General features: G+C 39.0%; 1 protein-coding gene and 1 long non-coding RNA gene across 2 annotated transcripts in view; one reads left to right on the top strand and one right to left on the bottom strand.

Moving 5' to 3' along the window:
- Nucleotides 1–11,274, bottom strand: part of LOC134418102 (uncharacterized) — a 15,056-nt gene extending 3,782 nt beyond the window's left edge. The window contains exons 1-2 of the long non-coding RNA XR_010027697.1: nt 11,231–11,274; nt 36–188 (exon numbers count right to left, since the gene is read on the bottom strand). This is a non-coding gene — a long non-coding RNA (uncharacterized LOC134418102). The remainder of the gene's footprint in view (nt 1–35; nt 189–11,230) is intronic.
- Nucleotides 11,275–17,171: 5,897 nt separating this feature from the next.
- Nucleotides 17,172–67,452, top strand: WASL (WASP like actin nucleation promoting factor). Its single transcript, XM_063155378.1, has 11 exons — nt 17,172–17,317; nt 42,655–42,789; nt 44,045–44,131; nt 44,630–44,726; nt 49,600–49,623; nt 54,488–54,656; nt 57,844–57,886; nt 58,281–58,434; nt 61,543–62,063; nt 63,148–63,256; nt 64,683–67,452. The coding sequence occupies exons 1-11, from the start codon at nt 17,204–17,206 to the stop codon at nt 64,742–64,744; spliced, it is 1,515 nt and encodes a 504-aa protein (XP_063011448.1). The 5' UTR covers nt 17,172–17,203; the 3' UTR covers nt 64,745–67,452.
- Nucleotides 67,453–72,089: the final 4,637 nt, after the last annotated feature.

Here is a 72,089-nt window from a genome sequence, read left to right as displayed (position 1 = left end):
CTTTCTAACAACCATCCTTCTAATGTATGACCTACCTTACCAGCTTCTTTTCCTTCTTTGCAGTACTTTTTTCCAGTCCTTTCTGCTTTCTGTCTGACTGAGATTCCATCTTCACCAGGCAGATCACCTTAATCCTGCTATGTTTAGCTTAGTGCAGCAAGGCAGAAACTTGTCCCAAGCAATCAGATCTAGATTATGAGAGGGAAAAAAAAAATGTTTTCCATGAACTGGAGAGAGGAAAATAAGAGTAAAAATGCAAATGTGTTTCCTAGTTTGAAGATCACAGTTTGGATCATATGCTCCTAAAGCTATCCAGATACAGAAGCTATATTTTCCTACCTTTGCTATGCCTTCCTTCTCTTCCTTCCTAACAGAGGGCTTTATTTTGATTTACACAGAAGTAAGATTCAATTTTAACTGTGAAATACAAAAGAAAATGTCTCAAACTAATACTCTTTTTTTCACAGAAGAAGCATCACTTATGAGTTTAAATAATACCAAGAGATGTTATTTCCTCTAAAATATGGTATAATAAAAAAATATAATATAATATAAAAATATGGTATTATCAAATGGAAGTATTTAGAAATATGGGGTACTGAGGTTTTTAATGAGCTTTAATTCAAATTAAATTCAATTAAACACTCCTATAGAAAACAGAAAAAGTTTTGAAACCAGGGTTTTTTTCTCCCTTCCCTCTATTTACCTTCCCTTTGTTGCCATTTTAGTAAAAAAACAAAATGCCATTTTACTTCTTACATAACTAGTAAAATCCAAGGGTCTTGCAACATAAGATCAACCCCAGATTTCAAGGACGTAGTACAGTCATTTTCCATGAAATGTCATGTCTCATCTTTAATATAATTTTTGATTTTCAAGCACAGGCAGCATATGCATGCAGGGAACTCCCTTAAGGACAGAAGAACCAACCTGCATGACATAGGCTGGGACATCCTTGGGCTTGCAGCTTGCCTAAACAAACGAGCTACGGAGTCATCCGGCTGCTGTGAGTCACTCAGAATCCCACACTTATGCAATTTGGATTGCAGGATCTCTTCTGACACCTACAGGGATGGTGATGAGCCCCAGGTGGTGAGTGACACGGGATGGCCTCCAGAAAGCGGGGTCACTACGCGGATGGCACTGCCTCACCTGGCCAGGGCACAAGTGCAGAACCACCTTGGGACAATGACTCGCTCCCTGGCCCCGAGCTGGAGCCAGGCTTTGTCACCGGGCTGCCCGAGTCAGGGTTTCTACATTTCAGGTGAGTTTGTCGGGCAATAAAAATGCTCGAAAGCATTTCAGTTATTCACACTGCTGTTCCTATCAGTGTGAAGGGAAGCAGGTTTGGGTTACATTCTCAAATAAGCCTCAGCAGTCTGCCTGAGGGATGTAGGAGGCTATGTGTTTTGACTTTCAGTAGGAATCACTCATGCAGTTCATTTGAATGAAAGGTTGATTTTTTCCACCTTAACTACAGACTAGGATTTCCATGATAAAACAAATTACAGCTCTATTCTTAGAAAAGTAAAACATAGTCTCATCGCGTGTTGTACTAGTAATGATGCACGTGGTCAAGTTTGTCCAACATTTTTGCATTGTTACACCCTACTTTTGGGGTACTTGAACCCCAAGTAAAAGCAGGGAGATGCTCCCTGATCTTTTGCTCTCCTGTACTTTCTTGGGGTGACCACAGAGGAAGCAGCTACCAGATGAGTGTGAGGGGAAGCAGACAGGGCAAACAACCAGGGAAGCAGGCAGAAGGTGGGGCAAAGGCCAGGGCCTCCAGAGGGACCAGTGGGGATGAGCAAAGTGGAGCCAGGCAGGGGGACAGAGAGCTGCCAAGGGACTGCCTCTTTTGCCATTTCCTATTCTTTCAGCCTCTGACTTGAAGATATTTTTACAGACAAAGTGCTGCACAAACCATAGGTTTTCTGGTTTTCTCTTTCAGGTTTTCACCCGCATAAGGTGAAAAGAATAATAAACCACATTTAGTATCCCAAAAGGTTTTCTTCTGAAATGGCTGTAAAAAGAATATTGTGAATGGGTCAGGTGGGTTCTCAGCCACACATTGGCAGCCCCACTCTTCTGATATTTCAGTTGTGTCTGTGCAGATCACCAATCTTCAGTACACTTCCTCAGACAAAGTTTTGAAATTTGCTAAATAATTGGTTTTGGTACACAGAAAGAAACAGAAACTCACTCAGATGGAGCACCATGATTTGCTGAAGAGCTGGCAGTGACCATATGCACTAAAAGGCTATTTCTGTCACACAAATTAGCAAATAGGTCCCTGAATTCAGGCAGAATATAACCTAGTCTTCTGCAGAGGGCCAGCACAAGAACCATATGTCATTTAAATGCCATTTAAATGCTATTTTAAAGGCACTAGTAGGACTCCTCTGCTCCTTCACTCTTTCCATGGGGATTAATTTGGTAAATGTCATTTTTATACCGTTTTCAAAGGCAAATTGTACTTTACATTAAGGAAGTGGCACCATCTTGTGGCTGAAAATGAAAGTGTATTTTCTTTAGCAACGAAGTTGTTTTTCACTTTTCTTTCATTCCCCCCCTCCTTTTTTTAAGGTTCTCATAATTCTACAGAGCAGCCCTTTGAGTCTAAAAACTAATCATCGTTTCAGAAGACTTTTGCACAAGGCTGAGATTTATTATGCAAAAAATGCACAATATTATGAATACCTACCTTGCCACACAGATTTCTGACACACTGCCTAATGTCATAGAAAGATTTTTGAAAAATTCTTTTGAGGCCAGTTTCATAAAATTAGGAAAAAAAGATTACTAAAACATTCATCAAGAAAAGAATGCCTACATTTGCAGTGGCAATGTCTTACTCCAAGAAGTGAGTCAAAATTCTTCAAATCCACATGCAGAAGATTTGTTTATTTAAGCCTATACTTGAAGCCTCAGTGAAATTATCCAATCTAGATTTAAGCATAATGTGTGGCTTTGCCTTTACTCATGACTTCTCAGGACCATTAGCAAAGTTCCTGCAAGTTTAAAGCTAATAATACAGCTATGTAACAATTTATTTAAAAACTGATACCCTGCCTTCACTCTTAGAACTTACAAGTTGCATACTTTTTTTAAAATAACTAAATTTCTTCATTTAAAGGACTAGTCAGAATTGTCAGCATTCTACTGTAAAGGCAGAAAAAAGAGGATATTGTGGAAGATGAGTATTAGCAGATTGCTCAATATGCAAACAGCTGTACAGCTAAGAGTAAGTGGGCAGAGCTCAAGCTTGTTTAAAGGCCTGCTCATAACTACTGGCAATCACCTCGACGAGACTCATCTCTTTTTAGATATCACCAGTGCAAATGTCTACACCTGCACTGGTCACCAAGGCTTGTTTTGAAGTCTTTAGGGAGTAAGAGCTGCTTTTAAGATGCAGTTCATCTCATCCTGTACCAGATATCAGAAGTTGATCAGCTGACTCATTTCTCTTCTTTGGTTATAAAAGGAAAATGATGTGATTAGCATAGGTGCCAATAAATCCTGCAGTGATCTGCACACAGTCAAACAAATCCTACCCCTTGTGGCTCATAGAAATAACATTATCAAGATTTTTTTGAGCCCTGTGGATATTTAATTCAACTCCAAATGACTTTAAAAAGAGAATCTTAAATATATATTTCAAGAGCAACCTCTAAAAATAAAAAAAAAATTAAGAGCTATTAAATAGCTTAATATGGATTGTACTTGCTGTGTCAGGAGGTTGGCATTATCCTTTGTGGTGAACCTATAAGGGGAACTATATATTATAGCAGCAGTTGCTTTACATTTAGAGGCACTTTCTGTTCATTTTGCCATTGCTAAGTATATGTAGAAAGTGGCATTAACAAAGATTAACATGTGAAGTAACAATAAATGTTCTTTTTAATCACTGAAATAGAAGGGCACCACTTAAAAATGAGGTAGGAAAGGAATATAAAGAGATATACATATAGATATACAGATATACATATATATATGTATAACGTTGTAAAGGCAATTCATAAGAAAATGCTTCCACAAAAACTTATTTAGCAAGACCATAATTACCTAGAATGTAGGCAGCACAGATTAAAAGTGTTTATTGCAAACCAGCTCAATTATTCAACCAATGAGAAAAGATACCAGAACCACACAATAAACACAACTGGGGAAGCTAAACTCTGCAATTACATGTCCAGTGTTTAAGAAAATGACAATTCCTAGCCCAGCATAAAGCCCTCTAAGAGTTAAGGAGTTTGCCTAGGCTCCCTGACTCCATGTTTGTATGGAAGCAATTGCACAGACCGAAAGCATCATGGAAATATTGCCTTAGGCAAGGCAAGGATCTGGTTGACCCTTTGGCCAATTATTGAACTGAAATTCTTTTGATGTTAGAAGCAGCATGACTCAGCTAAATGCCAGCCACTCCACCCACCTTTTATCTCCTGCTGTGCTCCTTCAGTAGAAAATGCCACCAAGATTAGAAACTGTTCCTGCACTATCCTGGGCCTGACAGCAAGGATGATGACTTTTCCCAAATCTCTGCTCCTGCCATTGGCATCCCATCCTCACAGAATTAAAACAGGGGCATAAGTTCAGTGAAAAATCCTCTGAACATTAAACTTTGCCTCATCAATTTGAACAGAATTTTGAGAGAGCCTGAGAGAACCCAGAGCCAGGTTTGTAATTGCTGAAAGCATTGCCACCATCATTGGTACACTGATTACCATGCTGTCATGTTCTCTGCACTTCCTTGATGTGCCTGTATTAGAATGAACACTTACTATAGTTTCTCTTTTTCAGTATTTTTGGTGGGGCAAGTGAGAGATCACTAGAAACACTGGAAACAAACATAACATTATGAAATGGAAGCTATCAGAAAATTTATCCAGATTTATTTTTATCAATATTTATCAATCAAGAAAGATTTTGTTAACATTCTGACAAAAATATGGCACAAAGCAGAATAATTGGAAATTTCTTCATTTAGTAATCATACATTTAACAAACCTTGATGATCCAGTCTCTGTACCTTTACTCTCTGTAACTAAACTCAAGAGAGGCATAAGTCTACTTGCTAAGAAACCAAAAAGAGATTTAATAGAATAATTTAGAATTTAAGTCAGCAGTGGCTGAAAATAGAATACAAAAGAGTTGCATACTGAGCTATGGCTGTTTCCAGGTCTGGAAAAATTCCCACACTTTTTCTTAGTAAAAATATCATCTACCTCACTTCAGGTAAGACTACCCACTGGAGAACCAGTCATGTTTGCAGTGCCTTTGAAATCTCATACATCTGTTGAACTCAACAAGCATCCACTACAGATCTCCTTGCTTCATTGTAAATGTCTACCATAGGAAGAGATTTACATTTAAGGGCAACTGCTTACAAAACTGGCAAACCATCAGGACTCTGAGAGTGGGAGGTTTTCCACATGACTTTGGATTCAAATTATCTTGCATGACCAGCAGTGATATCAAAAATCCATGTGAAGGAGCAGAGCTATTCAAAGTTTTCCAATAAAATGCATCTTGGAAATCCTGCCTGTCCTGAGGCCCTGGGGTATAAAACCTCATCCAGACAGAAAGCTACATTGAAAGTCCAGTTACAGCCTCTGCTGCTGCAGAAGTTTCAGTACAAAATGCATTGGAAAGGCCAAAGACAAGTGATGCTCTACAAGATTGTTTAAAGTAAATGGTTCTTTCTCATCAGATTTTACTTTTACCCAAGTGGACAGGATGCATCCTTGTTCGAATAGAAGTGCAGGACACAAAAGAACAGTGATTATATACATACAAATAATGCATACATATACACATAAAATACATACATACACGTGCATGAATGCTCCCATCTCTGCAATACAAGGCAATTTGAATGAAACCAACTGTAAATAGCTGTGCTGCTCTCTGGATTGTGGGCTGGCAAGAGCCAGGGAGTGATACAGACCTGTAAAGTTCCTGTTTTGCTGGAGGGAGAGAGGTTATGGCTGGTGGGAAACTACTGCTAATCTCAGAGAGTATATTATGGCTGATTAATTTTATGGACTACACTGGTTAATGGATTGTTTTGTTTCCAAATACTTTAAATCTCTGATTGCTGGCTCAGAAGAATGTGTAGAAACCAACTCACTTGTGTAGATTCTTTACTGGGTTTTGTTCATCTGCATGTTCAAATGTTTGGCATAACTTGAGCTATTCAGTCTTACCAACAGAAAAGCATATGTACAGCAAAGCACAAACTTTGATGTTTTATTAGTAGCTGATTTTGAGTGAAAAGAGAAAGTTAGAGCAGCTGATCACTAGCAGTAAACAATAATTTGCTTTAAGAAACAAGAAATAACATGTAGACATGGACGTTGACAAAAATTATTGCTACAAGACAGAAAATGTTAATAGTAACACTCTTGAAGTGGCAGGGCCTCACTGCATTTCTCTTTTGGCACTCCTGCATTCTGAGAAGCACAGTGGTGAGCTGCATGGGGTTTGTAGCTTACAAATACCTTGCAATGTCCTTCCCCAGGAAGATACTACCAGTGCAGATCTTAAGCTGGATAGAGGCGGTGATAGCAGAAGGGTGAAAACAAGAAATAACTTGCACAGCACCATGTGCCTGACCTGATGCCAGAGGGGATTATATTAGGAGTGCTGGCTTTTAAGCTCATGTAGCTGTGTAGACTTTGAGAACTGCTTCAGAATTGCCACCACAAAGAAGTATCTGTGTCCAAAAGCTTCACCTGAGCCCAGCCCAGCAGCCAGGGTCAGCATCACAAAATTGTGGCCACACACTGGCATTTCTGAGTGCTTGGATTTAATCAGAACAGGGACGTTACACATTCCCAAAATAGCTGCTGGTGCTGCCTTCTCTGTTGTTCCAGAAAGCTGTCCAGCATCTTCACATACCCTCTTCTCAACATTCTTCCTGTGCATCATTACAACATCATCTCTGATCTCTCTAGTTTTCTCCTTCATGTGTATGCTCAGCATCCCAAGTGGGTTGACTGGCATTACATTTGCCAATTGTTTTAAATATGGGAAACTGTAATTTCCCCAATGCTTTTTTTTTAATTGTGACAGGAGTGGTGTTTGAAATTTTTAATAATTTTGCACACATTTACACTTTTCACTTATAGGTAACCCAGAGTTTACAGGCAAAAACTCAAAATTAAGCCAAAACTGATAGTTATGGGAGACAAAGTTGATGAAAACACAAAATAAGTTTAGAGGATATTTTTTTTCCTAAATTTTGTACACTTAAAACACAGGCCAGGAAGTATTGTGATAGTTATTTTCGTTTAACTGAAATACTTGTTTCAAGTGATGTTTGCAAGAACAATATCCAGCTCTAACATGATATTGAAATAAACCCAACAATTCTTTATTTATGTGGCTGTTGCTTTATTCCTGTGGGCAAACACCATTTAGATAATTGCTGCTGGCTGATGGGCTCTGTACCATTAGGTATCCTGTCCTCCTGCAGCCAGGCACAGCCCAACCTCATGGCTTGTCACAGCTACATAAACTCCCTGCAGATCATTCTCTCGGATACTGCACCTTAGTGCCCCCGCACTCAGTGAGAGGAATTTATCCCTCAGCTTTTATAGAAGTGCATTGTTTAATAGGGTTGCATTTAAATTTCTATAAAGGTTGTCAATCCAATGCTTATGACTCACAATGGAAAATTCCTCCCAGAGAGACTTTATTTAACCACTGACTTCTAGATTCAGAGAATTAGCAGTATACTGCAAAGAGAGGTAATAAACTTTCCTTTCTTTTAAATTAACCAGCAATCAGTTCTGGCTTCAGAAGTTTTATTACTTTTCATTAAAGGCAGTGGAGATTGTCTGTTATTGGAAAATGCGAAAGAGAGTGAAAAAGCTTTTTGACAAGACCCATTACACACATTTTATCATGTATTTTCTACTCAAAGCAATTTCACTGCTGTAGACTAAGCAGAGAGTTAAATTAATATTTGACAGATTTGTTTGGAAGCTACTGTTCTTCAAAGGACCCCCAAATCATTATTAGTTTTAGAAAACTTCAGACAGAAGGATTTTGAATTCCTTCCATAGCAGTGATTGGGTTTATTATTACTTTTTAGATGGCAAGATACCTAAAAGACAAAGATGAACAGAAAAACTAAAGGGATTTTCTGGACTGAGTCCTGTCCTTTGGTGTTAAAAGCAACACTGTATAGAATCGCTTTGTCTTGAGCTCCAGCTTTAAAGCACTAAAATCTTTTAGTTCCCACTTAATTCTGCTGGAGACACATTACAGACTGTTCTCAGAATTAGGAATCTGTACATTTCTCTAGAAATGTGTCTGTTATTAATTTATAAATACTTCTGGAACGAACATCATCTTTTACTTAAAAAAATATATTTCCTCCCTGTTGATTGAAAATGACTCTGTTGATTGTTAAGAAATTACATGTAGGAACAGAAATTATATCAAGTCAACAGAAATTATACCTATTCATTGGAAGTATATATATATATATATATATATATATATTATATTTTCTTTGATCTTCTGTCATTTTGTTTTGCCATGGTGCCTCATCTCCTCTTTCCTATTTTCCCATTTCCCAGACATGCTATTTATCCTCTGAACCAGTTCCAATCTAAATTCACTTCTAGAAAGTGGACAGAGAGAATCATACACGTTATTCCTGATAAGGTGCTTTAGGGCCTTGCACAATGGCACTAATGCATCCCTGGCTTTTGTGGGAATCTCTCAGCAGAAGCCCCAGGGACCTGCATTCATCTTTCTAAGGCCACATTGCCAGGGCAACTCCCAGCCACACCTGGATCTCCCCTGCAGTCATTCTCAATCCAGACCCTTAAGCACTGATGTTTTTACTACTCAGTTTCATCTCATTTCTACAAGTCATACTCAAAGCCACTGTGCTATTTCTGTCTAATATTCTGATCCTACTCATATTTGAGCACAATAAATAATGGATAAAGACAACTCATACTGCAAAATTAAGCAGAATGCAGGCTATGGATTGCACCATATTTAAAATAAATCACACGTGGTTATAGACTTTGGCAAATGTCTTGTGTATTCAAGAACAATATTGAGAATTGAGTGAGTTATTACTTCATTTCTTAAAAACCCAACAGTGTAAATATGAATTGATTTTTGTCTTCTCTTCTGAACATTTAGAGTTTGTGCATTTATTTTAGTCCATCTGCTTTATACCGTTCCTTAGGCAAACACTGGGTTACTTCAGTGTGAAGGAAGTCTCTGCATGACACAGGGCTGGGTAATGTTCTCTTTGCAGCCTTGACCTTGCCCATGGAGAGAGCCAGAGAAAGGAGAAGCACAGATTCAGTGCAGCAGTTGAATACACCTAAACCTGCTTTGGAGATTGGAACTATGACTAAGTTGTACATGAACAGAGATTCTGGGTTACAGAACACCATAAAACTTAGAAGACCATTCATATTCCCACAGTCTTATGTAACAACTGACAGAACCAGAGAACACAGTCTTAAGCTGCGCCAAGGGAAATATTGGCTGGATATTAGGAAGTTTTTTTACAAAAAGGGTGATAAAGTGTTGGAATGGCTTGCATGGGGAGGTGGTGGAGTCACCATCCCTGGATGTATTTTAAAAAAAGACTGCATGTGGCATTTGGTGCTATGGTCTAGTTGAGGTGTTAGGCCTGGGTTGGACTCAATGATCTTGAAGGTCTCTTCCAGCCTAGCGGACCTGTGATTCTGTGATTTATAACAATAAGCAATCTAGAAATGCAAGGTAATTTATTTCTTGTTACATGCTGGCAATCTAGATGACATTCAGAAGCAGGAGAACGTAGTAGCTAAAGGCTGCCACTTCTGCCACTAAATGTTTCTCATGTTTTCTTGTTCTGATCACTCTAGAAATAAAACCTCCTATCAAAAATAACTGTCATATTGTGTCTTTATGGGAATAACCTTATATTGCCTATACATTAAGTACACATCAGCCTACTGCAATGTGTGGGCAGAGTTAAAATAGCATAGAAATCTTAGGGAGCCTTATTCCACTTGAATTGAACAAATTACTTTCCACCACTGTTAAAAATGGTTCAGGTTTTAGGAAGTTTAGTGAAAAATTAAACCCCCCCACCTTAAGCAAACACTGCAGGCTAAGCTTATGGAAAATTATCCTCATGTTAATCAGCTGTACATGCTGACAAACTTGTTCTTTTCTGGTTGCCTAGCTGTCTACCAACCTCCTCTGGCACCCCGCCATGACCTCAGTGAAAGAGCTGCTATTGCAGCAGCAAGTATGTTCTCAGAAAGCCTTATTAGCTGTGCTGTAGGTTTCTAGTTATTGAACAGCAACTCGTTGTACTTTAATTATTGTGACAGTATATGAAATAAAAATGCTGGGTTTCATCTTTTAAATAGACACGAGAAAATTCAAGGTCAAGAAAGCTAACCCGACAAAACAGGTCAGCGTTACATGTTGTGCTGTGGCAGCAAACACTACAAAACCAAATCCACATTTCAGAATGGTAGGTCTAAAGTTGCCATATATATATATTTATATTTATATTTATATTTATATTTATATTTATATTTATATTTATATTTATATTTATATTTATATTTATATTTATATTTATATTTATATTTTTATATATATAATTTTAACACATGTAATGATAGGCTTGAAGAACTATGATATCTACGAATAAAAAAGTTACACATCTTCCAAAATTTATTTGTCACAAAGTATAGAAACTGAACTAAATTTCACTACTTCACTCTGTAGCACACAGAATCAGTATTTATTAAAGGGTAAGTTTTAGGAGGAGGACTGCTGTGGATGTTCTCCAAGTTTAACAGTTTCTTCCCACATCAGCCACTGGGTTCTCATATGTGCTTAAAAGGCAGTTGGGCACCAAAACTATACAGGGCTTCAAGCAATGCTATGCTACACATATACCAGCATTTTAGTTATTAAAAGTCAGGTAGGTATGTTCTTATTGGACAACCACTCCTTCAGGTAGAGTTGGTGAGCATGAGCAAAGTAGATATCCACATAAAGCACTGACATAATTTGTATATCCCATCCTAACATACCATAGGAAGAGACCTTAATTGAAAATAATAATAGAGTAGCCAGGAATGTACCAATTAAAATAACTTGTCTGTCTGTGCTAAATCTCAGATATTCCTAAGGTCTTAAGGAAATTAACCTGTCTTTACTTACTAGAATGCAATCGAAAACTTACTTAGTTCTCTCAGAGGTGAAGCAACTGCACAGACTACAGTTCTTACTGATGGGTCATATGCACTAAGCAACATAACTGTTTGGAAAAAAAATTAAATTAATACTTTTCATCCATCTTCTCAAGCCAGCTTGAAGCATGTACAATTTTGGTTTGTTTATATATGTTAAAACTCCTACAGCATATATTTGTTAAGCTTTTAGATTTTTAAAGTATATTCTCTTTTGCCTATAAAAACAATATAATTCACAGTACCAGTTGCTCTAGTTGGCCTACAGCTTATATAAGTGACCTCCCCAAACACAAAAATCAGGCTGATCAAGATATGCATGTTCTCAATCTTGCTTTCTGAGGTGGAGCCATACACCTGCAAGAACACTGATGCATAAAGACTGCTCTCTCTTTTCCCCCTCCCTCCCAAATATTTGCATCAGCAGGCAAAACCCACACAGAAGCAAAACAGTTAAAGAAGTAGCAGAGACAGTATGATGCAACAGAGAAGCCCCATATAGGTGCCCAAAGCTGCCCTTTGACAGGGTTTCAGTCTTTGGCCTCCTGGAGAGCAGCAGCAGCAGCAGAGCAGGACTGCCTGGACACAGCCAGCCCTGACACACCACAGGGCTGCAGCAGTAAGGATCTGCAGGTGTGAGCCCCAGTACAACCTCAGTGAACAACAAAGATGTAGTTCATGCCAATCCATTAAGGTTGTTATGTGCCAGACAGAGAATTAAACATTTTTTTTAAAAAGGGAAAATAAATAAAAACTATATAAAAGTTATTAAATCATCCATCAAAAGGATCCAAGAAGCAATTGTTGCTGAGTTGCATTACATATTTGCCAGTTGCTCATTGACCTGTTGGGAGCAAACTATTGACCTCAAGGCAGATTTTAGAGGGCAAGTATGTACTTTGTTCTTAGCACTTACAGTAAAAAGGGTGCATTTTGAATGCACTTGCCTGTGCTTCCCTCCTGTCAGTAAAGAGGAGGCTTCCTGGTCAGAACCATGCTGATCAGGGTGGGAGGTCAGTCACGCTGCAAATAAGAACTGACGTTTCAAAGCCAGAGCAAGATTTTTGTTGTTAAGGAAATGTGCTCTAACAACAGATTTGCAGATCACACTAAGGAAAGAACATGTGGCTCTTTTGCTTTTTTTAACTGGGGAGGTTCTTGAGCTCCATGGTGGCTGACTAATGGCTGAAGGGGGATTTTATTACATTGAATTCAAAAATTGTCTGGAAACTTACAGGAAGGAATAAATATTCCCTTTAACACCTGCAAATAAAACAAGATTACCTTATTTACTCCTCTCTCATGGTTATTGCTGAGTGTAAAATTCAAGAAGTCATACCTTTGCTGAGTTATAAACCAAGCAAAGAGAATAAAAAGATTGTTTCAAAAAGCCCTGTGCCATACAATTTTGAAGATGAGCTCTAATGCAAGGCTAGACATTACTTGAGCTGGGGAAAGAAAAATGTTTTCCCAAAACTTGCAGAGCAGCTACAGAACTGTTGCACAGTTGCTGCACGCAATGATCAGTAAGTAAGAGGAGAGAGAGGACACCCCAAATTCCAGTATGTTTTTAGTCCATCTTCCTCACAGTCTTGAAAAGGAAAGCAATACAGTCTGATGCTTCAGGCCACAAAGGAATTGCTGAGGAGCTCTTGAAAAGAGCTAGATATCCCCATAACTCAAAAGTACAATTCTATATCCAAAGCAAAACCAATCTTATCCTTTGTTGAGTAAACTGGAAGGGCACAAATTTCTTTTCTTCAAGTAAGCAGTCTGATGTCAAAAATGAGGGCTAGAAAAGATACAAACAAATGACAAATACAATGGGCACTACAGGAAGAGAAAAGTTCTAGCTGGCACCTAAGACAGGATTTGTGCAAGAAATGAAAGAACTTATTGTACCACAGCACTGGTTCTCAGGCTGCAGCGTGCTCACTCTTGCGGCAAGGACACTCTGCTGCCCACCAAGGGGGAGGCTGCTTCCTACTGACACATGGAATCTGCACAGGCCTTGCTGACCAATTAGAATAAAACTTCACTGTCCTCTCTGGCAACTTTTGTTGCTAAATCTTGTTGTTCTGTTATTGAAACCTACAGCATATGAATTCAGTATAAAGCAAATAAAACACCATAGGTTTGATCCTCTTTCTTCTAGACTGTTCCTCACCTGAAACAGATAATGCAAAAATTTTGAGACAGAAAATACAGTGATTGAATCTGAAATGAGCCTTAACTTAATAGATTATTCAGTTACCTCTGGGGGGTACCTCTCAGGGCTGTGACTCCTCAACTTCAAAGGCTCAGAACACAGAGAGCAGAAGGGAATGAGTGGAATATCAGTAAAATAATTAATATATTATTTGGCATCAATTCAGTAGCAGGGCAAACCCAATCCTCTTCAGTGGGATGTCTGTTGAGAAAAACATGATTTACTCAAAAAAGAGAACTTGTGTCTTCACAGATGCAAACCCACTTCCAATCACAAAGACAGTTCCTCATTTTCAGTTACCACAAGTGGTTTTGCAGTGAGCAGAGTGGTGTTTCCTACAGGCCCAGCCAAAAAGGTTATTGAGGGCAAGGCAGCTTGCTTCATTCTTGTTCATTCCCAGGCTGCCCTCCTGCGTGGTCACAGTAATCACAAGCTCTCAGTGCTGATCTCCCCCAGCCCTGCTCTTGTGGTCGCTGCAGCGAGGTTTGTGCTTGTCCCAGACTGCACCACTTGTCACTGCAAATAACATGAGATGGAAGAGATGGCAGGAATTTTTTTTTCCCCATGGAAAGCCATATTCTCTGTTCCCCTTGCTTGTTCTTTGATGCAATCAACTCTCTCTTCATTTTATGGAAAACAAGAAAACCAAACTGTGACAAGATCAAGACCTGGGAAATGCAGTGATGATGCGACCAACAAAATAATAAATCCTTGGATAACTTTTTTTCCACTTATATAGTTCAGTCATTAATAAAATCTTTAAGGTATGATTCATAGCACTAGAAAAATTAACTTTAGGTAGCAAGCTTTCCTCGCATTCTTACTCCATCTTCAATTGTAGAATGCTACTTAGGAAACAGTGTGAATATTTAAACTGTGAAACTCAAAGTAGGAACTATTAGGGTAGAGGTTCACATTTAAAGATAAAATTCAATTTTCTGTCAAAGGTAACTCTGTCAAGGATAATAAAATCTATTTATTAAATAAATATTTATAATATAGATCTTTAAAATCAAGACACTTACTTATATTGATACACATTATGCAATTTCCAATGTATTTCAGTACCTTGGTGGTATCCTGAAATGGAAAAATAGGAAAGAAGAGGAGCTTCCCAAGAAGCTCATAGACATCAGCAATGGGTAACAATTTGAACCCAAAGGAGCACAGTGAGAAATTCAGAGGACAGCCTCCAATAAAAAGCAATTGCCCTAAGTCAGCAAGAGCACTCCTACATCTTCAAAATACAGACAGGTGACTCTACTTTGTGGCTTTCCTTCAGAGAACTTTGCTTCAAATTGGATGCTTTATGCAGAAACAGCAGGTTTTTGCTGATATGACTGCAAATACATATATCAAGGCAAAAAATCAATTTTCAGTGGATCCCATGGATTTATCCCAACACAGATATTGGTGTTTCCCCTTCCCTTCAGGACTCACTGTTTAGCCATTATATGAAAACAGCAACAGCTTTTGAATAATTAATGAAACACAGGGACTGAAAATAGACCTCTTTTCTTCCCTTTCCTGCCTCCCCTTATTAAAAAAGCAAACAAAATCCTAACAATAGAGCCTGAAGGTTAAAAGGCCCTTAAGAATATCTACCAGCCAGCTGGTCTGAAAAGAACAGCATGAAGCAAAATGCATCACCTGTAACACCCAGGCAGCATGGCAAGATCAAGGAACAAATATCAAAAGTTTTTAGAGAGAAAAAAAAATATCAAAGAATACAAGTGATTAGAAGATGAGGACAATACCACCATACACCCATTGAAGGTGTACTACATTTGTTATTTACTCCACCAGCAAGGGAGGCATGTAAATTTCCCCAAAATGGCTTCAGCTAGACAATAATTGTTTCATTCATGAAATAAAAAAACCCCCAAACAAGCAAATCTCAAAAAAAATAAAACCCACAAAATACTGTCTTGTAAATTGCTTCCAAGTGTTTTATCTTTTTCCATACATTTGCAATGAAAGAAATGCTGCCAATATTTTATAGCTTAAGCATTTCCCAGTAAAATACACACATGCTTACACAGAAAGTGTGTACTTTACAGAAAGTATGTAACACTGAAGAACCTCGGATTGCTGAGAAGTATTTAGAAACACTTGGTTCCTACTGGTTTTCCTTTACAGTAACACTCCAGTCACTTCTGAGAGATCTGGAGATTGAGGAGTCTTGTATATGCATGCATTTCAATCTATTTTTATGGTGTAAATTCGGGATTTTCTTCCATATTCTCCCTTCCTTACATTTTGGGACACAGTTACAAGTTCTTAAGAACAGGCAAAAGGGCCTGTAAGTAGAGCAGAAGGGGCTGCCATCTTTTGGAAGATACTGAAAGTCAGTTCAGCATCATATAAAGACTTGTGTTCCCAATTTTTTCTCCTGCCTTCCCTGGTTTGTTTCCTCTTGTACTTCAGTTCTTCTGTAGAATGTACGGTACAGTTACAGTGGGGGACCTTCCCCCTTTCACCTAGCACCTTCCACACAGACCATTAATTTATCAGAGGATGAGACACACTCTTCACCTAAAACCACAGAAAACTAGCAAGGTGCTCACTTTGATATCTGTTTTTCACTTTTGCACGTGAGAAACGTGAACATTTGTTTTGTGCAGCTGAAAGCTGCACAAAATAAGCAGCAGGGCTTTGGGTCTTGGGGTTTTGAAATGTCTTCAGCCTTCATCGCAGCTGGTTGCTGTCACACGGAGAGAAGCAGGGGGAAGAGAAATCTGGCTGACAAAGGCTGTTTATTGTATACGTGATTTCTCCTCAGCAGCTGGCCCCTGGAGAGCCGAAACACCTACTATTCACCTCAGACTGCGCCAGGCAGCGTTTGCCCGTGGGTGGGTGACACCCCCGCCCGGGCTCCCCGCTGGCTGGCACAGCGACACGCCGGCTGGGCAACAAGCTTCCTTTCTGAAACCGAGAAAAGACGTTTGGGTTACAAACTACACCGGGCTCCCCTGACAGCTGAAGGGCTTCCAGCACACGCTGGTTCCCGCACCCCGGCGGGCGGCCCGGGCACCCCGCGCTCAGGCGATGTTGTCGGGGCCCCTTCGCGCTCCGGGCGATTCCCCCACAGACCCGAGCTCCCCACGGGCTGAGACCGGGCGGCACTGCCCCTCATGGCACTGCCCCTCCCGGTTCCCACGGCTCCGGGACAGCGGCCGCGTCCCTACGGCGGCGACCGCTCCTCCTTTTCGTCATTTTCTTGTCTTTCTTCTTCTCCGTGCTCTGATCACCCCCGTTCTCCTCCTCTGCCCCCGCGGGCCGCCCATGCCCGGCACCGCCCGGCCCGGCAGGTACCGAGGGGGCGGGCACGGAAGGCGACGCCCTCCCCTCCCCCCGCACGGCGCATGGTCGCGGCGGCCGCGCGCTCGCCGGGCTCCCCCTTGGCTGCCGCGCGCCGTGGTCTCGCCCGCCCCCGCTGCCATGTTGAATCGCGCGGCCGCCGGGGCCGGGCCGGAGTTGGAAGTTTAGGGGCGGGAGCGATCGGGATCGGCCCCGGCGCGGAGCGGCTCCGGCGCGGCTGCACGGCTGCCCGGCACCCCCTTTCCCGACCGCCCACCTCCGCGGCACCCTGCCCGCCGCCCCTCTTTTCTTCCCTCCTTCCCCGGTCCCGCGAAGAGGCTCAGCGATGCGGCTGCTGTGAGGCCCCGGCGGCGGCGGCGGAGGAGGAAGGGGAGGAAGGGGCCGCGGGCGCCATCGGTCGCAGGGCGGCGAGGGCAGCGCCGGGCCGGCCCCGGCCATGAGCGGCGCCCCGCAGCAGCAGCCCCCGCGGCGGGTCACTAACGTGGGCTCGCTGCTGCTCACCCCGCAGGAGAACGAGAGCCTCTTCGGCTTCCTCGGCAAAAAATGCGTGGTAAGTCCCGACCGAGGGGGCGAGGGGACTGGGGCACCCCCAGCCGCCCCACCAGGGCGCGGCGGGTCGGGGCCCGGGGCGGGCGGGGGCGTGTGAGGACAGCCCGGCCGGGCGCTGGGAAGTTGAGGCTGCGGAAGTTTCATCCTGCTCCGCTGCCCCGTCCCGGCGTCGGGCGGGGGGCGGCCCTCGCAGGCCTCGCTGCCCGCCCGGCTCGCCCGCAGCGCAGGGCGGGGAGCGATGAACGGCGGCGGCAGCGGCCCCTCGGCCCGCCCGGTCCGGCGGGGCTGCCGGCCCTGAGCGCCGGGCCCGGCCTCGCTCGCTTCGGAACCGGGCGCGCCGGGCGGCTCCGAGAGCGCCGCGGGCACCGGTGTGGGCGCCGTCCTTCCGCGCCTCGCTGCCCGTCGGCACACGGGGCTCCCGGGGCCGGCGGGGCTCCCGCTGCCCTGCCGCCGACACGGGCGCTGCCGGGGAAGCCGCCGCAAAGCAGCAGCCGCGGGGCTCCGGGGCCGTGAAAGTTCCATTGCTCGGCGAGGCTGGGACGGACCCCAGGTGCACCAGCGGTACAACAAAGCAGTGTTGCACCAAGTTGTAGGAAGGCTCGTATCAGTGCTAGGCCTGCCTTGGGTTTAGTCTGCGCTTTTCTTAGCGTAAACAACAAGTTCGCGTACTCAAATACTGCATATTTTCCTATTTCTATATCAGTAAGTTCGGTTTCAGAATACCTTCTTACATGTAACGTAAAACTGTACTAAAACTACTTATCTATATTAAAGAACTATTTGAAAGCTTCAAAAGATAAACGCTTTCACTGGAAAAGAAGCTGCTTTTTTAAAAATAGTGATTTTCAGAACAATGACTATTCTGGTGCATTGTGTCCTGTACCTAAAATACTATTAGGCACTTGCTGTAAAGCTATGGAGAGTGTTTCATGAACTTAAAACTGTGACTTAAAGCAGGATATCCGTGTAGTCATATTGATTCCACGTAACTCTCTGGACTTTGAAATGGTATGGTTGATCAAACTGCTGAGAGGAAAACATAAGATGCAAGGGAAGAGGAAGTAGAGAATATTTACATTGGGGTGGGTTAGATAAGATGCTTTCACAGTAACTTTCAGTGTGTCAGAAGGTATGACCCCTAAAGTATATGTTTTGAAAAGTATAGAATTGTAGAAATGCCTCGGTTAATTTCAGGCAGTGCTTCATATCTTCTACTTCTTTGCTAAGAAAGAAAAAAAACCAGTATCACTTTTTCTTTAAATATAAAAAAATAGTGCATGAATTTGTGTGTAAATTGATTTTCAGTTTGCTTTTCTGTAACTTGATTTTTTTTCTTGTCAGACGAACACACTTTTAATTTCAGTTATACTCAGCTGTAAAACTCACCTAGTTAAGCTCCCAAATTTTCTGCATAAGTAGTATGTTGAAAGCAGACTGGAGGTAAATATCTTCACAGGATCTGGGTGTCATAGGATTTACAGCTTGCTTGAAATTACACATTCTTCTGATTTACACACAATATTGGATGACTTTCCAATTGAGCTTCTTCAAATTGTGGTCTGTTGTTTCCTCTTTTCCCAGCCCTTTGTGCTCTCTAAGTTAATCATAGGCTTATTTTAGTAAAGTTGAGGTTCTCCACTCAGTCTTGAGGACTTAAGCACTGAAGATCTGGAGGTATTTAACCAGGCTTTTTTGGCTTACTGTGTGGCATGAGCCAGAAATTGAGAAACAAGTGCACAGATGGAATATTCTGCCCCTTGGAGGGCACTGCCTTAAGCAGGGAAGTGGAATGGGTACCTGGAGATGGTAACAGCCTCAGCTGTCTGACTTGAAACCACAGTGTCTGCTGGGGTGCAGTAGGACTCCTGGTACTCTTGACCTTCCAGCTGCACTCAACATGCTGTGCTGATAAATGCCTTTTTGTTCATGATATTTGATCTCATAATATCCATGTTTGAATTACTCAGTAGTGAAGTTTCTGACTGTAAGTGCTGCTTTTTAAGAAAGGAAAATTTTGTGAGTTCTGTAAGATGCTAAATGCTTGCTCTTGCAATCACCTGAAATATCTGGGCTGCCTTGCTGCTGTAGGTGATGTTTCTGTCACTGGGACATGGAGAGGCTGTTGGATGTGTCAGCCACATTGACATAATTTTAGGTTTTGTTTGACTAAATCTCGTGTTTAGATCACTACTGCATTGAACACCAGAAGAAAATTGAGCCATTAAACCATGCTCCTAAGATACTCTTTGCAGTAATAATTTATAGAGTTCTTAATGGATGCCATGACACTGCTGTCAGGCCTGAAGGGCTTAGTTAAGAAAGCATGTGGTGCTCTGAAATTTATTTATTTCAATCTTTCCTTTATTTCTGACTGGTAACAAGGCAGCTATTTTGAAATAACATTGAGGATTCAATTATCTGATTTTTGTTCTATGGGAAAGCAAAGGAATATATCAAAGTGTATAACTTTGAGTACTCACAGTCTGTGAACTCGGAAATGGTCACAGGTCCAGTGGCCTCTTAAGTAATGATCCCTGATAGAAAAATTTCCTGTGAGAGGGGGAGATGCTGAAGAGCCATCACTCTGTGTTGCTGAGGTTGGTACCATTCTGCACACTACTACTGGTCCTTTGAGAAACTCACTAATAGGCAAGTGTACATACAGAGGGTAATTGGTTTTCTTCTCTACTCTTTTTTCCTCTGTACTTGCTGAGCTGTAAAATGTTTATCTGAATCTACAAGCAATTAAAATACCTTTGCCCATGACAGATGAGGCTTTCAAAACCAAGCCACTGGCTAATAGTCAAAGCTGTAGCTATAGTTGATTTGGCTGAAATATGAATCCAGATGTAGAATTATTTACAGAATATATCCAGCATAAAGCCCTTTAGGACTCCCATTGTTTAGATGTATAACTAATTTTCATTCAGGTTTGTGATCTTTGTTATCTAGGTCAGGTGTAAAATTTGCTCTCTTTAAAAAGTTTTGAATAACTTTCTAATAATAATGTGGAAATAAAATTGTATGTATGGTTATACTAAGTGGAGCTATGAGATTAGTTTTGTGCATATTAATGATTTTTGTAGTTATGCCCAGCTTAAAAGTTTTTGCATAAGTTCTGATTAGTTATTAATCATTACTTTAAATAATGATGAGTTTTGTAAGAAAAAGTAAATGCTAGATGTCCATTTTATAATCTAATAAAGAAATAACTTCTGTAATTTGCATGATTAATATTGGTCAGCAATGTCAGTAATGAAAAACTAGTTTATTCTGTAGAAATAATTTTTGAGAAACAAACCATGTGTGTATTTGGTAGCACTAGAAGTAGGTAGAATGGAGCATGGATATTTTATGCTGCTTAGAAGTGCTACTCACCACTTGGATAAGGTGCAGTGAATAAGGCTGGGAATATGTTGTTCTTTGTGAGATCTTGCCTGTGGTTCATGTGGTAAACAGGAACTGGTGAAGGATGCAGAAAGAGAAGTGACACAGCAGTAAGCTAACTAAGAAAACTGTTTTGGCTGCTTTGAAAAGTGCATGTGACCAGAATAAGTTTGTGTATCAGAGCCAAAGAACAAATTGCAGTAATAGCTGAGATAAAGCAAAATAAAAACTTGAATGGCAGTTATAGCTCTTAGTTGATAAGAATTAAATGTTTTATCAGGAAGGGCCTTGTAAGATTACTTGTGCTTATGAAAACAGCATGAACTAGGGCTTGAAGGTAGACTGCAAGTCTGAGTAATGGGCACTTTCACGTGTCTGACAAGTGTTGGGACTCCTCAGTTTGAGTTTAGCTGCAGTCTGTACATCCAAAAAAGACTGACATTGCAGTTTAAAAAATACTTATCCCCTGTACAAGTAGGGAGAACTGACACATTAATTCAGTGGTGAATCTCTCATCTTTTCATTTGTTTCTAAATGAGATGTGGAGGGAAAAGATAAAGTGTAAAGGATGGGGTCTTGTGGAATAGGAGAGTATTGAGAATTACACCTGGATTTCTTTTGAGATTTGCCCTGTTCTACAAAAGACATGTAGCATCTTTAGACACCTCACTAGTATCCACTAGAGTGAGTTCTCTGAACAAGTTATCAGTGATAATCTTCCATTGTAGAGAAAATGACAGTGGGGTCTTGACAGTTCCTTTGAACCATACCTGTGCCTACAAAACTGATTTTCACAGTAATGGATCATATCAGACTCCATAGAACAAGAGGTACAACCATTGTCCTTACAATAGTATGTTTCTCATGCTCACAGCTTGCTATTCATGTCTTTACAGCATAGTTCACTGCCTTAGCTTGCTTACCCATGGATGAGAAATGTTTTGAGACTGCTTGGGAACAGTCTAGAAGGCACTGCATCTCATAGCTGTATGCATTTGAGACAAAGCATCAATTCACAAAGTGTGGGCTATGGTTAAGGAGAAAAAGGCAGAAATTTAGGTCTTAAAATCCCATAATTGTCAGTAAACATCACTGTCAGTTATCTAAATCTTTAAGATAGAAACTCAGCTAAGAGAAGTTTTTTGTGTTCAGTGACTAGTGGTTATATCTCTCCTGGCTGTTCTTGTACTTCATGTGCTAGACAAACTCTTGTCTTGATATGAGGAGTGAGTCCTGCTACAAGTTCCAGTCGCTGTGTGCCTATTGTGAAGCATTATGTATTGCTGAATGAAGGGTGATGTACTCAGGCAAACACAACCTGTACCTCACTCTGCTAAGGCTTCAGCATTAAGCTCTTCTGAGCATCTTTGTAGATATATTTTATCTGTTTTGGAGGCTGTCAAGTGCCAAAAGTCTCTCAGCATCTGTGTGGTTAATCACATGGTCAAGTGTGCCACTCATGCTCCTGATAAGTGCTCTGGAATCCTATGGTATACATGCACAACAGGATGAAAACAATTTGTAGTCACAAGGTGTTGTGTTGTAACTTACTGGTTTTTCACAGCTAAGAGTCATATTAAGGAATTTAGAAGAGGGCAGAGTTTTAATTCAGAATTCAGATGAACAGTCAAGTTTTGACTGCATGTTTTTCACTAAGATGTTCAGATAGCCTAGTTCAGATTGCTTAGGAGCACACCCAAGGAAGAGGTAGGTTCTTGTTAGAGGATAAGCATTGAGTTTGCTATTTAATGCAAATTTTTAAATGTAAAGACTACTTTGTTCTTCTTTTAATGGAAAATTGATGTGATTTCTTGACCTTATCTGCTTGTAAATATTGTTTTGAATTTTTTATCACTAGAATATTTTTCTCTCTGCTTATTTCTTCTGGTTCTGAAAGATGTAGTACTAGCCGAATTTGTCACAAGTGAAGAATGTAAGATTCATCTCGTAAGAACCATGCAGTTTCAGGCTAAAAACATGAAAATGGGGAATGCTCTAATTTTAGATCTTGAATTTCTTTTTTTGAAAGAGTTCTGGTACTTCTGCCTGAAAATCTCACCTGTTTTTTCTTTAGAATTCCTGTGACCCTTATTGCTCTACTTTGTGCTAGCACTAAGAACTCCTCTACTGCTTTCATTGATAGTGGCTGCAGGTGCCAGCAATGGCAGCAAGTGCCACTGGCAGCTTCTGGCTTAGTGCTGGAATGGATGGAGTGAAGCATTGAAGATATTTGTGTGTGATGAGTGAGTGCCACCTAGGAACTTTGTATTAGTTCATCAACTACCATGAAAAAAGGCTTGATCCTGTCATTGGCTTTTTATAGGCAGAGCTGTCTGTACACGGGGTTTGTGGAGCTCTAAATGCTCTGTTTGCTGAGATAATTTGCTGTTGACTTGAAGCTGTGTGGTAAGATTTATAGTGTCCTCTCCTCCAGTGAGTGCATTTCATAGGCTTGTCTCTTGAGGAATCTTTGTAGTACAGAAATAAAACTTAGCATACAGGAGACTTGTGGTTTCATTACCTAATACCTAGATAATAAAATACAGGAAGCAACGAAAATGTGTCACAGGCACTTAGGCAGAGTTGCTGATTGGTAGGTTAGGAGGTTAGGGTACAGTTTCTTGAAGAAAGGCTGACATTGTGTTACTTAGCACAGAGGGATTTTTTTTTTTTTATTGGCTAGTTGGTTCTCCTTGTAACAGTAAATATTGCAGAGTGGCTTTAGTAGAACTAGAAGTTCTATTTCATGGGTGGTTTTAAACAGCCCGCTCTACTGGGACAGGGCTCAGATGCTGTACAAGATAGTTTAGTTTCTCCAGGTATTTGCTTGGGTGCACTGCCACACCATCTTGTGTGGCTTCCAGAATTGTTGGTGCCTGGATATCCAATAAAATGGGAACAATAGGTGTGACCTTCAGATCAGTTGTAGTTAAATTTGAAGATCCTGATGTGTACTGTGTTCATGGCTGGAGTGCTGTTCTCAAAGGTCCAAATGGAAAAAGAGAAGATGCCGTTCAAACAATCATAGGGACACTATTAGAAATTTGCTCACTTGCTTAATTCTTAAATTTTAGTAGTGTTTTCTCAGACACTTCTGAGTTAAAGGTAGACAGTTTTGATGACGCCTCTTTGTGCAGTAAATGACACTTTAGGTATCTCAAATTAGAATGTCTGTGTTAAGAATATATGATTCTGGAATAAGTTCATTAAATGAATTACTCAATTCCTGTAGACATAATGTTCTGTGGAGATGATCATTGCTGGCAAGAAAACTGTTGCTGGCTGCAGAGCTCCACGACACATTTGCAGATTGCTTCTCACTTTAGGCACTTGCTTTCATACATGCATCCCCACCTTGGTGAGGCTGTTTTCCCTCTACTGTTTATTTAGCTGTCCTTAAAATCCTCACTCTTAACACAGCATTTTCTTTTTAGGTTTTCTAAGAAACAGTGTTAATACATCTTTCAGTCCTCCGGTGTGTCTAGTTTAAAGCTGAAAGATAACACTAAGGTTGTGTTTCCATTTCTGTAAGACAGTTTCACACATCATTTTCCCCTGCAGAACATCTTGTAATTCAGAATTTCCCTGCATTCATCTCCTTTGCCTTCAATGCAGATGTGTTATTTTGCTTTATCTCCCCTTGTCCATTAGCCACTATGCAGCATAAGGGGGGTATATTTAGTGAGCACAGATATGCTCCCATATAAGCACATTTTGTATGTGAAGGTACTGTGCCTGCAATTTGAGAAACACCAACCCAACAAAAGAAAGTGTGACTTTTGCCTTTTTGAACAGCTTTGAAGACTGCTTTCTTTATTTGAACTCCCAATTATGTGAAGGTAACTCTTGCCTTTGAGATTACAAATACTTTTAAAAAATGTGTTTACTTCAAGTATTACTGATGATAATGGCTGTCCCAAAAGCCAGCCAGCACTTGCTGAGATTAAGTAACAAGCCCTAGTGCTTGTCTTGCTGTCTAGGCTGAAGAGCAAGAATATTTGGAAGTGGGAATTTGGCTGTAAATCTTAAATGTTTTCTCCTCTCTCAAGGTGACAGCCAACTTACCTGTGTGTGACTTGTGGACAAGAAATTAGTATTAATTTCTATTAATTTCTTATATTTTCTGTGTTGGGGATAAAGAAAAGTGACCGATTATTTTACAACCTGCCTAGTACCTTTTGTAACAGAAGCAGTAATTTATTGACTTTAAAAGAATTTTCTATTTTAGGAATCAATTTAACAGCTAGTTCTTTTGTAAGCCCCATTCTGCTGAGGTACCTTGAAGTCCTGCATAGTGACCTCTTCCCTCCAAATCTCATGTCTCTGCTTTCATCATGTTCTCCTTGTACTCTTAACTCATGTACTTTTTATTCTTTTAGTAAGTTTTCTGCCCTGTCCCAGTAACAGGGTTTCCTCCTTTCCTGTTTTCCTCTTGCACTTGAAGTGCTTCCAGAATTTTCCTTTCTCCCTTCAATTCCTGCATCCATAATCTGCACAAAGATCTCCAGGTAGGACTGACCTTCTTCCTCACCATTCTCCCCCCCCACTCCCTTATTCCCCCTCCTCAGTTCCTCAGCTCCTTTGTTCTTAAGGGTGAGCAAGGAAGGATCTGATTTGTGTCTCACCAGATGTGTAGTCCTACCATATGCAGTGCTGGGATAGACATTTGTCTGTAGCTCAGCAGAGCACTGCTCAAGGACATTCACGAGGAGAGGAGGCAATGTCTGTGCCAGGCAGCTTTTGCTGCTGCACACGTGGAGTGCATGGAGCCTGAGACCTGCCATTACTCAGTTCTCACCTGTATTTGTCTTCACTGGCCAAAGTCATTGTTAATGTGGTTATAGGGAAGAGAGCTTCTGGTGGATATGAGGAGGGTACACAGAAACAGGAGTATGGTGTTCCTCAGGCTTCTTGCACTGCTCCACCCTTCCCTGCTGCTTCTCCAGGCAGGACTGGGCTCTCCAGTTTGTAAGCTGCTGTGTTAAGAAACTGTATACTGGAAGATACAGCTTCAGCAACTCTACAGGCTCAGATTTGAAACCACAGAACTGCTTAGTCCTGCTTTGACTGAACTGTAAGTTATTTCCTGCTCCTCTAACCATGTGACAGCTCTCTCTGAGCACAGCTAAGATGTGGTCATTCTTTCTAAGTAGACATTTTTTCCCTTTACTCCCCCTCAGTCAGCCAAAGCAAACAGAAACATCACTTGGCTTATGACACTAAATATACACAAAGGCATCCAAATAAGCTCCTCTCTCTAAAACTGTGCTTGATTCTTGTGGTTAACTGAAAAGAGGAAGAAAACTATGAACATCCTGTAGTGGTGTGTGCTCTGTGCAATACCACAGGCAAAAGCTTCCCCTTGCGTTTGCAGGGAAGGAAGCAGTAGTTGGTAACAAATTAAATGCAGGGCTATTTTTTTCTTTATTTGTTTTAGGTTTTAGTTAAGAGTGTCTCAGGTATGAAATTCATTTTATAACTGGATATGCATTTATTAGCATTTATATTTTTATCAACCTGATAATTCAAGGTTTGGGGTTAATTTTATGCTAATGTTATGTGAACCAGTATCTTTTAGCCACACAATACTGTTGTAGTTTTGACCTTTCTTAAACAATGTTGGCCTCTTTGTGTTACACTGTACTGGTGGCACAGTGCTCAGTTTGTGTAGCTGGAACTTTAAAATCTTGTATAGTTTTAAATTTAAAGAGTGATTGTGACATAAAGTGCTGGTTGCACATGGTGTCTAGAACTCAACGATTCAATGCACCATTTCTTTGTTTTAAAAAACAGTTCTGTCTTTAAGAGATTTGTCCATATCATATTCAGGTGCCAATATTCCTATACCTGAGAGACTGATAATAACAGCTGATGCCTCTTCTCAGGTCATGACCTTCCTTGCCTTAATTCAAGCATCTAGATGCAACATACCTATAGTTGTGTGACAGTTTTGTTTTATAGGATGCATGGAGATGGATATGATGCTAAATGTTTTGCTGGGATATGTAGATATCACTCCATGTTATGGTTTTAACTTTATCTTTTTATGTCATTTAGGAGGTCTTGCTTTGAATGCTTCAGTTTGTCATTGAGGCTTTTGCTTAACAGCCTCTTTGAACACCTCTGGTCTTTTGTGCCTGTAAATGACAGAAAAAATCCTGTTTGTTTCTCTGTCCACTTTTCATATTGTTTATGGAAATTTGTTTATTGAAAAAGTGTTCATGCTGCTAGTCCAGGCTTCACTTGTGTTACCGAGGAGTCCATCTCTCACACTGACCATACCTTTATGTTGCTGATAACATTTAAGCTTGGTGGCAGAAGGATGCACCTTGTCTTGTTTCTCACCTGTGGTGTGTCAGCCAGCTGTGCTAACAGACCTAAGTGGGGCAGTAGCATGAACTCAGGCACTGTTCCATGACTGTCCATGCTGTTCAATTTGTTGGCACACCTCCTGGCACAGTTTTGAGTGCTAGCCTAGTAGTTGCTCAAATTTGTATGAGTGTGGTTTTTGAGATTAGAACGGTGTTAACAGCTCCTGGTACATCACATGGGGTAGGGCCATCCCTACCCAATTTGTGTTGTGTTGGGAAGAGAGTTTGTTACTCTATGTATCTATGTATTCTTCACCATTTCCCATCATATCCTGAAAGTGGCCCAGGTCTTAGTAACTCATATTTGCACAACCAGGGAAATCTGCAAGGAGACAGAAGCTGTTCTGGGGACGGGGAGATGTGAACTGTCTCTTCTAGCATTGTCAGTAGCATGTAGATCACAGAACAAGTGTCAGCTCTGCTGCTGTGCTCGTTACTGTCTGCTTTGACATTAAGTTCACATCAAACCTGTTTTTCCTGCTGGCAGCAAAATTCAGTATTGTCTTTCTGCTCCTAGAAATTGCTTTTGGAAACTGGAGAAAATGTAGGTGCCTAGAAGTTTACAGCAGACAAAAATGTGCCTGTGCACTAATCACCTGCTACAGTGGACAAATTACCAAGTCTATTTGATACTGATACTGTGAACACAAGCTCATAAGGTTTCTGATCTCTGATTCCAGGAGGGAAAAAAAGATTTTACCTTCTGGTAAGGAGATGTAGCTGACTTGTAGCTGTGCTTCTACTGAGTGCATGAGGTACAGCAAGGATGACCTTAAAGGATGCTGCATTTCTTTTACTTCACTTGTTTGCAGAGCAATGACCTAAGAAAATGTATCCTGTCTAAAGGTTTCTTTTCTGATGTGTAGTTTGTAAGTCATTTAAAAAAAGTTCTGTGCATCTTCAGAGCCTCCAGGGATGTGCTTAGTTCTCTTAGAATCTTAACTGCATTTTGGAGTGTCATAGCAGTTTCCCATCAGCTCAGATGCAGTAATTTGTTTCCTGATTGAGCTCCAGAGACCATTCCAGGATGTCAGGTAGTGTAATTAGTGGTAGTTTGATCATCACATATTCTGTCTATGCTAGTATCTCATCTTAGTTGTTGGTTCTGTTTGGGGTATAAAGGTATGAGCTCAGGAAACTTTTCAGTTTGTTCTGTCTTCTATGTCCACGAGATCAGCTAGGCAGTCTTTGCATGCCTCAGTTCTGTGAACACTTCTCTCAACACCATTTTTTCCCCTTGAGTGTCTGGTTATTCCCTCTCTCCCTTCATGCCATATTTTTTTCCCAGTGTCACTTTTATAAGTCAGCACTGGCAGGTGCTGGTCCCCCGATGAGGCTTGGTGCTGTGCAAGCAGTTTTCTCCTACAACAGGTAGTATTTGGTTCAGGGCAGCTGAGTGGTTTTAGGCTTTATTTCAGGATGGTGGCTTGTATGTCTGTTCTGGCTGCAATAATTGTTCTAGCAATGAGATGATGCAGTACCAATATCCATTTGACTGGAAATAACTTCTCCAAGGACACCACATACAAAAAAAAATACCACTGTGACGTAAGTCTGAATTAACAAAGGTTGTTTCATAGTTGGCTTACTCCAGATAAACAAATCAGCCTTGAATACAGATGTCTGCCATGCATTATCAAGGCTGTTTTTCAATTCAGGTGCTCTGGGCACTTTAAGTGCAGCCTGGTGTGTGAGAGTAACCTAGTCCTGGAATGAGCTGGCTGACATGTTACTTCTTGGAGTCTGGAATTCTGCAGAGGACTGTTGCATTTCTTGCAGAACTGAAGCTTTTATGTAGGGATTGGCAGATTTAGAGATGTTAGTTCCACATAATCTAGTAAAAAACTCTCAAGCTGTGTATAATATCACACCTGGTGGATGGCAGTGGCATTCTGAAGGATGCACTTTTGAGTAACAGATGTTCAATGGGACACTTCTGTTGGTGAAGCTGAGTGGCTCTCAATTTATTCTGTAAGCCTGTTCTGTGTGCCCCGGAATGGATACGAGACTATCAGGAAATCAAGATTTTTCTATTTAGCCCAAACCCTTCATCCCCCTGCAAGGCTTTCCCAGGATCCAGCTGTGTTACTGGTGCTCTCCATCACCATCTTCCTGTAGGAGTGCTTGTACCACAGCCTTAGAGCTTCTGGCAATTCATCTCCTCGGCCTTTTGAGGACCCAGTTATACAGACTTAAATCTGATACATATACAGTCAACCATACTGAACTTCTAGCAATGCATTGCTATTATGGAGGTCCCACACCTGTAATAATTTATTGCAGGAGACTGGGAGAGGTATCCTATTTCTATATTTATGTAAAGTCTCTTGAGGAGGGTGTAATTTTTCTTGAATTCTGTCTTATGAGATAACCAGCTTGTTTTTTCTCTAAGCTGTATACTCATGGGAATGATATTATTTTTCATACGCTCAACATCAAGAGTTTTCTGTTTCTGTATTAACAGATTGAGGCTGTTCAGGTGCTCAGAGCAGCTGAAGTAGTTGATCACAAAGGAAGGGAATATCCACACAAAAAGTGGAAGTCCAAAGTCTGCTTTGACAAAGGGTACCTTCTTTCACCCATTGGGATTTAGGGTGCATCATTGCCCTTACAGAGAATATCTTGTTTCCAAAAGTGTTACACATCTGAAGAAAATAATCATTATGTCACAATAACTTTTATATTTTCAATGATTGTAACTTGCATAGCATTTAGTATGTACATTTTTATGTTAGTGTGGTGTTACAGTTTACCTGCTGATTTTATACTGTCATAAGAGCACTGTAATTTATTGCATAAGTGGAGGTTTTCAGATAGTGACAACCACTTGACCTGACAAGAAAGCAGTTGCCAGTTCTCCCAAGCAGCAGGAAGCAGTAGCATTGAGCATGTTAGCCTCCTTCAGCTCCAGAACACACTTGGAGACTTGCAGAAAAGGAGTTCAGAAACTGAAGCATGTAATGCTTCAAATCTGATGCTTGATTAGGATAATAATACTGATTAATTGGACTGCAGTGCAATGCAGATTGGTAGTTATCAGTGTTACAACTTCACTGTGATCACAAGCAAAGCTATCTTAACATCTTTTTCATTTAAGTTTATGTTTTGGCTCCATATTAATTCAGAAAATACTCACCAAAAAGCTTAAAGGTCAGTTTCAGACCAGATGTTTCTTTTAGCTGTTCTTTGAAACAAAGGTTTTCTGTCCTAAGAGTCATTAAAATATCTTTACCATGTCCATGTTAATTATATTGATGTGACTGTGGATTCTAACATCTTATATTGGTCTAATAAATATTGATTTTCTTTATTGTAAGCTTTGTTTCTCACATGAGTCTAGTACTGGTGTAAATAGAGTGACTTATTTCACTCTACTTACTGGTGTAAGTAGAGTGAAATAATGTTTATTTTACTTGTAAATTCAGGTGGGTACACATTACTTTCCATATGTTATGTTACTGCTGTTGAACAATGTTCAGAAGTTACACACAGGAACACAGCAGTTATGGGGAGCTAACTGTCATCAAATGATGATGAGGGTGATTTTGTTCTGATTATCCAGACATTAAGAATTAAGATTGAGAGCAGTATCACTGTATCTGTTCCTTCCCTTTGCTATGTGAACTTGTAGTACCAGTTGTGCACTGAAAGAAAAAATAAGCATTACATGATATTTTAAACTGGAAACTGGTGACTAGATATGGACGCTGAAGTGTTAAGTGCAGTGGAAAAATAACATCCTGCTGCCCTCTTTCTAAAACATTTTACTTGTATAAATAAACACTTTTTCATTAACTTTAAATAGTAGATTCTTTACAGTTTTTGCTCTTCTTGGTGTGTTTAGTAAAGCAGGCAGCTTCCCCATAAGAAATATTCTGGCACCATATGGAGTTACAGGAGAATTTTGGCTTCAGGGATGGAGCTTTCCCATTCAGCAGCCCTCTGCATTTATTTTCAGATAGTGGGTAGTAAGTTCAGAAAGGAAATCGTCAACTCCATTGTTAATATCCGAATTTCAAAATAATTCTTAATCTGAACTTTTTATTAAGTCCTAGCTTGGCAGAGCTCAGTTGTATTTCTTTTTTCACCCTGGAGATTGAATATTGCAAACTCAGCAATTCTTTCCTTAAGGGTGTTTTCTTCCTTCAGTAAACTACAATAAATTACCTTTGTACTACTCATTTTGACAGTCAAAAGAGAGAATGTAACAAAAACACAAATTTTTTTTGGTGGGGACTTTTCTTTAGTAGTAGAAATTGAAGGTTTGTAATACCTGACCTGAGAGTATAAACATAAATATTTACCTGCAGAGGCCATGCCACAGTGGAGTTTTCAGCTCCTAGGGGAGTTTAGGGGACCAAGTAGCAATGCCAGAAGCTGAAGCAAACTCTCCCTAGCATTTTTCTATGTAGTCTGAATCCTTTGTAAATTGATCTAGATACATGGGGATGGTGAGATTGCCCTCATTGAAGGGCTGTGTCAGAACTAGGCTAGAGTGCCTGGTTTTCAAAACAACTTGTTTTTTGGTGCGTTGTTTTATATTTTTTTTTCAATGCCTACATACTGAGATTTCATGGATTATTATTGCTCAGGGGTTTTCATGGAATTTCACTGAGACATTCCAGGTACATGGGAAGTTTTGAGTTGTATGCATTGTGCTCTTTAGTCTTCCATCTTAAGAGTCTCAAGTTAAATGTACTGTGTGAAATAAGTGTGATGGTGTCTTAGAAAAGCATTAGTAATTTTGTTACAAAGAATTTGCAGCCATGGTTGGTCTAGAATAGAAATAGGGGATTTAAATTGTAAGTCTGAGATCTATGTGCATTCAGCCATCTAAGACCACCATTCTGTGGCACTGCTTCTAAACTAAAGTTTGTTTACAGACGGGTGAATTTAAGTGGCTTTTGGCCTCCACAGCATGTTGGTAAAAGTAGTGCTGGTATCTGCAGAGAAGGAGCCCCTTTGGGCATGGTAATTGAAACTGTTAGCTGTAATAAATGTCGCTAGACTCAAGGGGCATCCCCCCCATGGTGAAAGAATATCTCCATTTCCTTACCTAAAACAGATGTGGAAATTAACCTGTCTTAACCTTTGCTATTAGCAGCAATTAGCAGCTATTGGCACATATCTCACACCCTCCAAAAATAATTTGTCTGTGACAGCATAATACTTCTTCATCAGTAGTTCTCCAAGCACTTTACAGTGATAAAGGTCAGTGTCTCCTTACATGTTACTCATGAGGAAACTGAGGCATGGGGGACAAACAAACATTAGCATGCAACTTCTTATTGCTAGAACAAAATGAAGCCCAGCAGTCTCCTGGGCATTCAGCGGTGTCTAATGTTTTATCCTGCAGTAAACTTTGAATATGGCAAGGGATCATAGGACTAACACACCTTCTTGCCTTTTTTTCCCCCCATAGTATAGCAACTTTTTAAGACTTGTCACTGGGAATGACTATACATAACAAAGTCAGTTGCTGGTGTATATATAAAAAAAAATCTTACATGTAGTTATGTTTTCTTGTATCTGACTTGAATTGCCATAACTATTCTGTTTAAATGTGAACTGCTCAAGGAGGAATTAATACATGTTGAATTGTGGCATGGTGAAAGTGTGAGGGGGGGTTGCATCTCTAAGTACCTTTATGTAAGTGGATTGAGTCTGGTTTACAGGACAGGACACAAGTTGTATACACAATTGTGAGACCAACTGGTGGCTATTATTCAAAGAGGTTTTACTTTTAATAGCCTTTTCTCATATTTCCTAATATTTTGAAGGGAGTTCTTTGTTTCATGTTGGCATGTAATTAATGTACTCTTATAAAAGAGTTCTTTTAAAACAAATGAAGCTGCTTTATTTCAATCTTCCCTAAGTATCAAAAGTCAAAATTCTGTTATTTTCTGTCTTCAAGCGTAGCGATCATAAGTGAAGTTCGCCTAAATATCATGTCTGCAGAGCAAATACTGATTTTTTAAAATCTGGGCCTGGGAGTACCAAGTAGATACTGAATAGCATTTTCAGGGGCTCATTAATGAGTGTTTCAGAGCTGGGATAATTCCTGAAATCCTGAGGTTTGTGCTTCATATCCTTTCCTTACTCAATTTACTGTTGTTCTGCAGATTTTTACTTGTAAACTTCATTATACCTATATCACTGTGTGGGTTGATAAGGAACTGCATGGATCTAACTTTAAAAAATTGGGCCTGAATTCTGATGTTTGTTCTCAAAGCACTCTCATATCTTCAAAGTGGGTATGAGGATTTGCTTATAAGAATCTGCATTTAATATGCAACTAGTATGTATCATCTACAAAAATATTACTGTGCAGAGAATGGAATGGTTGAAGGCTGAAGGAGGAAGACCTTAGTGCATGAAGGCAATGAGTTGCTGTGGAAGAGAAGGGAATGTTGAGGGCAAGAGGCTGGGTTTTCTTACATCTGGATGGGCAGTGGAACCAGACAAAACAGAGGAGAACTCAAAATTTTATCCTGTGTGTTGCATGAAACTTTTGATTCTTGACTTGACTCTGCCATTTCTGTGTATGACCGTGAAACGTATTTTGAGAACTGGTTAATCTATGTATCTGTACAATCTCTTACATGGTTATGTAAGATTCGTCCTCGTCTTGGGAGTCTTGATAAATTTAAAATGGATCAAAATTGAAAGGTAGACTTCAGCATTTCATCTAAAAATTCCCTGAGCTTTGCAAGAACAGTCTTACACGCTTTGAATCTGAGTTTCTTGGGAGACTGGAGAGGCAGTGGAACTGCAACACAAACTGTCATCTTTAGTGAGAATTTCTGTTCCATGGCAGTAGACAGTGACAAATTTATGGAAAGCCTGTATGCAGCATATTATCTGTATCTATATCTATATGAACAACTTCAGCTCCAGAGCACAGGTAACTGTTTTGCTGTGGGTGCTGTTGTGTGGCCAGCCAAGGTTTCAGCAGCATTAAGCAGTGAGGTGCAGCTCAGTGAGTGATGCTGTGCAGGTAAACAGGAAGTGACAGTGTTCAGTTTGCGCATCAGTGGAAACCCCAGGTTGTGTATGTCAGCTGGTAAATGATCTGCTAGACTGAGATAGCTTGAACTATTATAATCTGCAGCATGCTTGTGGTTATGGTTGTGTCATATCTCAGGAAGGCTGAAGTCTTCCATGTGCTGTCCTGAAGGGAGGTAGTAGGATTGAAAAATAACTTCATGCTGTGTCTGGTAAAAGAATGTCTCTTAATCATGTGCTGTTGATTAGGCTTTATATGCTGTGCTGTTTGCCCACACCTTAATTGTTGGTTTTCTGTGATCCACTGTTGAGCAATGTTTTGAAAAGGAGTTGGCCAGTTCTAACTGAACTGGGGAGTTGTGGGAGGTACTGGAAAGGCAAATGAATTTTATCTGAAGACACTCATTAAAATGTGAGCTGTCTGTAAGTGGCTGACTGAGCATTAGGAGTGAAGGATCTCTTTACTGGACAACAGCAGACTTAAGTTCAGACAAGCGCTTTTATGGCTTAGATTGTCAAACAGCAGTCCCTTGTTTCATCCCTTTTTTTGTTGTAACATCACTTAATGATCACTGATGCCTTCTTCATATCAATAAAATATCTTCAGTGAGGATATTGCAGCTCACTTGTCTGGTTATCAGGGCACAGGCAAGACAGGGAATCTGTTCTGAAGTGTTAAATTTTTGGTCTCTTAATTCCTTAAATGTTTCCACATAACACTATGCAATATGTGGAGTTGTCTTCTCATGTTTCAGAAATGAGAGGAAATAGCTGAAGTGGCTTTGTTATTTCTGAAAAGATTTCTTTCTTCCTTCTGCCTTTAAGTAAGAAAAAGCAGTATTTCTTACACAGTAGCTTTATTTCTAATAGCCTAACTTTTTGGAAAAAAATTACTATTTTCTTGATGTCTATATGCACAGCATTTTTAAATCAGTGGGTAATAATGGGAAATTAATTAAATGAAATGTGTTAAATGATGAAAATTAAATTAAAAGTGTTAAAATTGAACACTTGGTAATTGTAGCAAATAATTTCACAAGCAGTAGAACTGGTAAGGCCTCAGTGTTTTCAGCTGAGTAATTTCTTGATTTGCACAAAATAAAGTTTTACTTATGTGATTGGATATTTACAAAAGGCTTTCTTTTGTCAGTTCTGTCAAATAATGTGAAGTCTTGCTTTAGTTTAGTGTTCCTGTCTTTGGAGCAATCAGTTGGTCTTTAGAAAATAATATCCTGTAAAGGGCATAAAAATTAGGAGATTGCTTGTAGTTTCTTAACTTACTGAAATCTGCCAGCAAACTTGTGAAGCTCTGTATGTCTCCTTTCTATGGGAAACTAGTTTAAAATCATGTTGGTAACATGTGAAACTCGCTTTTTGCAACACACAATTGTCTTTAAGGTGGAGATTCTTAAGAATTTGCTAAATATATCTTCAGAAGCTGTAATAGCTTTAAAAATTGAAGTAATCACAGTTTGTCCAAATTAAAAATAAAGTCAAATCCCCAGTGGAGGAATGCTGTCACATTTAGGCTCAGTTGTGAAGATTCTGTAGGCAACCTGGTGTGAAAACAAATTATAAACCAGTTAGAGTTGCAAAATCTGACTCACAGAAATCTAATTTTGTAGTAAAAATATTGTGGAGTCCTTGAAGAATATGTTTAGCACACATGTGTCTGTGCATGCTCTCAAGACGGTATCCTCACACTTCTTGTACAAGATGCAGTAACCACACACTGCCTGATACACTGTTTTTAGAGGGGAAAAGCCTAAAAAGACAGCTGCATCTATTGTACTTATTCTGTTGTCTGGGGCCCTAATCCTTGCAGTCCTTCAGATGAAGGTGCCAGCAGTAAGCAAGAATAGTCTGCCTTCAGCATCACCAGTCCTTTCTCTCTCCAATTTCTTCCCATCTCAATCTTTTCCCATCTGTAACTGAAAAGCAATTACAAGTTGACACTTGTGAATACTTCCTGAGCTTTTTAAAATTTGGTGGTGATGTTAATTTGTGTTCATATTTCTCATGGTTAGGCCTGAATTGCACCTCTACCATCATACTAGACACCCATGCTTAAGAAGGTTGGCTTACCTACTCTTCAGGGCTTATAAATATTGCAGGGTTCTGAACCTAATTAAACTCTTCTAAGTTTTGTGAAAGTGCTAGGAAGTCTTTTTGTCTACTCTAGCAAATGCCTCTGCTACTTGAAATGTTGCAATTGTTAGGGAAGCGTACTTGCTTGTTTTTTATGTGGCTTAATTACTTAGAGGTCATTTCAATAGTGGCAGGCTTAGTCAATCTGTTTAAAATTGCTGTTGAGAGAGATTGCAGTGCCTGCCTTCTGTAGGAGTGCATGGTGGAGAGAACGTTCCCCCCAGAAGTGGGTTATCAGCCCTTCCTCGCAGGAAGGGAACATAGCATGCTGTTCCCACATGACAGGAGACTCCTCAATGCCAAGAAAAAAAGCTACATTTTTTTTTTCTTGAAACAGGACCACTGTACAGAAGGAAAATTAAACTGCCAGAAAGAGCAAGTGGAGCTTGCTTGTGCAGGGCACTGAAATCTTCCCTTGAGAAAGGGGTGGAAGTTCTGGTGCCTTGTCCCTACAGCAGGTTTTATGTTTTTGTATTGAGTGATGAGATAAAATGCATAGCTGTATTGAGCACTACAGAAATACTTTTGGAAGCTCCATGTATTTATGACACTGAACATAAGGCAATTGCAAAACAACAGGGAGTTATTATCACCGTCTAATTGCAATTGCATTTGCATTGAATTACATGAATTAATTTTAAGTACCAGCATTTAAAAGTGTAATTGCTAAAACCTAAGCCTATTTTAGAAAACACCTAAGATTTCAAGTGCTGTCTCTGCTTGATTAGTCAGTGCTGTATTCTGTTTGTTTTTTCCTTCAGAATATTTGTCATCTGGAGAAAAAAATGTCAGCCACTGAATTCTATCTAACTGTCTCATTTTCTGTGAATGATGGTCAATTCTCCATAGAACCCGGTTCACTTCTGGTTCTTGTCTTTCTCATTCACAAGTCTTAATGATATTGTTTCTGTGTATTCTTTCCTGACTCAGCTAATGCCAGGCTCTTAGAGATTGCTTTGGTACTGAAGCTTCCTGCTGTTCTTGTGGTCAAGATTAAAGTTAGGCCTTACTAAGCATTTCTGCAGTGAAATGGTACTTGATAGCATGCCTGTGTTCCTGAGCCCTGCTCTCTGAGGAAAACTATTACAGCTGTTGTGGTGTCGGGGAATAGCAAAAGCTCTTCATTCTGGAGCAGTCGCTCTAGAAGCAAGCTGCAGGCTGTCTTCCTGGGCTTGTATCAAAGAAGAAACGTGTCACCCAGAGCACCCAGCATCACCCAGTCAGGCTGCAACATGTTGGCTTAGCTATAAGATTTCAACCATAGCATGTCTTAAAAACACCTACCATAGGTATCTTCTCACCAGCTCTAGTATTGTTTGGACAATGTTTCCAGATACCTGCTGTATGGAAAACTGATTTCTGTCTGACAGGGTTTGGATTGCACACAGCTATTCACCATAGCTTGCTTTTTTTCCCACAGAAATGTAAAATTAGCTAATTGAGCTGAAAATCCTCAGTGAAGAAGCTACAGCCATTGTATAGGCATGGGTTTTTTCAAGAGGTTACTCTGCGTGAAAGCAACTGCTACTACTTGCATTTTTGCATTACAGGACAAAATACTCTCTTCTTTTTTCTTAATCTTTTTTTTTCCTGGTTTTATTTGTAAAACACTTTCAGGGACTGGGAAGGATAACTTGAGAAAAGCAAGCCTGTCATGTGTGTATACATGGTTCTGCCTCATTATGGGAAAAAGCCCATCACTTAAAATTAGGAAAAGGTTGAAAGTTAGTGCTAGTGTGTTTTCAGTGGTACTGTCAACATTTAGTATGTAACAATCCTGAACCATTAGAGAAATGCATGAAATCTGGATGCATTTCTACAAGCACCAAAATGGGAATTATTAAGTACAGAGGTGATTTTGTAGCCCTTAAACCTAACTGGACAGAAACCTGAGCAAATAGACTCTAGGCTTTTAATTACCCTTTCTGTGAGCAGGAGCTTGGCCTGGAATACTTGCAGAGGTCACGTCCAACCAAAGTCATTTTGTGAGCCTTTGATCTTTGCACCACAACCTGTTGTCAGCTGTAGGTAAACACTGGGGAAAAACATTCAAATGGGTCTTGCTTTCTGTTCTGCTGTATACTGAGGTGGCTGAATATCTTGAAGCTTTAATCTTGCTGCCACTCTTTGTTGTGACTTTTGGCCCACTGTGTTTACATGTCTGTCAGCCATAAGCCATGCATTGTAATGATTCTTTCTTGTAATGAGCTGTGCCACCGTCTGGGTTGGCATGCTTCACTGTTTTTTGAGAAAGACTGGAGTTACAGCAAGTCATTAATGTGACAGGCCGCTGCAGCAAATGTTCACACCAGAGGCTGATCACAGTGCACATCTCTCTGCTGCCCAGTGGGGAGCTGTCAGTGGCTGTTGTGGTGACGTTCTGCAGGCGTGTGGTGAGTGGCTGTGGCTGTTCTGCAGGCAGAAGGTGTTTTTGTGAGCCTGCTGGTGATACCACATATCCTGCAGTATGGGTCCGAGGGTAGGACCAGCTCTTCCGGTGAGACAGCCCGTGTACAGCTGACGGCACAGACTTGCTGCTTCACGGCTCATCAGCTTGAAGGGTGTGACAGGTTCCTGGAATCAATGCTGTGTCCTCCAGCTGGAGGCTGACTGTGGAAAAAATAGAGGGAGCTGAGCCGGGTTGGTTTTCACCTCCATGGCCCAGCAGTTTTTGGTGGACTACCTTATTTCTTTCCCCTATGCACCCTTTCTAGATATATAGCTGTATAAAAAGGACAAGGTCTTCGCCAAATCTCTTTAAAAAAGCAGGAGTGACAACTTCAAAATCCTCCTCCTGAAAATACAGTAGTAACAAAGTAACCTACTACATGCCAGAAAAAAATACAATCATTATGTTGAATCAGTGGTCTGACCTACTCTGAATAAATACTTATGTATAAAAGAATGTGTCCTTTTAAATGCAAGGTTCTCTTCAAGAATGCTGTGAGAAACTGAAACGATTAGCTACATTGTCTTCAAAATAGACAGTAAATCCTCAGTAAATGCAGTAGAATATTCAAATGTATTTGTGTAAATATTCTCAGATTCTGCAATTATGCAATTGCATTTGAACTTTTTAAATTGAATTTATGTGGCTAGGATTCATATTGAATAACAGTAAGCATAGTTTTATTTTCTCAAGTTTTAAATTTCACCGTGAGTCTGTGTAAATTTCCAAATGCAGTGGATCATTACTTTTACCATCTTTGTTCCAGAAGCTGAATAGCAGAAAGCTTGGCACCACTGCTGTACGTAATGAAAATGAACAGGGGATGAAGTAAAAGGAGTTGGATTTGCTTGTCCTCCTCCCCCTGCCCCCCAAAATATACTTTGTATTTTTTTCCTTTATCACCCTTAAAAAAAACGACACAAAAAAACCAAAAAAAACCAAAAAAAACCAAAAAAACCAAAAAAAAAACAAAAAAAAAAACAAAAAAAAAAAAAAAAAAAAAAAACAGAAAACCTGAGTGGTGTGACAGCAGAATTTGTAGCTTTATATTCTAATATGCAAAGGCCTCATTGCAATTGTCAACATTAGGAATTTGTACAAAGCTAATGAGCAAGTTAAAATGAAGTTGAACTCTAAACTTGGTAGACCTCAAAACAAAACCTACTTTAGATTCAGTGAAATTGTTTTTTATCTTCTAAATCAAGCTCTACTCACAGGGTAACCAAGTATATATTAAATATATTATGATTATGCAGAATGAGGACACACTCTGTGTAATACTCTTCTTTGTACTCATGAGGTGGGCGTTGGTTCAAGGTTTTATAAGCAGCTGTCGAGTTACGACAGTTACTGGTTTACCCAGAAACTCCAGTTGGTGCTTTTGCTGGTAGATGTGATCATCAGCAATGTATAGGAGCCATGTCTTGCCATAGGTCACTGTCTCCTGTGCCCTGAATTTAAGTTGTATAATTCCTACCAAGACCCATTTCTGTGAGAAGTTCTGTTGGGTAGTGAAACTGGGCTTTTCTTGGAGTATTGAGAAGGCTTCTTGCAGGGGTGGAGAGATAGTTGCTGTGCTTAAATGTGAACTGTAGAATGGCCCATTTTGCTCCAGTGTATTATCAATTTGTGTCTATAATGTTATTAATTTAAGTAGACAGTATTGGGGAAATGAGTGGGAGAGACTGTTAGAGAAGCAAAGATTTTGAACAAAATCTGCCTGGCTGTGTCCAAAATGAGATCATTGTCTGTTTGCAACGTAGAGGGGAAAATGACACCTCTTAGATGACATTGAGTTGCAGATATAATTGTTTTGTTGTGGTAGTATGGGTAATTCTTAGGTCCCTTTTTACTTGTCAGATAAGTGCAGTTATGGTTAAATTACTCTGCAGATTATAGGGAGAGAAGTTTTACTTTACACTTAGTTGTAGAGCATTTGAGGAAGCGACTACAAAGCACTCTTTTCATGAGACAAACCTGCTTTAACTTCTTCTGTAGGTTACCAGCAAGATTAGTAGTCAGTCAGACAACTTCTGACAAGGTGGCTGCAAAAAGAATCAGAAATATGACTTGGTTTGTGAAAGTTAGCATCACAGTGCTTGGGCAGGGGTTATATAGCTTCCCAAAGGTGTAGCCATCAGTCTGACTATATTATGTTGACTCTGTTTTAACAAAACTGAAGGGGTTTTGATTGAAAAAAAATCCAATTAAACTTAGGTTGTTCTTTTGGAGTTTTAAGCCATTAGAACAGTATGGCCATGGTGACAATGACATTTAGTAGATAATCTTATAATGATTAAGAAAGCATGCCTGCATTCTAGATGTCTACTGTTTCAGCAAGTAGTCAGTGTTGATAAAGACAGAGTAATCCTTGTGGAGCAGGTGGGGAAAACCTAATGAAGAGCCTATTACTCAGATTAGGTATAACTCATCCAGAATGGTCTTGGAACTATAGCAGATCTAAAATAATATCTACTTAATATTTCATAGTGATAAAGGAAATGCAGCTTTTTGACTGATAGTGAAAGAAGTAGAGAACAGAGCAGAAAACTTATTGTGACCCTGTGTTCAAAGGGCTAACAGACTGGATTCATACAGCACAAGTCTCATCTCTATGCAAAGAAAAACATAGTAGGACTAGTTAATATCCATGTAAAAGTGACAAGGGTAATGTGTAATATGATTTTTTTTTTTTCTTGGTACAAGAGTGACATAAAACTAGTGTTGCTTGCTAAAGAGAGCGTAGAGGCCAAAGAAGTGTGGCAGATATCTATAAAAGGATGTGCAGCATAAAGGAACAACTGTGAAGCCATCAACACCATCTCTTAGTGTAAGAGCAAGGAGGGATGATCAACTGAAACTAGCAGGTGGCAAAAGTCTAGATAAAAGGAGCTAATTGTTCACACAACACATAAGAAAACTGCGAAACACAGTCCTGTGCAGTGTTATCATGCTCAGAATTTCACATGGGTCTGAAGAGCAAATAGACAAATTCACAAAGGAGCAACACAGTATGTGCTGCTGGCCTGGGGAGCTTTGAGCTCCAGCCTGGCAGTTCCTGGGGATATGCTTCCATAGTTGTAATGGTATATTCTGGTATTCTTACCTTCTTTTGGCAGCTGGTGCTGCTGGAGCCTGGATCCTAGGCTAGATGGGCTCTGCTTTGGCCTATTACAGATTATTTAAGATCATCCTATGCTCTGGTTTGGCCTATTACAGATCATTTAAACTTTATGTCCCTATGACTTGGCTGTTAAATATTCTTTGAGGGCTTCCATTTTCCTTTCCTTACGGGACTCTTAAGGTAAAGCACATACATACTAGAAAATATGCTCAAGAATGTTCCTAGTGACTGAAGCAATCTGGTTTGGAATAATCTTCATCTCTTATTAAAATCTCTCGGTTTGAAAACCAGGCAATTTCTGGTTGCCAGCTGGGAATGAGCCTAGCTCATGTGAGTTCTCAAACTGTGCCCAGAAATTTTTGGAGTTCACCAGTTGGCATAGGTTAAAATTGTGCCAGAGACCACTTAAACAATTAAGCAATGTCTTCCAGTTGCATTCCAGTACCCAGGAGTGTGTCCAGGAACTGTGCAATTTACAGTTTCATCTTGAGTATTGTGTTTGTATTCAGTTTGAAGTATTAAACAGACATTTCCTTGCACAGTAGGGCTACTTTGTGTGACCACCATAGTTATTGATCTGCTTCTTAGCGGCAAAATTTATTTGCTTTTTTCATGAAAAAGAATGGTAAGTTCATTTGGGTTCTTAAGGTGTCTAAATCTTGCATAGAAGTGAAAATCTAAAGCACAGGAGTGATTTGGGCTCATTTGAATCTTATGGGGTTAACTACCTGGGAAATCAGCAAAGTTGCTGCCTAGAACAAGGAACAAATCTAAGAGATGCTTTGGGAAAGGTTCAGTTATAGAATTTATGATTTTTTTTTTCCTTAAAAGTAATAGCTACCTTTTGTTTTTAGACGATGTCTTCAGCAGTCGTTCAGATATACGCAGCAGATCGCAATGCCATGTGGTCAAAGAAGTGCTGTGGTGTAGCTTGCCTTGTGAAGGACAATCCACAGAGGTCGTATTTTATCAGAATATTTGACATTAAGGTAAGCATCCTTTTCCTTTTTCAGACCCTTAAAGTCTGGTTGTATTCATTCTCCATTTTGAATTCAATGAGTTAAGTTGTAGCTATGCACAAAAAAAAAAAAATCACAAGTGGTTGTGCTTTAAGCTGTGCAATTGCAGTTGTTATCAATAGGTAATTACAACTTTTTCAGGTACTCCAAATTTAAACAATTTCATTTGTCATCTTTAATGAATGAAATAAGTATCAACTATTCTTACAGCTCTCAGAAGCTGCCCTCTACAGATCTGATTAGTGGAAATGAGTACAGTGTTACTGATATGGACAGCTATCAAAATTCTAGTGGGTGTCACTACTTTGGATGGTTTAAAGAAATAGATGCTGTCTTATATATGGGTGGAAACAAAGTTTTTGGTCAGTGTGGAGCATGTGAAAACTGCAAGATAAACAAGTTGTGTGTTCTGACTTTCTGGGAGGTGGGGTGGGTGGCTTTTTCTTTCATTCCCCCTCCACAAAAAGTAGAGTCATACTGAAGAGCTTTGTCCTATTATAGTATTCTGATCAAGAGAGTGGGAACTGAGAGACAAAGTGTTCAAGATGTGTTTTTGTAACAAAAATGATACTGAGAAACCTAAGTCCTACTGACTGTGCTGAGACTTTGGAAAGCTTCCCATTATCTCTGCAGCCAGGAAACAGCTCCTTATCTGTCAGGGTTCAGTGCTTGAAGTCTCTCAGATTTGTTCAGTATTGCCAGTTGGCACTTGCATTTGACTTTGATTTGGTCACTTCATTGTTAAGACTTTGTCAGAAACCTCTTCCTTGGGTGCTGAACTATAATGTCATTTAAATACATGAGACTTTTTAAAAAGGTGAGATTTTTGTTCTCTTTAGTTAACTGTTTTCAAGTCAAGCCTGAGATAAGAACAGGAGACTGGAAGTCTCCTTTATTGCAGTTGCTGTATTCTTGTAACTGGTCACTATTACTGCTCTGAGTATCACTGTGGCAGGATTATAGAACTTGAAAGAAGTTTTTGGAAGCACCCAGGGATTTGAACAGAACACAGTGACCCAATGGACTAGGCCTTCACAGCTCTTCCACAAGCTCTGATGTACTTTGATTTTGATTGAGCTTATCCATTGGGTTAGTATAATAGCAAGGCAGATGTTTAATGCTATGCTGTGTCCAATTCTTAATAGGTTCTGTTGTAAAAGAAATTAAACTCTGCAGTTTCATCTGAAGTTTTATAGTCTTTTTTTATTTGTTTTCTTCTTTTCAGGATGGGAAATTATTGTGGGAGCAGGAGCTGTACAATAACTTTGTATATAATAGTCCTAGAGGATATTTTCATACCTTTGCTGGAGATGTGAGTCTCAATGTCTTTGAATATGTATTTTAAAATGCCTTTAGTTTGAACAGTATTTTCTTTTAGTGTAACTGAGATTATTAATTAATTCTATGAATTCTTTGTAAAAGCTTATTTATTAAAGGAATTTTTGTGATATCTCAACTAGAAAATTTAATATATAGTACAGAAGCATAAAATGTCATTCTTTATTTTCAAATTTCTTTAATGAAATTGCATTTTGACTTGCAGATTATATTTATGACATATCATATATTCTTAAAGCACAAATTTTCCTTTCTCTTCCCCTCTTTGATTTGAAGCTATAAGATGTTGCTTATATCTCTTTAGAAATTTGATAAGTAGACAGTGGTTCCCAAGATACGTTTCACTAAGACTTAGTTCCTAATTTGCAGTGATTTTTTTTCTTGTTACACCTTTAGAAAGATGTAAGACAATATTTAAGAAAGCCTTTAAAACATTTTCTTGGTCATGGGGGGAAATATTAATGTTTTTCAGACATGTCAAGTTGGTCTTAATTTTGCTAATGAAGAAGAAGCTAAACTATTCCGCAAAACAGTAACAGATTTACTTGGACGACGGCAGAGAAAATCTGGTAAATATTCAAATTAATCTTAAATTCAGGCTTCTTTATGTTACTTGGGGGGGAAGCAGGAAGCTACTGCTATGTCTGAAAGCCACTGGAGACACCACTGCCATATTTATATTTATATTTTGAAGTAATTATGCTATTAAACTGTTCTTCTTTCTCTAATGTGCAAAGTTAGTACTTTTCTGAAACAACTCACCTTGTTCTGTTCTGGAAGTGTAAGCTGAGACCCCAAGGTTGTGATTTGAAAATACAAATGGAGGGAAGCAAAAATTGTAAGCTGACATTGGGAAAACTAGAAATCTTTCTCTAAGTTGTTTTCATATTTGAATAAAATCTCTTTTAGCCCTGGGCTGTTTATAACTGATTTGTTAAATTCAGCCCAAGTGGGTTGTAACAAAAATTTTACCATCTGGTATGTTCAGTAGTTCATGAATTTTTGGCATTGATCCAGCAGTTAATAGAGAAATATCTTTTATTCAGAACTAGTGATCTTGGCTGAGGCCAAGAACAGAAGACGTAATGTGCCTATACCGTCCTTAGGAGCACAGGACAGCCAGTGAAGCACAGCATGCTTTTTGCCAGCTGCAAGATGCCTTGGGAGTGTGGTTAGTGCTTTAAAGGCAGCTCAGGCTTCCTACAGATCTTGTCTTGGTCATTTTCCAGGGAGCCCATAAACAGCCAGGTGTCCGTGAAGGATAAAGTGACACAAACTACAGGCTTGGAACAAGTAGATGTGCTCAGGGTTGCTGTGGGATGTAGGGTGGACTTGTGTGTGAGCTACAGGATGTGTTTTTGTAATCCATTCTGGAGACACAGATGCAGTGTAGGCTTCTGTAGAAGGAGGAAGCCTTCATCCTGGAGAGCTGCCCTTGCAAGTGCTCTTGCAAATGTGCATTATCTATATGTGTTTACTTGGATTTCACCAAGGCATGGTGACTCAGGAGCAGACCACTTGTTCCAGGAGCTTAAATGAGTTCTTGAAGATTCCCTCCGCTCAGAATAAGTTCATAAGGTTGCATGAGAAGAAGGGGGGTCATTAAGTAGTGGCAATTATAAAGTTTCTCATACTCACATTGCAAAAGTAATTTTGCATCTACTGTTCCTGAAGTTTTACTCTATTACATCTGAAATGCAATGCTACAATGCACAGACGTGACATGGGAAGAAGTATATTTGCATTATTGGCTGTAGCAAACTTTGTTTGAAAATAGTGGTTCAGTCAAACCTTCTGTTCAGAGTTTTTCTTCCACATACTGATTTTTTTCCACAGGATCAGATTAAGTTTTTCTCGTTTACTCTCTGAACTAATACCTTTGTTTGTATGCTAAAGCTCATGTTACTTTGTATATTGTTTTCACAAATAACTCTACCTCCCCAAACACTTGCAACTTCAAGACAGCTTTTATTTTAAAAAGAAAATGAAATTAAAACCAAAAAATAACCTTCAAAACAAAACGCTTCTGGTTTTTCCTTGTTAAGAGCTGCAAACCAAGAATTTAAAATAGTTACGAGATTCCTTAGTCAAGCCACCAGATGGAGTTCTGTATTTGTTTGTGGCTATTTAATTGTGCTTCGAAAATAACAGGCTCTGCACGCTCAAATCAAAGATGATTTGCTCTTGGTGTTTATCTGTTTATTTATTTATAAATGCTTATATGAAACACATATTAATTTACGTATAGGTGTATACATAGATATACACAAATGATACCAGAGTTGTATATTATCTATAATATTAATACATCTTAATTTCTCAGTCACAGATGTAATAGTCTGATAATTTTGATGCTTTTCTGTTTTAACGGGATTTTTACTTTCATGCCTTCCAAACTATGTTTCGTTTCATAGCAGTGTCACTTGAGGTGTTTTAAACTCACCCAAGTACTCCATGGGATCATTTAGCTGCCTGTTATGCCATTCAGGGCTTGCTAGACTTCTCCAAGAGCCTTATGGAAAACTTATGTTGTTGAAAGGTAGCAGTAACAGCAGTTCTGGCTCACAGTGCTATGGCTTGCTGCTGAGGTTAGTGCACAAAATACTGTCTGACAGCTAAGAGAAGACACAACAGGGTTCTGCTCTTCCTCACTCAGCATGAAATGCACTCCAGTATACAGACAACCCCTGAGTAAGTGCATCTGGAGTTCCAGAGAGGTGAAAGTTTGGCTCCAAACAGAGAATGTACAAAATATCAAGTAGAGTGAAGGACAAAAAATATCAAGAATGAGGGACAAAGGTAGAGAAAGAATTTTTGATCTGTTGTCTCAATCTTTATAATAGTGCAGGGTTTTATCTAACTAAACTCTGGTTTGGGTTGGCCTTTGAATTTTGGGGGCTTTGGGTTTTTGTTTTTGCGTTTGTTTTTTTTTAATCAATTAAATTCTTAACCTTAGATTAGAAAGAAATTGCTATAATTCGTTAATTTTTCTGTAGATCTACTTAAATAATCTCTCTATTTGCTTGTTAAACCAATCCCAAATAGTTCCCCCAGTAAACAGCTGAATGCAGTGTGTCTCTTCTCAGTGCTTGTCACTGTAGTGCACTGTCACTTCAGGTATTGCACATGGATACCATTACTTTTTATTTTTATTATCTTGCCTCGGAAATGTTCATGTATGTACCAATACAAGAGCCTTCTCCACATGCTGAGCACTCATCCCTAAAAGAGAAACAGACACTTGTTCTTAACTGAAAGTAGTTCTTTCTGAAATAGGAGGCTTCTTGACTAATTTTATGTACTGCTTGTACTCATGGGTGGGAGCTCTGTTAACCTTCCATGAAAGTGCTTTTTTCCTTCACAAGCTTTTAGTTCCTGAGTACCTTCATCATGGACTTCATAAGTTTCAAGGTAGATACTTCATATGGAGAAAATTTTTTTTTAATTTGCTTTGGTTTTTTTCTTTCATCTTTGGTCACAGCTCTTGTTTTTGCTGCGTGGGTGACAAGGGCATCTCTAACCTGCTCAGCTTTCATTGGATTCAAGTCTTGGCAGAGATTATTCTCATTTCCAGGAATGCTCGTTGAAGGGAGCTGTGTTTTTTGTACATAGACAGCTCCTGATATTCATCTGTTTTAGTTCAGAAGGCATGTTCATCTTCAAAAACCGGAAAATCTGCCACTCTCATCAGGTCATCTGTGCTTCAGGAACAAAAGTTCATACTTTCTTGTCAGCAGTGATAACCACAGAAAAACAGAGCTAGTCTCTTTGGGCCACAAATTAATCTAGCCAGTAAAAATTACAGGAAGTGTATATAATGTTTTGGGTTGTTTCCCACTATTTTTTCTCTTGAACTATTTATTGTAATGAAAATTGTAAAGGATTCCCTTGATTTGGCTCAAGGCCACCTAACACTTCCTATGAATGCTTCCTGCTTTTGCCTTCTTACCATCCCAGGACAGATTTGCAACCGGTCCTGCACTCTCCTTTGCTGTCTCTAAGTTGCTGACTAGAACTCTAATTATGGTCCAAAGGTTGAGTTGGAGGTGGATTTTTATTTTTTTTTTAATTTCTTTCTAGGGGACAGTACAAGGTGTGTTTTTTTAAACTGAATCTTCTAGGAAGAAAGAGCATGGTACTTAGTCAAAGAGCCTTTTTTCTTTTTCTCACCTCAGACCTGATACCTTTTGCTGAGGCACCCTTGCAGAGGTACTCCATCTCTGTGCCTGAAACTAACCTTCCGTGACCTAAAATTCAACTGTCTTTGGAAGGCTTGTTCATGAAAAGTTAACTCTCAATGGATTTTGATCACTTTCCCATGAAGGTTTGATCTTGGCAGATTCCTTTATTCCTACCTGAAGATCAGCAGACTGTAATGAGGCTGACTCACCTTGCATACTTAGGATAGTATATTTTTGGGGTTATAAGTATTCCTAGGACAAGGTCAGCACCATCTGTGGAGGCACCCTCTCCCTTCTAATGTTTGAGTCTGGAAAAAATGCAACAAGTTTAGTTTTTAGTCCAAGGACTTGCTGGAAAGTGAAATGCCTGTTACAAATTCTTGCTATACAACTCTTGGGAGCCTCTGTCAGACTACAGATCCTCCAAATCCTTACACAGTTGTGGCTTTTGTTGTAGTGAGGTGATAAACTGCTTGCCTTTCTGGGTGCTGCTGAATCCAAATTTCTTAAGAGTGTGTATATAGATGTACTGTGTGTAAATATATACTGGGGGTGGATAGTAATTAATAGTAAGTGAGGGAAATCTCCTTTGAAGGGGAACTTAATATAGGCTGAGAATACTGAGGTGTAAAAACTTTACATTTTAAATCATTAAGCCAGATTCTTCATAGTCTGTGAAACACTGGTGCTGTGAATAGAATATCATATTAGTATCAAGGAGATTCTAGTTCTTTCCATGTTGTCCAGTTATCTATTGGATAACATAGGTGAAGTGTCTTACCCCATGTGTCCTATTTTTTAGGCATAAAGCAAAAATTATTTGAATTTTAGGTTCTGTGAGGGAACAATACTCTATAAAAGTGCTAATTACCTTTCAGATAAAAATGAAAGAACAGTTTCATTCAGTGGATATCAGAAAGCATAATGCTTCAAAAATCTCACTTTGATAGGTTGTATTTAAAACAGATTATTTTTGAATATTTCACTCTGCTTCACAGTTGAAATGCCAGAAACCTAGTCAGTAACTATTGCCCTATATGCTCCTGCTCTGTTTGAACACTTTAAATCAGTGCTTGTTATCTAAGATTGGGGTTTTTTGTTCTGTAATACTTTTTTTCAACTGCACAAGTAGACTTTAAGGATTTTAATAGATTCCTAAATTTGAGGTCAGGGTCTTTGAAAACTTCACTAGACTCTAAACTTTAGAATTAATTTTTCCTGTGATACCTATGTTTAAATGGCTCTTTTTCTTTTTCAACAGAAAAAAGACGAGACCCACCAAATGGTAAGATTTTTGCATTAAAAACTGCATTTTATTTTTTCCTTCTGCTGTCGTTTACTGTGTATGTATAGCTTTGTTTGAGATTTTTTCAGGATAGTCATGTAGTGACAAAAGCAGTAAACTGGAGGTTACAGTATTCTTTTTGTTTCTGTTCTTTGGTATTTGTTGTGGCTTAGCTGGCATTTGTAAAGAATGTTTCTGGAGAAGCATGTTTTGTTGCCAGTAGGAGAGAGGGCCCTTCAGCTTAAACTGAGAAAACCTTGTAGCATGCACTTGCTGCTTGATCTTCAGAACATGCATGTATAGGATCACAGTACAAAGTTAGTGCATTTGTCTCAATGGCAGGTATAATAATGATGGATTTAATAGAATATAATATTTCAATTTCAGTGTATCTGGCTAACCATGTAACTTAGTCTTTTGGCTTTATGTCATGTGTTCATCAATATTAAACTCCTTTTGAATGAAGAATTATTTGAATCTCCTTGCCTCTCAGGAACGCCTCACTAGCATGAAGATACAGGTTCCTCAGGATATCCTCTTAGTAACTTGATGGAAGTAATCAAACTATGTATCAGTTTGATACAGAACTTTTTTACCATCCATTCTAAAATCATGAAAAAGGTGCATCAATGAATATCAAGTTTGGTGGTTTTGATTTCTGAATTCACATTGAAGTTAAAAAGGGATTTCTCCTGTCAGATTTCTGTGGTGAGCCAGATCATACAGGTCATAGCATGTATCTGTGGGTTTGCTGCTTGAGCAAGGGTAGAGTCAACTGATCTTCTGAAATTTGCTTATGGTTTGAGGTGGTAGCCTTAAAATTTGTTCTGACCAAGTCATTCAAGCATTTCTCTGTAGGTCACCAAAACAAGTAATTCATAACTAAGCCTGAATTATGGGAACTAATGATTCCTTCTACATACCCAGATAAAACTTCCCTCATATGGAATACTTCTCAAAAAATTGTTTTTCCTTTTTTTCCACAAACTTTAAGTTTTGAGGAAATTCAGGCAATCATCAGTTTAGGTCAGGCATTTTTATTATAGATTAAACTTTGACTGGGCTGTTAAATTTTGAAACATTCACAGTAATACCATGTGTGATGGTCTTGCAAGCTTTTCTGAGCTTTCAAAAGCTTTTAAGTGTTCTGGTTACCTAAACAGCACATCCCTGATAGCAGTGTCTGCAGAGCAGATGGGAATTACAGCCTCAGTGATCATGTAGTAACACCTCCCACAAAAAAAAATAGCCTTTGTCTCTGTTATAACACAAACAATTTATTGGTCTAGTTTGCTATCCTTGAATAGAATAAGATTTAAGAAAACTAAGCCTGCAAAAATTTTTGTGCTTAAAATACTCTCCATAACTCATGCTGTAAGACCTTGGGAACAATATTTTTCTGGGAAAAATTCTCTCATACTAAACTTGCAGTCATTATCTCTATGCTGAATTTATCCTGAGTGTTCTGTGGAAGACATAGGGTTTATACTCAGTGTTTTCAGATTTATAATCACTTCAGGTTATATACAGGTTTCAGCATCTGTTTTTTAATAAACTGTTTCCTTGGGACGTCCACATACTTTTCAAAACCTTTCAAAACCACATACTCTTTCAAAAGGTCTAAACCTTTTCTTTTTCTGATTTTATGAAATTTTGTAATGCCTGGCTTCTCTGCTGGTGAGCAGTTGTGTGACCATGTCCTCAACAGTCACAGATAAGACATGGTCAGGGCATGGATTACAGCCTCAGGTTGTTACAGCCTACACAGACTTTGGAATTAAGACTACAGCAGACACATACTATCAGCATGTAACTGGATGAAAAAAACTATATCTGTTGTAATAACAGGTGCTTTTTATTTTACTGTCTATATGCATTTGCTTCTCAGAAATTCTGTTGTGAAGAAAAGATGAAACACCTGCTTTTTTGTCCTGGTGTTTTTTGTGCTAATGCATTACTAGCTCTAAAACTGAAAAATGAGAACAGTCACATTTCTGTACTCACATGACCCATGGTTGAAATACTGTGAGGAATTTTGTTTTACTGGGGCTTGTTAGTCTGGATTTTCTGCATACATTGAAGCTGCATGGAAAAAGCACTTGGCCTTTTGTATAATGTTTTCAGTGATAGGGATTTAAGGGTTTTGGGTTTGTTTTTTTTTTTTTTTTTGTAAAATTGGAGGATTAAACTCAAATTGGCATTAACAGTTATGTAAAATGTATTAGTCTGTAATTTCCTGGGATTTGTGTTCTACTCATTTGTAATTGCTAGGTCTCTTTATGCAAATAAAGAAGAGTTATTGTGATTGAACTGACCTCGTAGTGAAGTACTGGATGAAATGAGGATTTGTCAGAGTATTAGTTTTTGAGAGAATCTTGAGGAACCATGTGGCAGAATTTTGTTTCAGCTGTTAACTAGAACAGTTTGAACAGTTTGCATTTCTGTAGAGCTGTCTGTAGTCTGAGACAGATACCTAGAGAGACTCTAAATAAAATACAGACTAGAATTAACATTTCAAAATGTTCTGTACAACGTTTTCTGGAGCCCCTTCTGAAGATGTCACAGATTTTGATAACAGTGGATGCTTAAGGCCACTGTACTGTCAGGTACTTCCTAATGATGAGCTCTATATGCCTCTCTCATCTTCATTTATTGAGCTGTCTGCACCTGCTGGGGAAGGTGCATGTGTAATGATGGGAAAAATTTTACTGGATATAAATATGGCAGTTCTAGAAGAGTACAATTCTTTCCAAGGTTCTTTTATCCCTCGTGGACATCAAAGGTCTAAACCAGATGGTAAGAAAAATTTTCATCTTTAATTTTACTGTGACCTCTTGTATGAACATTATTGTCAAGGAATCAGGCTATCAGTCCTTGATTTTAGCTCAGCTGAATTAAACTTCTGTTTGCAAATTGCTGCTGCTTTACAGGCAACTGACCATGTTTGCTTAGTTCAGAGTTTTTTGTACAGAAAGATGCACTTCAAAGACTGTTAGAAATTGGGAGAAGAATATCATCAACTTACTAGCATTATAGAGATACCTGTTTCTTTTTTGAATGTCGGTACAGCTATTGAAACTGTAAATACCAATGTAATAGGTAAAAATGGACAGAATATAACAAAAAAGGCAATAGATTATTAAAGTGAATATTAACTCCTAGTGTTTGGTACCAAGGAAATTAAGACTGTGATTTGCAATTAATTCTGAAGATTTTATTGAACTTATTGTTACATTTAGAGTTGATAATATTTGATGATAAGTCAATTCAGGGCTACTTTTAAGTGAAACTCTTAACAATGCAAATTGTTTTGTGTAGTCTTACATGATCAGTTTATGTTTAGGTATTCTCAAAGGACAGTTGTCTAGATCAAAACATTTCTAGATAAAAGCATTTCTGCTTAGCAGAAAACATTCTACAATTTTTTTCATGCAGTTTCAGCACAGTTTTTAATCTTGCCCTTTAAGACTCCTATAGGAGTGTTGGAGTTGTCATATGTTTTAGATGAGTTTTGTCTCGCCCAGTGTCATGTTTTTGTTTTTTGTCCTGGCCAGTACTAGGTGCCTCCCCCGGAGGTGTTTAAATGCAAGTGTCAGCTATGTTACCTGTTGTGTTGTCTGCTTGTCCTTTCTGATTTTTATATTGCACTGTGAACATAAGTCTTGTTGGTTCTTTCTGAATGCAGTTATGAAAAAATAGTGTCAAAACAAGATTCAAATTTATCAAAGTCTAATTATACTTTTTTTATCATCTGCCCAGTAAGACTATGTCTTTAGTTAATTTGTTAGCTACAAATTAACTGGGTCCTGACTCACAGGGAAGTAGAGAATGTTTTCAAACTATTTCTGGCCAAACTGGTTTTAAATGGCCTGCTTAATCTCATTCTTCCAAAACTGAAATTACTTACCCTTTTTGTAGGTTTCTATAAAAATACACCGGTGTATATATGTATGTATATGATAAATGCATAAGTTGCCTCTTAGCATTTAAGTACTGCTACCATGTGCTTATGTCTGGAATTATCTTCTGTCAAAGCTAAAAAACCTGAGTGGAACATGTACTAGGTATGTTAGTTTGCTAGCATTATGCAAGTAACATAATATTAAGATGCTTAAATTAGCAGGAGTATAATTCAGATGCATTTTAAATAACTAGAATAATAATTCAGAATTATTTAGAATTAAAAGCAAAGTTTGAGAATGTATGTGAAACACAAAGATTACAAACTGTATTTCTAGTGCTCTTTTTACTGTCTCTGCAAGCTGTTTCTTATCTGGGACTTCACTGTTTTGAAAACCAGTCAAAATGTGAGACATAAGAAATCCTGAATAGTTCCACAGATATTGTCCTGTATTTAAAGACAGTAGCGTGTTCAGAGCAGCCCTTTGAAGCCATTGTGATGTTCAGGTTGTGTGTGTGTGTGATGGCAGAAAGCATTCCCACTTGGGGTTTATTAAGGGAAGGTTCTATCTCCTGAAGGATCAGTTTAGTATGCTGCCCCGGTAATGGCCTGCTGGCTCTTCGGGTCTAACTGTTCATGAGAGTTACATCTTTGATCTTATCTAGGATTGTAGCTATGTTGTATCTTAATGTGTCTCATCATTCCAGGTGTTCTGTGCATGTTGCAAAAAACAAGTTGTAGTTCAGAAAATATTCCTGTTGTTCTGCTCTAGCAACATTTGGTTTTTTTAAATCAAATATCTTAGTTTATGCATCTGACATCCAGAACCCATCTGGATGCATGTGGAGCTACAGCTAAAGTACAAGTATTCTACAGGTCAAAAAAAAAAACTCCCAAAGTTTGTGGATTGAACGTGGCATTGGTGAAACACAGTAGTAAAAATACTGTACTTTACTTTCACAGGCCCCAGTCTACCAATGGCAACTGTTGATATCAAAAACCCAGAAATTACAACTAACAGATTTTATACTCCACAAGTCAACAATATTTCATATACCAAAGAAAAGAAGAAAGGAAAAACTAAAAAGAGAAGATTGACAAAGGCAGATATTGGAACTCCATCTAATTTCCAGTAAGTATGTTCTTGAGATTGAGTTTGGTTTTGGATGGGTGGGAGTTTTGTTGCTTGGAGTGGTGGGAAGGGATGTTGGCATTTTGCTTTTCTGATTTTCTTTTTTTTGTGTCAGTTACATTTGAAAATGGCCAACTCTTGAACCTGTGTAACCTGAACTAAGTAAATGCTAGCTGGAATGCTATGGGGTTTAAAAGAAGGTTAGCTTATACACAGATGAGGATTTTCCTGCAGCTGTGAACGACTGAAAGTAACTTGCTATCGAAAATCAGCCTAGAAAAGACTTCAGCTGCATAGAGGTGCCTTATTGAGGTTGTCAGCTCAGTGAACACTCATTCAACCTCAGTGGTCAACTCTTTGACACTGTGGTTCCTACACCTGCACATACTTAGCTGTGCATTGTCATGTGAAATACACATTTGTGTCCTGAGTTGTCATAACTGCAGAAATTACTTACCATGATTTCATCGTTGGCTTTCTGTTTACAGGCTTTCTGTTGTGTAGGCTAGGACCTGTACCTTGTGATCAAAGTACAGCATGCATCCTTCAGAAATTTTTCCTATTGTCATTTCTTATGTATCTTTAATCTTTTAGAGCAGTTACGATGTACCACTTTGAGCTCCCCTTTCATGAAACTTGGTTTTGGTCACTTTACTCAATTAACTGTTGCTTTCCTGAGCATTAATTGTTGGAATAATCTTCTGTCTTTTAAAATAAATGTACTTTATTTGCTGAAGCAGCAGGAACTTAGAGCTTGAGTTAGTTACAAGACAGATCAGTTTCTGTGAAGCATGAGAAAAGCACTGTGAAGTTTACATGCCAAGTGAATGTCTTATTCTTTTGAAGTGGTATGTTGCATCATTAAACTGATGTGTTTTCCCAAAATATAATTCTATTAAAGTAATGTTGGCATTACTAGTTACAGTAATATTACTGCACAGTGTTTTGGAAAAATGCTCTGTAGAATGGGATAGCAGATGGAATATAAAAGAAGTGGGTTAAAACACTTCCCTAAACAAATTTTGCTTAGAAAATTCAGGCACCAACCTCGTTCTTACTGATCTGAGTATCAGTGAAGTGCTGCATCTGTTAGTGTCACTTGAATGGGAAAATACAGAAAAGAAGAGTGAGGGAAACAAAACTGAAGAGTGCTTGGTAGCTGGTCATTGTTGTGACTGTAGTGATGTAGACTTGAGCATATGTGGACAAAATTTGCATTACCCTGTCAGACCTCTGTTAGGAATTTGTGGAAGGGGTTGTGCAGCAGCATAGATAGAAAATTACTTCAAGACTTTTGTTTATGAAGCCTATCAGACTGTGACTTAGAGAAGCTGAGAGTAAGGTGATAAAATACTTAATGACATTCAAACAAAAGATATGTTCCAGTATCATATAATGTAAACTTAAATTGTAAATGGTGACCCTTTACAAAAGAAGTCTGTTGAAAGTCCTTTTGGCTTGAGGTCTGCTTAAGTCTCCTGTAGACTGCAACAGATATGTGTCATCTTAGTATGTAAGATACTTTAACTGCTGATTTTGTACAAACATACGGAAACTGGCATTTGGTATTGTTAGGGAAATAAGCCAGTAGGATAACTTGTGTCACATGTGCGATGATACCTGTGAAGACTAACATGGTCACTGTTTATGCCAGATCAAAGTTGCAATCAGTAGATAAAATTTTTGAATGTCTTCTGTTAGGCAGATACGGAGTTTCAGCATTTTGAGAAAAAAAACAACAGTCTGTACTCATAATGAATGGAACTTATTACTGTATACATTCTTCTAAGTAGCATAAGACTTGGAGTTATCTGATAATATGTATTTGTATTGAAAAGATCTGAAAAACGTGTGTTATAGTCAGTGTGTACAAGTAATTTATCATACTTGAAAGGGTGAAAAATGAACAAAAAATAATGCTAAAACTATGACATATAAAACTTCAGTGTCAGTTCAGTGCACTAAATTGAGTTACATGCTCACAACCTCTTAAAAGAGCATCCCAAGTCACACAGATGTGCACAAATGAATGGGTAAGATCATATTAGTGGTAAACCAATGTCAATTTACATATGCCAGGTTAATACATTGTGATCAGCTGTGAGAATTTCCTGGTAGGAAATGCATTCCTAATTAATGTGAAGCAAGCTGTATCATAGCATTCAGAATTCTGTAAACAAATCATCCTGTGTTTTGGTAGTTACTTAAAGGCATTTAAATAATTAGGCAAAATAGGTTTTTCTGTTTTATGGCATAATTTCACTCTAAACCAAGCCTTTTTCTTTTCTTGCTTCTTAAAATGTATAGTTTACTAGTCATAGTTATACCAAAACCAAAACTTGATCATTGTACTTCAGTATCTTAATGAAGAAAACTTGTGCTGCTGATAAAAACAGCAAGAATACAAGGTCTTTTGTGCAAGGCGCTGTTTAACAGCAGCCAAACAGCCTTAGTAATTTATCAAGTGTAGCCTAGACTGCATTGGCTACTAACAGCTGACCTGGTATTTTTTATAACTCTGAGCTGAACTTTCTGAGAACTGTATCTTCCTTCTAGAAGTGTGTGAAAAGAATCACTAAACATGGATTCCTGGTAACATTGTGGTTCTCTTTTCCATATCCAATAGCAGTATTGTTAGGTAGCTTGGAGGGGCACAAAACTCCTCTGTGTTCTAACTGGTTATAGCATTACATAAAATAATACTTCAGTAGCCACATGAAATGGCTGCTAGAAGCTTAGGAAGATGGCAGTTGAAAACAGCCCTGCCTTATCTTAGAAAGATGTGAATGAGAAAGGAGTGATACACACCGTGGTGACAGGGAGGATGAGGCTTTCCAGCTGCCTGGCACTGAAAAATTTGGCAATAGCTCAAGGTCCAGTTGCTGTGTAAAGGCAAAACTACTCCTTGATCTCTGAGCAGCATCATTATCCCTATGCGCCACAGGGTGGCATGAAGCCTTCATGTTTTGCCACAGATTGTAACCTAAGAAGAAAAATTCTCCATTTTGTCTTCTGGACACGAGACAAAAAGTGAAAATAAAGACATTTTACTATTCCATTCTCAAGCGCGGGTACTGAGGAATAAGAATTATGTAGAAGCTGGTATCTCTGGTTATCTTGGTGTCCTCTTATTTTAATTAACATGATCCTTTTATGCTGATTAAATGGACTTTTCTCCTTTTTTTAGACACATTGGACATGTTGGTTGGGATCCAAACACAGGTTTTGATGTAAGTAATTTAATAAGTTGCTGAAGACAATGATTTAAACTTTAGAAACTTTTTGCACTGAAGATTTGCATTAAAGAACAAGTTAACTGTACATTAAATAGTTACAAATTGGGATTTGTGATGTGATGTAAGCAGAGGGATGTTGGAATAGAATGGAATAGGCCAGGGGGACTGAGAGGGGAAAGATTCAAAACCTTCAGTTTTTCATGCAGGGTACTTACTTCTCCTAAAGTAGTACTTTCTGACTTGAAAAGTCAACTCAGAGACCTATACATCACTTTGCTGTTCCTTTTAACTATATGGTTTGTTGGTATTTTTTTCCCCTAATATAAATGATAGTTTTAAAATATCTCCACATTCCAAGCTACTTAAAACCAATGTATCTCACTTGCAGGTGAACAACTTAGACCCAGAACTGAAAAATCTCTTTGATCTGTGTGGAATTTCAGAGGCTCAACTAAAAGACAAAGAAACTTCAAAGGTCATATATGATTTCATTGAGAAAACAGGAGGTGTGGAAGCTGTTAAAAATGAGCTGCGCAGACAAGGTGGGATTCTTTTCACTTCCATGTAAAAATTAAAATTAAAAATTAACGGTATTTTTTGCCTTTAGGGTTAGAGTAGAAACTGTTGATGGTGAGCAGTTTTTGATTCTCTTCTCTGGGCTTCATGTCACTGCAGTTGCACTGGATCATGTTTCCATACACTGTACACTATGTAAAAACGTTCAGGCATGACCCATGAGAGTACTTGTCCCTGAGGAATAAGGATATTGATGCCAATTAAGTAATTTCCAGTAGCACTTAGTCTGCATGCAAAGTTCCACAGTATGTTTGATACAGCTTTTTCAGACTGTGTACGCTAAATATTTATTTATAATCTCAATCTTATAAATAAATGAAAGTGTTGGAAGACATAATGCTGTTGTCAGCTGTATTGATAGTAGATGGCTGGCAGATATGTGTGCTGCCTGTTTACCCTGGCAGAACTCTGTAGAGAGCCTTGAAACAGCGACAGACCTGCAATTTTTATATTTTTTGAAGTTAATTTTTTTCTAATTTGAAATAAAAAATACTAGTTTTGAGCATGCTTATGCTGGAAAAAAAATATCAAATAAGCTGCTGCCTGCCTAACCTTTAAATGTGACCTCAGCTCTGATGCATTATCTAGTGGAAGATAGCAAGTCAGTTTCAAATTACACTGCCAGTGTCAAACTTTCAAAAATTTGCTTAGAGCTCTTCTCAAGAGAAAAATTATCTAAGGTGAAATTATAACAGTTTGAAAACCGTGAATAAGTTGTTCAGTGACTGAAGAGATACAGAATCAGGGTACAGTGACTTGTTACATTTATTTCTTAGGTCCGCCTCGGTGCAGCGGTATGTACTTGTGCTGGCATATGCTTCAAAGTATCCATGCTGTTGTGTGATTTCTTTCGTAGATGATACCTTAATCTGCACCTGTTTGAATGCAATATTAAAAATTATGTTTGAACTTCTTAGTTAAATTGCAAACAAAACTCCCAATTATGAATTTTTTTCTCAGTAAGAAATCTGTCACCTTCTCTATAGAATAAACTCAGTTTAAATGTTTACAAGGGTGTTGATCCAATATTGCTAACTTTAAAACTACATTGAGAAGACTTGCCTTGTAGTCTTATGACTAGCTTAAAATATTTTTAAAATGCCTATTTTTCTATATTTTTCTATGTTGTATGTGTTAACTTCACATTATGACCATTTGCATGTATGCAATTAAAAGAAAAACTGCCTCATCTATAATATGCATGATGATAATGTACCTCTGTGCTTTTTTATAGAGGTAGATAAAATATTCCAGTATTTCAGTGGGTTTATCCACTACTCTGTTATTAGATGTATGGGCTTGACTGCTGTTTGAAGTGCTTTTCCTCAACTGAAAAACATTTTTCTGTGTTTATTGCAAGAATTTCTGTGCTTACATATTCACCCTGCTAGCATGCTGACTAGAGGGTTGCAGAAAAGCCATTCAGCTGAGATGGAAATTATTTTCCTGTTTTCCCTGCCCTTTCCCTAGTTTTAGTACTGGTGGTTATTTTTTTGGTGACAGTACCATCTATAGATAATTATACAAATTTTATTGTTAATATCAGTGTACATATTAGTGTGCATTTATAAAAAAAACTAAATTTATTTTCTTGCTTTGCTTGTACCATCTGTTTGAGGGGGAAGGGAGAGAGAGGGTAAGTTAATAGTGCTCTCCCCTTGCTGCTCCTTCCTCAATTCACTACAGCTGAGTGCAGACAGGCAGAATACTGTTCCCACATATTGGATGTGGCATATCTCTCTAGTTATAATGCGAATACACTATTTCCCCCCAGGAAAACCTAAACCTTGTGTTAGAAATCTAGGGAGAGTACAGACCCTGGAGCCCCGACCGCGTTTTTGTCAGCGTTGCAAAAACCCGTCTGCAGCGCTTGGCGGGCTGTGGCCCTTGGTAACACCGCCCTCCAGGGGCCCTAAGCGGAACTACAACCGTGCCAGCCAAAAATGGCGCTTTTAAAATCAAGAATGTTAGCAGTATGTCTCTTGGAAAATACATGGCATTTCAGATCCAGTTCTCTCTGTGTTGTTCTTGTGAAGGGGTAGAAAAAAACCTCAGCAACTCGTGGAACTTAAGAACAAAATACATGCTTTTAAGAGTTGTATCTTTTTCTAAAGGTAAGCAGGGAAGAGGCATTCAGGTATTAGTGACTCCTGCTTCCTCAAAATCTTATTTTTATGCATGTTCCCTATTCTATGCAGTGCAGCCAGACTGCTTTCTTTGCCAGTAACGTGAAGGGAATAATAGAACAGGTAGAGAAGTATCTTCTTGAGTGTAATACCACTTTTGTTATAAAGGCATGTGAAATCAAACATTAATTTTATAATCCAGGTGACATTATACAATGGCACCTGGATTATTAAGTAGTTATGTGTAGCAACCACACAACCTAAAGTACCATGAGCCATTAGATGTTTAATGGAAGAGGAAATGAAACAGTGCTACTTGAAATGCCATTAGCAGAGCAAGTACATTTCAAGGCCACTTCACAGAGAAATGATCCTGTGTGTAGCCCTGAAGTTGTTTCCTTTTGACAGCCCCTGCCATAAAGATACTGTTGGAAGTAATTTTCAATAAAAGACACTAAGAGTCAGTTTATGCTGCATTATAATGCATTAGTGATGGGGGGAGGGGGTTGTTACTAGAAAATACTACTTTAAAAAATGCTTGATTCTGTAATTACTTAAAATAAAAGATAGATTAGAAAGTGGAAATTCTGTATTTCACTTTAAGTGTATTTCTGAAAAGTTTTTTTCTTTTGTTGTGCCCTAGCTCAACAAAATTTTACAGGATTCTTATGAACTTTAATCAGTCATGCTGTCTTGTATCTGCTTCCTGCAGTGATTGACTCTTTTACAAAATACACACCTGACATAGGCTGTGTTTCGCTTGGTTTGCCCTATAAGCACAGCTTATATTCAGCTGTATCCATTTTAATCCAGAATTGGTAAAATTTGCACAGGCACAGAGATCCTTGCAAAAGGCAAGGCACAGCCTGTGTTCTTTTTCTGCTGGTCTCTGAAAAACTTTCAGGTGTTGAGTAGCAGGTAATTCAGAGTTGTTTTGTTTCATTTCAGCTCCACCTCCGCCACCACCGTGCAGAGGAGGACCCCCTCCACCTCCACCCCCCCCTCCCCATAGCTCGGGCCCTCCTCCTCCCCCTGCTAGGGGCCGAGGGGCGCCGCCTCCCCCTCCTTCAAGGGCTCCCACGGCAGCGCCTCCGCCCCCGCCTCCATCCCGGCCTGGTGCGGCGGTGCCGCCGCCGCCGCCCAACCGCATGTATCCTCCGCCGCCGCCCCTGCATTCCTCGGCCGCACCGCCCGGCCCGCCTCCGCCCCCGCCGCCACCGGCCAGTGGCTCCACTGCTCCTCCGCCCCCTCCACCTCCTCCGCCCCCTCCTGGTCCTCCTCCACCGCCAGGCCTTCCTTCAGAGGTTGATCACCAGCTTCCAGTTCCTGCGGGAAACAAAGCTGCCCTCTTGGATCAAATCAGAGAAGGAGCTCAGTTGAAGAAGGTAGAACAGAACAGTCGACCAGTGTCCTGCTCAGGAAGAGATGCACTGCTAGACCAGATACGACAGGGTATACAGTTGAAATCTGTGAGTAAAAGCTGTTTTGCACCCAGGTTCCCTTGGGACATGCAAATGCAGTGTGAACAGTAAAATGTGGCTCTGCTTTGGGGGCTGGATCGTAAGTTTGAGTTTCTGAAGCCATGACTAAACAGTAGTACTAAGAAAATGCAAAGAACACACATTTGCTGTAGATGAGTTTTGGGGCATGAAATTACCCTTTCAAACTCAATTCTCACTTTTGAGTAAAATCCCTAAATCCTACAATGATGATGTCATAGTATCATGACTGTACAGAACTTTTGCAAGGATTGTGAAAAGATTGATGCTTTCCTGACTATTCAGTTAAATAATCTAAACTGCAGGAGATGAGTTTAGGAGTAACAGTAGTAGAAGGCAAACACTAGATCAATTAATTTGGTTTTATTTTCATCTTAAGATGGACCTGTGTTCTGCAAATATTGAGGCTTGTAAGAAGGTGTCTGCTTGTGTTTTGACAAGTGCTGCCCATGAGAGATGCCGTAGCTGTCCCTGCTGCAGAACAGGCTATTACTGTTTCTTACTGATGCCAATGATTATCTTAAATAATCTCTTAAAAACTATTTTGCCTGTTGATACTTATTTTTTGCCACTCCTCTGCACTCAAGGCTTCTGTTGTAAAGTGTAAGGGTGTGTTCATATTTATTTGCCATTAGAGGTAGGCATTATCAAAGTTCATTACTTCAGAAGGGATTATCAACCCAAAGCAAACTCAGTTTACAAACCCAAGCAATGAAAAATATTTTGTGGTCTATTCCAAAGATAAAATAAATAATGGTTATGCAGCCATACAAGTCATGCCTGTACAACCATATTAAGAAGCTTTCTTTTAGATGAGTGTTCATCAAAGCTTAAATATTTAAACTCTGGTATGGCTACAGTTCTGTTATATGGTTAAAAAGTTGACTATTTTTACTAAAGATTTTGCAGTTTGAGCTAAAGGTTCCACAACAAACTGTTCCACACTTTCTCCTGGTGGAAAATAAACTCAATAATCATACAAGGAAGTTTTGTCTCAAAATACAGAGGTTCTGCTTTGCTAATTGCTTCTTTCTATTGTAACCCTTTTTCCTAGGTATCTGATGGTCAGGAAAGTGCACCACCTACACCTGCACCCACCTCAGGGATTGTGGGTGCATTGATGGAAGTTATGCAGAAAAGGAGCAAAGCCATTCATTCTTCAGGTGCGTCTGATGGAATTTTTCTGACCTCACAGTGTCGGGTTTTCAAGAGTTAACACTTCTATTTATTGTAAAATGATGGTGGAGAAAAGCATGGATTCCAGCAAATAGTGCAGGGCAGACTGCCCTTGGCAGTGCCCTGGTGATGAGCTGAATGGTTCCTTCATGCTGCTTTGACTTACTGGGGTTTAGCAACTCGCAGTAATCTTCTACTGAGTTACTAAGCAAGGTTAATATTCTTAGAAAAACATTTCTGTTGTTGTTGCAACTGATTTGTTTTTGTTTACCAGCTGTCTGATGAAATAAGTGGTCAAAATATTGTGGAAGAAAGTTTTTGGTACTTTCTGTTTGTTGACACTAAATCTCTTGCCATCATTCAGCTCCTGTGCTGTCAGTTCTGGTGGGCTTTGGCTGCCACCTCCTGGATAAGCAGTGTTACTTGACCAGGCTTCTGCCAGGACTGAATCAACTTCCCATGCTTAAGTGCTGGGAAAAATAAGGACTGCAAGAGGATTTGCATTTCTGAAATACCAGCTTGTAATAAATGTAGTTGAAATTGCAGTTCAGTAGCTGCAGTGCAGCTGTTTGGGTACATCTATTCTGCTTAGGCTTTGGTACATTTCTGGAGCTTGCCTTGCTATCAGAACTGTATATGCAACCTACAGAGCATCTCACCAAGTGCACTATGGTTTGTTGATATGCTGCCCTATGTGGTAATTGCCAATTTTGGTACTTAACAGAAATTAAATACCTGAAGGGGAGGTAAATGCTCCCCTACAGTTTCTTCCTATGGGAAGGAAATGGTCTTGTCCAACAAATAAGTAGTTTAATTTCATCAGAGTAAATTTTTAAATGATGCATATAAAAAAAGTGGAAGGCTGAATAAAGTCAGCAAGCATTGACTTTGAAATTGATGTTCATTACACAGCTTTGAGTATTCCAGTATCCAGAATGATCTTTAGCTCACCAGACCTTTTTTGGAGGGCTGATTTTTTACCTGCTTGTAAAGTAAACAAATTCCATTATGTAACAAACCTGGGGAAGCAGTTTTTACATTCCAGAAATTAATCTGTTCCTGAAGTTTAACACCCAGTCTGGAACAAGCTGGCAAATTGCACATTCTTTAAGCAACAGTAATAAATAGTAACTGTTAAACAAGAACTTGTGATTCTTGTTCTCTTTGTGAACAAAACGCATTTTTCCTTTGTGGAGAAAAGAGTGAGTAAAGAAACAAATTAGATTTAACTTCCAGCTAGTAACTATCTGAACTGGAGTTCATGTCTAGCAATCTTAAAACAGAGTATTACTAAATGTATTGTCATGACCTTGAAGTGATGGTTCTCTTTTCAGAAAATTGTGATAGAAATCAGTAATACTTTGATCATGTTAATTCTGTGCATGCAAGTGACTTGCTTTTCCTATCTTACAGATGAAGATGAGGATGAAGATGATGAAGAAGACTTTGAGGATGATGACGAATGGGATGATTGATCATATATTATTATATATATATTTTTTAAGGTGAATGATATACTAAACACTGCTTTCTGTCTATGGATTCTGTAAAATTATCATGTAAATGTTCTACCAATTTGCTGTATATTTTTGTTGCCTTTTGCTTTTTTATTAATCTGTGCAATACCTCATTTAATCTGTAAAGGTTTGTCATAATCCTCTACAAAGCTACTCCCTGTTAATGTGTGCAAGTTTACACCTGGATGATAATGTACATGTGAATACTTTCCATTCCATCAATAAGGGAGTTTAAATGTAATATGTGAGACTGACAAAAACCTTAATGTAATTTAGTTATAATGCAAGAAGGAAAACACTATTTTCATACCCTACTTTTTCTGTATCTAAATTTTCTTATTAAAGCCTAGTATAGCACTATGTTCTTTAAGTGATGCAGCTCTTAGTTTATTTAGCCCCTTGATTTCAAATGAAATGCTGTATGAATGTTGAGGCTGATTTATACTATTGCATGGTTTCAAATACATCAAAACATTGCAGGTCAAATCTTAGCAGTATGCTTTACATAACACAAAAGCACTGCAGAAATGCACAGCTAGTTGTGAAAATTACCTTGTCCTAACTATAGTACTGACTGCTATTGAACAGCAGTAGAAATTAAATTCTTCAATGGGGACCTCTATCTGAAGTTAAACAGGGTGGCTCTGTACTGTCATAGTGGTAAATGCAACTTCGATGCAAACAAGTTCAACTTTTGGTTGGTTTTGGTTTGGGGTTTTAGGGAGGGTTTCTGGGGGATTTTTTGGGGGTTGGGTTTTGTTGGTTGGGTTTTTGTTTGGTTTTTTTTCCTTCCCTGCTCTTGCAGAATGAGGATGTCTAAATTACTGAGGGCTGTACTGGAGGCTGGCAATCGCTACAGTTTGATCTATTTTTAAAATCAATTTTTTGTGGTTTTTAGGCTGAAGGGCTGCATTTAAGGCTTGCTTCAATAGCATTTAATTACTTTTTAAAATTTGTAGGACATTGGTGTACTAATAAACACAAGTGGTATTACTTTGCAGTCTTTGCTTCATGGTACACAGCAGATGCTGAAACACCAATCCTACATCCTGTAGGTTGGAAAGTCTCATAAACTCAGAATTATACACTATGGACAGTAAAGTACTGAACTTTATGGCAGTATTTTGTCTTCATGTGTTGGCTTTAAGACCAAGGGTTGTGATGAAGATCAAGAACCTGATTCACAAGAATAGTATTTGAATAAGTGGACAGAACATGGGATTTTCATTTCACAGCTTGCACATTTATATACATTGTACTTTGTAGTGCAGTAAACATTGGCACATCTGCCTATTATGAAGTACTAATCTATGCTAAGTGGGTATTTAATATCTGCAGCATTAATTACTGTACTTACTGTAATTTTCAGGTAGAAAATCTTTTTAAAAACCACATTATCGGACACCGAATGTTCATTAAAGTCAGTTACATTTGAGTGTAGTTAATGCATAGTGTCCTGGGTCTTTCACTGTAGTCAGGGTATCAAACAAAATTTAAGTTATCAGAAAAGTATTGACTGAAACCCAGTGTTGACCTGATCTTGACAGGCTGGACCTGCATGATACGGCTTGGATTTCTAACCCAGTTATAACCTAGTCTTTAGCAAATTAATTTAGTCGTAGGAGGAGAAAAGAAAGTTGCTGAAAAGTAGTGGGAGAGGTAAGTTTGTAGTTAAATTATTCAGAGGATGCTAACTTCCTTCCAAGAGTAATTTAAGCACATAACTTGAGGAAAAAATTGCCAAGTGGTCTCATTTTCTTGCAGTAACTTTCTCATTGGCCTCTGCTGCTGGAAACACTTCCTGCTAGCTTTGCTGCTGTAATGGCTTGAGCTTTGGATCAAGTGCAAGTGCAGCCTCATGTAGCTAATGGCAGTGGAGTTAGCAACTTGTGTATAAGGAAAATATTTGTATGGCTTTCATATAACTTCTGGCACTTCACTCTTTATTGCATATAGGGCATTTTAAAATTAAGCAGATGAGGCCTAGAGGTTTTCCTAACATGCTACTTACTAGATATGTTTAGCTGTTATGTTCCCAGGATTGGAATTTCTGTAATATAGTTAATAATTAAGCATCACAGTTCATTAATCAAATTTCTATTCTGGATTTTGGGAGCTCTGAAGTTGCATTATTGAATAAAACTTTGATTTGTAGATACTGGCCAAAGAAAGTTTTTGGGTTTTCTATTTCTTCATATAAAAAGTACACTCACACCTGTGGTGTCCAGGTTAATATTTCCTTTCCAGTAGTGTTTGTTCATGATAAATTTCAGGCATACAGACTGCGATGGCAGTTAAGTTAGTCATAGCTGCATGCTTCAGCACTGCCACTTTTGCTCCAAGCAGAAGACAGCATTTCATGATACTGGTGCATTGTTGCTAAACATTGTAATGAAGGCCTCTTATATATTCTGGTTAATTGACTGTCCAGATAGCCTTAGCAATTAACAAAATAGCATGAGGCTTTTGTATCTCGACACTCTATGTGCATAGACAATATCAGCTAGCCACTTGTACGTATGAAATTCATAAGAACTTCTCAATCATTCAGTTTTCCATTTATCAAACTGAAATTTTTAGTATGTGAATTTTTGAAATGTACAGTGAATAGGATGTTGCACTGGTGGCAATTCATCATGAAGCATAATAAAATTAATTTGACCCAACTAGCGTAAAACTGTGTGGTTTTTAAGTGCTGATTGCGGCACAGGTTTTAAAATAGATCTGTAGATTGATGACACACTTTAAAAGTGACTTTGGCCACCTGGCCAAGTTCACAAAGCAGTAAATAGCCACTGTCAAATCGCAGAAGTTTCATGTCTCTGGAAAGTTGGATTGTGCTGTTGAGTAAACACAATGAGCAAGAATGTGACACCCCGTCCTCCTGGCAGATCTCACCGCTGCTAAGCAGCCTCCTTGGAAACGGCTACTGCTGCAGGCAAGTGCCATAAACCAGCAACATTTCAAGGTCAAACATCAAACAAACATGGGATCATTAATAAACATTCTAGAAGAAGTTCTAAATAATTAACTCTTGTTAGTGGATGCTCTAGCTGAACCTGGATTATACAGAGGTAAATCTTTGTCCTGCATGTTACAGAGTTTGAGTTCAGGATATTTCAGAAGTTTGCTTCTCTCTGCTAAAGCATCTGAAGAGTCCAGCATTTCAAACTGTTACCTGGTGTACACTTTGTTTTGGTGTTTAGTGCTTATCTGATTTCTCAGCGTTAAGCACGGGGCAAAGTTGGAATTGTTCTTTGGAGGATGAGCTGAGGTATATAATCATTTCCACTTCATAAGCAGAAAGTCAAAATACGATTTTGAAAGGAGCCCTTTTTTTATTTTATAGTGGTTACTTTCCCAAGATTCTTGTGAGGAGGAAAAGGGAGGAAAGATCCTATTGCTTTAAGACTGTTAGCAGTCCACTGAAACAGCCTTTATCTAATCATTAGAGGAATTCTTGGTCTAATTAAAGTTCCTGAAGCTTAAGTACAGTGATAAGCAGCTTTATTTATAGAAAAGTGAAAATGGTTCAGGGAAGCTTAGACGATACTCAGCCTTTGTCTCTCAAAGGACCAGTGTTAGCCTCTAGCAGTGCAGTAAGGACTCCTGTTGCTATGTATTTGTTTCATGCCTGGAATTTTCTTGTGAGTGAGAAGATGGAAAGGACGGGGTAGTAAGAACTAGAAAGTGAGTTGGGAAGGTTTAACACCATGTTTTAACTACCTTGTCAGTGTCTCTAGGCTGACAAGTCTAAGACAGTCTTTGAATGTTTGAGGATGTTTATCCCGTTGTGAAGGAGCCTTTTTGGTTTGTTTTTTTAATTGCCAAATTGTTATGACTTGTGTGTTATATTGTGCTTGAAAAAAAATAAAACACTGGTGGTCGGAAATCACAGGTTTGGAAACAATTCAGATACATGTTGAGGAATAGAATCATTGCCCAAATATAATTAGTGGGATGTTTTTCTGACAAATTTTATTTTATGCTGAATTTTACAGTATTTGCAGGTGTAACCTGCTAAAATGAATTAGAGTAGTAATTTTTCTGTTACTCAAATTTTTCTCTTACATACTTTTAAATAATAACTGCAGGACTTACCCATTTATAAACAGTGAAATTAGGAAGTTTTATATCTTACATTATTGTGGGGTTGGTCTGGATTTTTTTTTTTAATCTATTATTATCAAAAAATATACTTTAAGGCCTTTTTCCTTGTGCTCTGAAGGGTTTTTGGAGTTTCTCTGGAGGGAAATTCTTGAGCCATTACTTCATGTGTGTGCTTTTTCCTCCCTGAAGCTTAATCATCTTGAGTTTGGTTGCTTGTGCAGTATGAATTCTAAATTTATTACTTAAGGACTAGATGAGGAAGTGCAAGTTTTGCTTGACAAACAACCATTACCAGCTGGTTTTTTTTGCTTAAAAAACAGCTATTATCAGCTACTATATTTTTGTATGTACCACTTTGGGAACACAATGAAATCTGATGTTTAAAGCTTAAGAAATAGGATAATGGTTGTATCATATAATATATCAGACACAAAGTATTTGCTTAAATGACATTGGCAGGAACAGAGATTTGGGAATTGGCTCTTCTGGATGTTGATGCCAAAAACCAGGGAGCTGCTAGAGCATGGATTTGGAGCACTTTGTTGGTAGATGGGTCATTCCCAGATGCTTGGGATTCAAGGAGCATGGACTGACAAACTGTCTAGAAGCTTGCACATTTTCTATTCTCTTTCTTTTTTGGCTAATACTACAGAGTAATAGTCCTTTGGACCAAAGCAGTGCTTATTTAATAATCAAGAGAAGTAATCCTCAGAATATAGTCACTCAGAATTACAGCTCTCCAACTGTCAGCAGAGAATCTGGCTTTATTTTTAAATTCAAAATGAAATGGAAAAAGCAGACTACACCGAATAAACATAAAATGTGTTTTTATGGTTCATCTTCTGTGTATGAATGAGAAAGGCCCATGGTTAAAGCAGAAATCTGCTAGTTAGTAGTCTTTTAAATCTGTAGTAGCTACTAGTATTTAATCCCTAGAGAATATGTTACTGAAACACACCTGCTGTGTCAGGTAAGAAGTGGATAGGAGTTTTTGGAGAGCAAACCTCTGCTCTCATTTGTGTTCACAGTGCTCAGGCCTGCAGTGGTTAGAAGAAAAACAGTATGAAATAATTTTGTAATGTTAAAGGATCTCTTTTGTACGGTAGTATCTTCTACGCTTGCCTTACAGGAGCTGTGATACTCTTCTGACTCTTACTGCACTCATGTCCTGGATAACTCAGATGTTTTCACATCTCAGCCCTTACTACTTGACCATTCTTGTCTTTACTAACAATGCCCCTAAACCTCCTAGAATACAGTTAGCACAAATAACTTCAGCAGCTTTCAGCACACAGCTGTTGTTCAGCACATTTTAAGGAAACAGAAGTGGTCCTGATGTGGATTCCTCTTTAGAAAATAATATCTTACTCATGTATCAAGGTGAGAACAACAGAGATCCTAAATGACCAGTTGGGAAAATGCCATGCTGGTTTGCTCTCAAGAGCACTGTGAGAGGTGGGTGGCTGATTAAAGGATAGATGTAATTCAAGAAGCATTCTTCCAGGAATCAACCCAACATAGGTCACTGCTGACATAGAAAACAAAAAAACACTGCAGTCTTTCTTTGGTAGTGGGCACATTGCCTGGTTCATTGTGTGTGCTCACTGCTGGCTGTGAACCTCAGGAAACCATGCACACCTTGGGCAGCAACCACCCAGGCTGATCATCATCATCCTGACATTTTATACATAGGATCCTCAGTCAAGCTGCCTGTGCTGTCTAGAGATGATACCTGGATTGGGAGTGAGCTCAGAGCAGAGCCCTTGTACTTTGTGCCCTGCATGACAGGTTTTACCTGAGTTACCTTCAGCCATGCTGCAGTGGGGGGGATTTGGTGGGACCTGTGTATTCTGCCAAGCAGAAGTGAATTGTCGCAGTGTTACTTGTAGACACAAGGTATCTTTATTCTCTGAAAGGCTGTAATTTCAGCCTCCTGACTGAAATCAAATGCTGTGGTAGATCAAGTTGTTAGTTCCATCCCTTGTGTGTTCAGTCATAAGAGCCTTTCTGTTGGTCCTAAAATCCTCCAGAAGAGTGATGCAATATGAAATCATTACAGTATGAAATTATTACAGATCTTTGTAGTTGTTCCTGACTTTCCACAAAAACTAGGTTATATGCTTCCCTCTGTACTTCCCCAAGCCATTTTCAGCACTAAGCCTCTTAGCCTTTGGCCCATTCTTCAAATACTCCTTCTCTGCCTAGATAGAACTAGTGCCTTCTGAAAGACACAGAAAAGTCAAGCTATCTGTACATTTGCTGTCTTGTCCATTCTTTGCCATAAAACAAATTCAGGTTGTTAGCAGGAGGACAGAGCCCTGAATGAAACTGCTGCTGTGTGTGACAGAAGCATCTTGTCTAACCTCAAGCAGGCTCTCTGTTGGTGCTCTTTGGAAGGTGACTTCAAAGAGTCTCCAGGCCATCAGGGCAGATTGTCTGCACGGGGTATGTCCGTGGTGTGCACAGAAAATAGAACAGCATGGGGGTCATGTCCCATGCACCAGGCCCATGGCCCAGCCTTCAGGAGGGGAAGCTGTGCTCCCTCAGAAATATGTGATGTGTAACTGAGCAATCAGGGATGCAGTGCAAAGTGGAATCCTGCATTTGTCCAACTCAGTCACTCTTCTGACCCTTGCTCATCTCCACCCCCTGTAACCAGTGTGTAGACACTGAGCAGGTGCCATCTTGCACTTCAGGCACTTAGATGCAGGTGTTTTAACTGAAACCAAATCTGTTTTGCCCTGTGCCTCAGTTGCTCATTTGTCTAATGGTGCTAATAGCATAATGCATATAAATACATCTAGTCCAGACACATACTGCAGTCCAGACATGTGACACTAAAAATATTTTTAAATGTGGTTTCCCTTGTTCAAATTTAGTTATCTCAGTTCTCAGAACAAGAACATTAGGTAAGACTTCCTCATTTCTACAAGGTCTAGTTTTCAGAATCAGTAGCCATTTTTAAGTTCTCAAAATGAAAACCAAAGCAACATGAAACATGTCTGTAGAGCAGTTAATCTGAGCAGTTTGATTACTTGTGTGTGCAAATATTGGGTCATGCTCTAGTGTTGCATCAAACTGGTTTTTGATTTAATATTTTGGGAACCCAGCCACAGCATGCAGTTCTCCATGGATTTAGTTTTAATAAACTAAAAATGTTTTAAGATGCTATGTGAAAGACATGAGGTTTGGG

The sequence above is a fragment of the Melospiza melodia genome, chromosome 4 (assembly GCF_035770615.1).
Source record: "Melospiza melodia melodia isolate bMelMel2 chromosome 4, bMelMel2.pri, whole genome shotgun sequence".
In the NCBI taxonomy this organism is placed as follows: domain Eukaryota; kingdom Metazoa; phylum Chordata; class Aves; order Passeriformes; family Passerellidae; genus Melospiza; species Melospiza melodia.
The sequence above is the reverse complement of the archived record's forward strand: the minus strand, read 5'-3'. Positions and strand labels throughout refer to the sequence as shown.

What these genes read in the sequence shown, in the direction of transcription:
- WASL (XM_063155378.1), top strand. Translation starts at nt 17,204, where the DNA reads ATGAGCGGCGCCCCGCAGCAGCAGCCCCCGCGGCGGGTCACTAACGTG. An exon ending in GGAACTCCATCTAATTTCCA is followed by an intron (nt 54,657 to 57,843) that starts GTAAGTATGTTC and finishes TCCTTTTTTTAG; the next exon opens with ACACATTGGACATGTTGGTT. An exon ending in CAAAGCCATTCATTCTTCAG is followed by an intron (nt 63,257 to 64,682) that starts GTGCGTCTGATG and finishes CCTATCTTACAG; the next exon opens with ATGAAGATGAGGATGAAGAT.